General features: G+C 35.3%; 3 protein-coding genes and 1 pseudogene across 3 annotated transcripts; all 4 read right to left on the reverse strand.

Annotated features, from left to right (window-relative positions):
- Positions 1 to 10,485: 10,485 nt before the first annotated feature.
- LOC143609853 (putative lipid phosphate phosphatase 3, chloroplastic) lies at positions 10,486 to 12,735 on the reverse strand. The gene is made up of 6 exons (XM_077084495.1): positions 12,499 to 12,735; positions 12,313 to 12,400; positions 11,356 to 11,465; positions 11,174 to 11,264; positions 10,898 to 11,086; positions 10,486 to 10,809 (listed from the first exon to the last, which is right to left on the reverse strand). The coding sequence occupies exons 1-6, from the start codon at positions 12,556 to 12,558 to the stop codon at positions 10,565 to 10,567; spliced, it is 783 nt and encodes a 260-aa protein (XP_076940610.1). The 5' UTR covers positions 12,559 to 12,735; the 3' UTR covers positions 10,486 to 10,564.
- Positions 12,736 to 31,714: 18,979 nt separating this feature from the next.
- LOC143609860 (elongator complex protein 2-like) lies at positions 31,715 to 38,000 on the reverse strand. The gene is made up of 10 exons (XM_077084499.1): positions 37,941 to 38,000; positions 37,750 to 37,906; positions 37,571 to 37,658; positions 36,174 to 36,259; positions 35,931 to 36,081; positions 35,666 to 35,826; positions 33,691 to 34,657; positions 33,391 to 33,608; positions 33,108 to 33,285; positions 31,715 to 32,373 (listed from the first exon to the last, which is right to left on the reverse strand). Exons 2-10 carry the CDS (start codon positions 37,888 to 37,890, stop codon positions 31,901 to 31,903), a joined length of 2,463 nt encoding a protein of 820 aa, XP_076940614.1. The 5' UTR covers positions 37,891 to 37,906; positions 37,941 to 38,000; the 3' UTR covers positions 31,715 to 31,900.
- Positions 38,001 to 39,736: 1,736 nt separating this feature from the next.
- LOC143609854 (putative E3 ubiquitin-protein ligase RHG1A) lies at positions 39,737 to 41,679 on the reverse strand. The gene is made up of 5 exons (XM_077084496.1): positions 41,317 to 41,679; positions 41,024 to 41,170; positions 40,789 to 40,887; positions 40,139 to 40,291; positions 39,737 to 40,031 (listed from the first exon to the last, which is right to left on the reverse strand). Exons 1-5 carry the CDS (start codon positions 41,677 to 41,679, stop codon positions 39,897 to 39,899), a joined length of 897 nt encoding a protein of 298 aa, XP_076940611.1. The 3' UTR covers positions 39,737 to 39,896.
- Positions 41,680 to 55,275: 13,596 nt separating this feature from the next.
- Positions 55,276 to 58,299, reverse strand: LOC143609856 (receptor protein kinase-like protein ZAR1; annotated as a pseudogene).
- Between the last annotated feature and the right edge of the window lie 13,790 nt (positions 58,300 to 72,089).

Genomic DNA, 72,089 nt, shown 5'->3' on the forward strand with positions numbered 1-72,089 from the left:
TCCAGCACAATCAGAACTTCCTGGAAACTCTATATTCCCCATGAATTCAGATGCGGGATTTATAGACGATCTCCCCGTGTGATTCTGATCTAGAAAATCTCATGAAATTTCTCAAAGGCAATGATGGTAACTTATTCGATGCGTCGTTCTACCTTTAGTTATCTTGGACCTAGTCACATGTGTCTTTCTTGATGAATAAAATGTTTGTAATAATTTCAGGCCATTTTCCGTAACATCTATCTTTTGCAGAGTTGAGTAAGGATTTGTATGCGACTGTTGTTCAGTTGTCTGTCTTAGCCAATAACTATATTTGTCAAGGATTGTGAATTTTACTGTTTTAATCATTGGTATTTGCTAGTTTCCTTGTATTTTGCATAGTATGTTAATTAGGAAATGTGTATATGTATTCTTGTATTGTGAACCGAATCACGAGCCTTCCATTGAAGCCTTAAATGATCCTTGCCACCGATTTTCAGTCCGCAGCCACACCTGTGTCGACTTCTGTCCACTGCTACAACTGAAACCCCTCTTTTTTCTTCTCCTCAATGATCACCACTTTTATCTCCATGGCCGACAAACAAAAGCAGATCAACGATGGCAACCAAAACACACTCCTCTACATTCTGTTTATAACGGTCTTAAACATTCAGCACAGAGTCCCAGGTGTTGGATGGAACGAAGATGACTTTACCCGTCATGGATTAAAGCTTTTCTTCTACGAGTTTCGGGGTTATGAGGTTTATGACCACATTGATGGCACTCCGCCCCTACCAAAGAAGATCCCAACTTTGCATCTGGGCAAAAAGATTGATTCCATTGGTTTACAATGGATATATAGAACCCTTTCTGACGATCTAGCTTCTCCGCAAAGTTCTTGACGAGTCCAGTGCGTATGAGGCCTGGAATCGTGTTAAATCTCGGTTTCATAACAACAAGGGCCCTAGGGTCGCAACCTTAGAGCAAGAATTCGTCAGTCTCAAAACTGCATGGTATGCCATCGATATCAGCCCGGTCAACAACTCAAGGAGCTTGGTTGCCAATTGTCCGACCTTGATTAATTGCTCGGTTTGATGACCAATGGCTCGTACTCCAACTTGTTCGTGATTTACCCATGGACACATATATGTGATTCATAACCGTCTCACGATTACCGTATGTTTCTTTGTGCCATACTTCTTCTGATTCTCCAAGCGAAGTTATTTACATACTAAGGATTGTTTTACCAGATTAGGTGATGCAGCTAATATAAAAACTAATCTCTTGACCCAACCGATAGTGGTAGAGATGGTAAATATTTCACAATCTTTAATGGTCTTAAGGATAGATCTAATGTCACTATGGAAATGTTTTATTAACCTAAGTCTTAAAGTTAATCTCTTGACCCAATCTGATGCCCTCTGCCAGGAATCAATTACCACATATCACAAGTTCACTCATACTTATGGATAATATTGAAGAATCATACATATACTCTAAAACCAAGAGAACCTGAGCGTATACAAAACTAGAGAGAAAACAATGATCCCTTGTGTGTAATTCAGTTCTCTAGCTTGAGATAAAATGAAAAATGCTATTTGTACTCATTCATATATATGTTACACTTTTGGTCCATCATCACCCGCCCCTTCAAACCTTGAGCTTTTCTACTTGTTGATCTGTGCGTATTAAATATAACTCATTGCATGATACTTTACTTATTTAACTAGCGTCATATATATTTGCCAACATATGTTACTTGGATGTGTTACATAATTGCATGGCATATGTAAAATGAAACTAAAGAGGTAAATTTTACACATTACCCACGCCGGCAGACATGGAATGGGAGCTGAAATGTTGCATACCTTCTTTGTCTATGTGGTGGTAACTTAATTAAAATGTTGGAATTGGTGCTCTCGGAACTAAAACACGGCAAAGATGATGCACGAGCGATCCAATTAAAAGAATTAGTCTTGAAACGAGAGGAATAAAGATGATGCACAACTTTTAGAACACCTTTTATACAAAATAAAAACACCAGGGGCGGATTGGGATTGTTTAAGCAATTCACGTAATCGTTGACCTCTTGCCGGATGATTCTGAGTAGCTTTATCGAGATCAGAAGCAAATTGTGCAAAAGCTTCTACTTCTGCGAATTGTGTCGGTTCTAGTTTTGATTTACCGTAACGTTCCAACAAAAAATACTTGTATGCATCAAAAACCCCAGGTTCGTCAGGGTAAATGCATTAAAAGGGACAATTTTTAGCGTATAGTGCTGCTACAGTTGGTGACGAACTCGCTTTGGGGAAAAACGTATTACTAGCTTATATGCCATGGGAAGGTTACAATTTTTAGAACGTTTTATAAAACTTTTTGACTCCTGAATATGAAGTATCCTACTTTCACACAATTCACAGGGTTCAACAAGCAATCGATATTCACGATCAAGGGTGTAATACTCTTTGGAGTAGCGGTCCTCATATATAGTATTAACAATCGAAATATGGTCGAAAAGTAAAAATCTCTATTTGATAGGGATTCTTCCTATACCAATGAATTCCATTGAACCAAAAAATGATACATCGAAGAATCTGTTGGGTCTTCCAATATCAATAGGTTGATTGTTTCGCTCATGTATCTTCCAAAAGGAAAAAAGATCTATGAGAGTTCTTTCCTGAAACCGAAAGAGAGTAATGGGTTCTCCCAATAACTAAAAATTGTAGCATGCCTGAATCTAACACGGGTTCGAGGTGGTGGAGGGACTGGATCGGAAAAAAGAGCGATTCTAGTTGTAAGATATCTATTGAAACTAGGGGTGTTAATCGGGTCAACCCGATCGGGTTTCGGGTTAATCGGGTCGGGTTAGTCGGGTTTTCCTTAAAAAATATCTAACCCGCAACCCGACCCTATTAAGGTTCGGGTTAGTCAGGTTCGGGTTATTCGGGTTTCGGGTTTGTCGGGTCAGGTTAATTGGGTTAATCGGGTTAACCATGTTACTTTATAATTTTAAGTTGTTTTATGTGTTTGTAACTTGTAGGTTGCAAAATTTCTCATTCCACTTCATTTTCAATTTCTTTTACATGTAATTATCATATAATTTCACATATAAACCTGTAAATGAACCGAACGAACATGAACAAAGGCGTCCGTATTCTTTCATATAACTTTTAACGAACACGAACACTTAATCGAACAAATATTTGTGTTCATGATCATTCATTTAAAATCTAAACGAAGAATTCACGAACATAAATGAACATAATTAAACAAAGATAAACGAACATGAAGGAACTTATATGTACATACATTAACGAAGACAAACATACATTAACAAACATAAATGAACGCATTTAAATAAACACAAACAAACAAATATAAAACATATTAGGGTGATATAATTACTAAATGCAAATAATATTTAATAATTTTCTATTAATATGTAAACAAACATGAACGAAAGTAAACAAACTTAAATGATTGATCATAAACAAACATTCACAAACATAGATGAACGAGTGAAATATGTGTTCATGCTCATTCGTTTATTTAAATGAACACAACATAAATGAAACATTATTGCCTTTATAGTGCTTATTTCACCTTTTAATCATTGTATATAAAGTTAATTATCGCCACTAATCGGTTATTCGGGTTAACCCGAAACCTGACTTTTTCCCAAAAAATGAACCACAAAAAATGAACCCGAAACCCGACCCTATTAACTATTCGGGTTAACCCGAATAACCCGATTAATACTTTTTGACCCGATTCAACCCGACTCGAATATGCTTATTCGGGTTCGGGTCGGGTTAATCGGGTTAGGGTATTTTGGACACCCCTAATTGAAACCGTCGCTGGAATCAACAATTAAAGGGATTAATCTTAAAACGAGAGGAATAAAAACAAAAGTATTGTCAATGATAATAAGCGTTTAAGATAAAGAGAAATGGTTTATAATTTTGTTGTATTTACAAAGAATAGGACTCCAATATTTGCAGGTGTTTTCCTATTACAAAGAAAGGAGATGATTGATATTTTTGCTAATTTACATATTGTTAATTGAGTTGTAATCTCATTTATTACTATTACTACTACTGACTCGGATATGATGATGAAATTAATCTCGTGATTTGCTCTATCTTATTTGACTTTCCTTTCTACCCCCCCCCCCCCCCCCAAAGCTGAGCAGTGGGATCTCCAATACTCAACTTGGCTAGGTATTCGTTGAATATTCTCCTATTGGTTGCCTTTGTTAGAATGTCTGCTAGTTGGTCTTTTGATTAAATGTGTGGAAGCTCTAGTATACATGCCCTTAGTTTTTCCTTGATGATGTTTCTATCAACCGCCACATGCTTTGCTCTATCGTGTTGTATTGGATTTACTGAATATTGAATTGCTGCTTTGTTATCACACATGGTTCTGATAGCTTTGTCTTATTTATATTAGAAGTTTACGTATCCATAATACTTCTGCCAAGCCTCGTGCTATGCCTCGATTCTACTTCTGCACTCGATAGAGCAGCTACCTTTTGCATCTTGCTCCTCCATATAACCAAATTTCCACCAACCAAAGTAAAGTAGCATGATGTTGACCTACTATCACCTTTATCTCTTGCATGTCAGCATCTATGTATTCTTTGATTTCAAGATGACCATTTGCTTTTTCTTTGAAGAGAACACCATGGCCAATTCTACCTTTGAGATATCTGATTTATAGCAGCTTCCATATGAGTAGCCGCATGAATTGGCTAACTACCCAACCGCATAAGCAATATATGGAGGGGTCTGAGATAGATATATTAACTTCCCTGCCATTCTTTGATAGGTTTTCTTATCTGCTAGCTCCGTTCCCTTAACCATATGAAGACCATGGTTAACAATCAAACCGATCTGCAATCCACCATTCCAGTTTCTGCCAACAAATCAAGAATATAGTTTTTTTACAAATGAAGATGCCTTGTTTAGACCCAGTACTTCTATTCCAAGGAAATACTTAAATCTTCCCAAGTTCTTCATTTGGAATTCTTTAAACAGTTTTCCTTTTAATTTTAGCATTTCTTCCCCGTCATTCCCTATAATAATCATATCATCAACATAAATAATCAAACAGATTACAAGATCACCTCTTCATTTAATGAATAAAGTGTGATCTGAGTTACTCTGTTTGAAACCATATTGTGTCATAGCTAAGGTAAATTTTCCAAACCACGCTCGGGGAGTTTTTTTAGTCCATAAAAAGACTTCTTTTAAGTGAAACTTCTCCAGATTTAAAGTTTTATTTGTACTTATTCTTTTAGTTCACCATGTTGGAAGGCATTTTTACATCATATTGGTGAATAGGCAATCCTTTGTTAGAAACAACTGAGAAAACAACCCTTATTGTGTTATTTTTTGCAACTTGAGAAAAGTTTCTAAGGAGTCAACTCCATAAGTCTGAATATACTCTTAGCAACAAGACAGGCTTTATATCTTTCAACACTGCATCTGGTTTATGTTTAACTGTAAACACCCAACGACCTCCCACGGGCGTCAGAAGAGAACATTTTTCCCATGTGTCGCTTTTAACCAAGGCTTCCATTTCGCTCTCCCTGGCTTCTTTCCATTTTTTTACCCTAAAGCTTGTTCCACATTATTTGGGGTTTCCTCTACGTACAGAGAGGGTGAAAGCTTTATATTCCTTGGAAAATTTTTCGTTAGCAATGTTTGCTATAGAATACCTTGAACTTTTACTTTCTTTTTCTAGAGAGTACCGTTTCAGAGGAATTCTTCTTTACCCTTGGTGGAAGCACATATCTTTTGAGTTTTTTTATTATTATTTTTTTTTGTCTATTGATTACCCTATTCTTTTCATGATTAAGATGATTATTTTTGGGCTCTCCAAAAGAATCATTATTTTGATTAGTTCCAGGTATTATTTCAGCACTTTGAGAATCAAACCCGAATAACTTACCTCACACATCATGTTAGGAATATTTTGTTCAGTGGCCGCCACTGACTGCTTCGCTATCGAAATGTGAGGATGTGATCCATTTCAACCAACATAGTGCGTCAATATACTCTTTCTCCTCCTAGGCACTCTTTCTAATAAAATTCGGTTTCGAGGAAATCATTGTAGTAAACATGTGACGTATTTCAGGATTCTAACATCGGTATCCCTTTTGGTTGACCCCATACCCAACGAAAACACATTTTTCGGTACATGGGTCACGTTCGCTTCGATTTGTTTTGGGCATATGGACAAAAACCTAGCAACCAAAGATTTTGGGCGGTAAAGTGAGAGGTGGAATTTTAGTGAATTTGGATAGAGCTTGGATTGGAGTTTTAAGGTTAACGGATTTTTTTGGTAGACGCTCGAGAAGGCAGGTGGCGGTAGCAAGAGCTTCGGGCCCAAAGGTGTTTGGAACTTTGGATTCGATGAGTAAGGCCCAAGTTATTTTTAAGAGGATGTGGTTTTTTCGTTCAACCACACCATTTTGTTCATGGGTGTGTGAGCACGAGGTTTGATGGATTATTCCTTTTGATTGAGAAAATTGTTTCATGGAATCATTAGTGTATTCCCCACCATTGTTAGATCGAAGGATTTGGACTTGGTTTAGGATTATGGTATAAAAGTTTGTAAATTTTTTGAATACTTCATATTTGTGTTTTAAGAAATACATCAAGTCATTCTAGTGCAATCATCAACAAATATAACAAATAACGATAATTTTGCCCTCACATATAATTTTGGGCAATCCCCAAACTAAAATGGAAATTCAACCATAGTGTCACTTGTTTAAAAGTATGCTGGTGACTTTTGGCCAAACACACAAGTTTCACAATTTGACGTATCATTAGAAGGAAATAACTTCGGAAATAAAATATTTAAGTAACCATTAGATGGGTATTCCAACCTTCTATGCCATAGCCAAGCTTTTCTATTAGTTTTACCATAAGCCAACATTACAATCCCTTCATCCACATAATACAATCATTGGCGTTTAGTGTCACATCCAATGTCCTGTAAATACAAAAGGTGTGGTGCATTAGTGCCATTCAATTAAATTCTTTGGTAACATGACCGATTGACAATAACTTATGCGACAAAGACGATATGTAAAGACAATTTGATAACTTCATTTTTGGTGAAATTTCAATTATCCCTCCTCATTTAACAGTAATAAGTTCTCAATTAGCAGTATGAGTTTTTATGGATTTAGTTTTTGAAACAATATCAGAGAGTTTATGGATTTAGTTATTGAAACAATATAAGCGAGTTCAAATTTCATGGTTTTGGTGGCACAACAATCGAGAATCCGTGGCTCATCCTATTCGTCATAATTTTGTATAACATTTGCTTTCCCGATTAATTGTCCACCCCCTTCCCTTTTAATATCACCTTGACTATCATAAGTTTGGGGTATTTTCTAACAAGTTCAGAATTTCACAACTAAAAGGCTTAGGATTCAAAATAGAGTGGTTTAAATGGTTTTTGTCACCATACCCCCAAGATCTTCATCATTACTGGTGGTCACGGCCGCTCGTTTTATCTCTAACTTTTGTGCCACAAGTGTTTGTTTGAGACTGAAGAATTTTAAGGTTTTTAATTTGGAGAAATTGATTTAATTTGTGGACTTCTAAGGGCTAGGGAGGGAGTGAGTTAGAACCTTGGCTCGTGAATCCAGACGAACCAAGCAGACAAACATGGCAAACCGGTTCCACAATGGTGAGGTTTGTTTGGGGTGAGGTTCTTGAGGAGCGGATGAATCCACTCATTATCGTTGTAGATGCTCTAAGATATAAAGAACTTAACTAAAACACATAATTAGTATTTATAGTTGGAATGATCAAAAGGAGGGCATTCTTGTCCATCGAAAAATTAAGCAAAAAATTGTAAATATTCTATTCAAAGTTGAAAACTGTGGAAAACTGGATTCATATGTGATCGTTGATTATTTTGCTAATTTCACTTTTTAGTCAATTTTAAGTTTCTAGTGATCAACGTTGATCTTTGGTCAGAGTTGACCAAAAAGAATTTTCTGACTACATGAGGGAATTTAGGTACATTTAGCACCGTCCAAACCAATCATCGCTCGAACTCGTTCGCCACTCTCTTAGAAATTTCTCGGAAAATACTCGCTCGTTTTTTCGCTCGATTGTAAACAAGCCAAGCAACGAGCGAAGAGAATGCTCGCCCTTTTAAATTTTTCTTATTCCATCAATTTTGTAGTTTATAAGTAATTCGATTCAAGTTTTCTGGATACTATATATCTTATTTCAGATTTCTTTCTCCTAATAATTTACAACATGTTACGCGGTTTTCTAAAAACTATTACTTTGTTTAAAAAATATATAATTTACAGCCTTTAAACTTGAATCTTATTAAAACTTTTTAGAGTAAAAAAAAATAAATAATGCTTGAAAATCGCTCGATGTTCAATCGAAAATGCTCGATTCGATTTTGGCTCGTTTTAATTTTCGCTCTGTTTGAATTCGGTTGTAAGCGATCCAAGCAACGAGCAAGCCTTTGTTCGGTTCGGCTCGACTCGTGAATAACCCTAGATACATTAATGACAATTGGGCTCGATATAATTGTTGGCATTGTGAGGATTGGTGGTGGATTGAGCCCAACAAGGTCCAATGAGTTATTCTGGGCTTTATGGTGATAAAGAAATGGATATTATGGCCTTGAAAAGGATAGATGGTGGGGTTAGACGTGCACAAAATCGGGTATTTTTTAAACCCGAAACGGGTATGAACCGGTTCCGGGTATGGTCAACAAAAGTCAAATCAGGTTTGGGTAGGAACTGGTTTCGGGTATAGTCGGGTATTTGACCAGGTTTTTACCGGTTCCGGGTCGGGTTTTGACCGATTCCTCCGGGTTTTTGACCGGTTCCTCCGGGTTTTTTTCACCGGTTCCGGGTACGGCTCCGAGAAGAAATCCTATACCTGGTCCTACCCGTGGGTAGGGTATGGGTAGGAACCGGTTCCGGGTCGATTCCGCCGGGTCGGGTCCAGAACCGGTTATTTTGTGCACCTCTAGGTGGGGTTGTATTGTTTTGGGTTATGTAGGATTGTAGGGTCTTAAATCTTAATTACTACCAATGGACATATACATATGGACCATATTAGATTATGATAGCAGAAGTTGGGCCCGGAATCTTGTTAAGGCCCACATTAAGTTGGATTATAAGATTAAAAGGTTTAGCAAGTTATGATAGGTGTTATTCGGTCATTGTATTTTAGATTTCATCATCATCGTCATCATCGTACTCAGTACATCCCACCAATAGCAAAGCTATGGTAGGGTCTGAGGAGGGTAAGATGTAGACAGCCTTACCTCTACCCCGTAGGAATAGAGGGGTTGCTTCCGGTGAGACCCCCAGCTCGATGGTAGTTTTGCATCAAGCCTTGGACATAAGGCACATAACACTCAACCATTGGGACACCGGCCGATTGGTACATGTACCCTTGTCTTTCGGCTATCAACGCTACCACATGATGCCAGATTAACCTTCCGCCACTTTTAACTTTATTTTCACGAGATTAGTAAAATAACGTCAAAATTAGTGCATTTCACTTTAGCCACCTGAGGGTTCACACATATACACATTGTATTTTAGATTTGTATGGTGAAAAAAAAACGGCCGAACCGGAACCATTTTCGGTTATTAATCATTTACAGGAAAATCAGTCTAACCGATTCTAACCGTGAGTGTCACCGGTTAACCAGGAACCGGTTTTTGAAAGTGGTTAGAAAACAGTTAACCGCTTTTTACTATTAAATTTATAATTTACAAAAAAATTGTTATAGCCGTTGGTAACGACATTGTGACTGTTTTTTTACTGTTCAAAATGGTTTTATTGACCATATCACCACATCCCCTTACAAGTATAACTAGTTATTGGTGTATTGGGTTGATTACACTTCTCAAGCTCTTAAAACGTAAAAGCCGCTAAAAAAACTAATGTCGAAAGTTATCTATGTTTATTTTTAAGAAATTATCATAATATTGTTGAATTTTTTAAATATTAAATAAAAAAAACAGGTGTTCTTAGTTAATTTTTTTTTTGGTATTTATTTTAAACCGTTTTTTAAAACATTTTTTTCTAACTGGTTTCATAGGTTAGGACATGTAGGACGAACACCAATAGACGTCAAACAAATGGGTTATATATGAGTGTTTTTAAAACAAAAAGAAAAGAACGATTGTTATTTATCTGATGATCGAGTTAATGAAATGAATGATTTTCCTCTTCGGTTTTTCCTTTGCTTTATCTTAAGCGGGATATTGTAATGGATATTTTTTGAAACTTTTAACCCGTTTCTTCATTCGTTCTCTAGATTCTAACTGACCCATACACGAGTCGACCATCCAAGTGGCACCACAAAATAAACGCTTATCTGGTTATCACAGTTCTCTACTTAAAATTAGTTACTTTTCGTATGAACAACTACTTCCACACATTCTAATAACAAAAGTCCTCCATAAAGATTAAAGAACATGATGCAATGCCTAATAATATCTATATAGGAATAGGCAACTTTATGAACAAAATAATGTGATCAAAATACCTAATAATATAAACAAAAGATCATGCAAATGTCACATTTTCCCCGTCTCAACATCTCGAAGCGAGCCAGAGAGCGATACCTGCCTAAACGTTTGGCTGCCATTTCGCCTCGACTGTTGACTTAAGCCCTGAATCTCCACAGCTTGCAAACGAACCCCATCCACCGAACGGGAATTCGTCTCTTCTAAAGCTCGGAAATACGCGTACGGGCCCCACCCTTCCGAGTGATAAGGAGCTGGAAAAAACTGCAGATAACACATTATAGCAACAACCAAACCTGAAAAACAAAAAATAAAAACAAAAACATTAATATCGAGTCAAAATATTAAAATCGGTTTTAAAACAATATTATTTATTTAAAATACCTAAAATACCACCCGCAAACACATCTTGCCAATGGTGCCAATAATCATCCACCCGTGAAACCGCAACGAGAGATGCCATAAGCAGAGGAAGAAAAATAACGCATAGTTTTGCTACATGTCCACGGCGATCAAATACTTTAATTTTTCCCGCCAAATATAATGCTAAAAACCCGAGACCTGCAAAGGACCCTGCAAAAAAGCATACGATTAATTAAGTTCGCGCATATCTTGTCGCATTTATCGGTAACATTAAAATGATATTAATATTTTTCTTACATGAAGTGTGACCACTTGGGAAACTTTTATGGCCTTCTCTTATATCCTTGTCTTTACCATGACATATGACATTACCCCATTTGTCATAGTTCTGTAATATATGTTAAAATATGATATTAATGTATTAAAATTTTATAAATTATAATTTGAGTTATTAAAAAGTGTGGGAGAATGTTAAGTACGTCTATTCCGTCAGGAAAGCAACGCCAGAAGAAATCGGGCCGTGGTCTTCCGACTGCGTCTTTTATGGCGTCTGTTATAACCCCGGTTATGAGAACCGAAAACAAGAGGCCTGCAGAAATATTAATGTGTTATGTTTTTTTTGTTTTTATTTAATTGTTTAGGAATGAAATGATCATAATAAGTTTCAAAACACACAAACCAATCCCCTCGTACAATGACTTAATATAAACTGATAGCATTTTGGTCGAAACGTGTTTTGAGCCGAACCAAATTAGTACTTTCTTTAAAACGGCCCGTTTGACCCAAACTCGTTTGGACCCTAACCAAAATTGATATTTTAAAAAAAAAAACGGCCATATTTTACCCGAACCAAATTGATACTTTTTTTTTAAAACGGCCCGTTTTGGCCCAAACCATAATGATCCTTTTTTTCTTTAAACGGCCCGTTAGACTCGAACAGTCGAACCAAATTGACACTTTTATTTGAAAAACAGTCCATTTGACTCAAACCAAATAGATACTTTTTTTTTAAAAACGACCGCTTTAACCCGAACCAAATTTATATATATATATATTTTTTTAAACAGACCGCTTTGACCCAAACCGAACTAGATTTTTTCTTAAAAGGGTCCGTTTTTACCAGAACCTGTTTGATCCAAACCAAAATGATACTTCAAAAAAATAACTGTTTGACCCAAAACCAAATCGATACCTTATTTAAAAATGGCCCGTTTTGACCCAGACCTGTTTAATAAAATAAATACACATAATTTTTTTTTAAAAAAGGCCAATTTGACTCGAACCAACTTGATATTTATTTCTACTTATAACAGCTTGTATTGACTCAAACCAGACTGATACTTTTTTTCTAAAACTGCCCGTTTAGCCCGAACAAAATTCATATATTATTTTCTTAAAAATGACCCGTTTTGACCCAAAACACCCTCTCATAATACCTAGAATTGCATGGTGCAGATCATGAACATCTCTTCTCCTATAATAGAACACGCTAAAAACAACAATAGGCAGCAACACAGCGTAAATCTGTCAAAACAAATAAAAACACCAAATGCAAGTTTAGTATTAAAAACATAAAAATAATTAAAATTTAACAGTAAAAACACAGAGACCGAAGAACTCACAGGAACAGACCAAATTGGAACAGTGTTATCCTTCATTGGATATTTAAGATCTGTCATCATATCCTCGCCCACAAACCGATAAAATGGGTGGATAATATTCAAACCAATTTCTATGATTGCGAGCAGCGCGAGTATAAGCCAATCATGCTTGTGAGTTTTTGCTAATTTAGTTCCATGAGATTTTATGTAGAAGGCCCCAAGATCAACTTCTCTAACTCTGCTATCCTGCCCAGTCTAAAATATGCATACAAATATATCATATATACACACATATATATATAATTATAGTAATACTTAATTAGTGGCAGTGATCATATCTGTATTATTAATTAACTATTTATTAGAGTACAACGAGTATAATTACAAAGCAAACCGAATTTGATCAGAGTTCATAACTATAATAAACATATCTACAATGTATGATATGTATTAATGTAGGATGGAAATGCTGCATATATGTAGTACATATATTGCAGTATACAACATATGCATATCAGTGTTGTAAAAATCGGTCTAGGCTTGCGTGCGAGTTTCTTCAACTCGGCCAACATTACTCGGAATAGGTCAAACTCGGAAATAGTCAGTCAAGTCGGATTTTAGCTGTTTTTCACCGATTTTCGTTGTTTTTCGCGGAGATACCTTGGAAGAAGATAATTAAATGACTGCCATGCAATGTTGTAAAAGCAGGTCTACAAGACTGTACTCAAGGTATGGCACCGATGCAAGTTTCTTTAACGGAGATACCTTGGAAGGAGATACCTTGCAAGTTTCTGTCTAGTTACTAACTTACTAAGAATCGATCAAAGTTGGCCAACCTCAGCCAGAATCACATCTAGTCGTCGGTCAACTTGGGCACTTTTGTAATTTAAAAATATATATATATCATTTTAAAATTTATGATTTGCAATTTTTAGAATAATTTAGTATTTTAAAAAGTATTTCTCTTATATACATTGATATTCACTTATTTTGTTATAAATATTAGTAAACTTATGATATTTGACACATATATAATCTCCAAAAATTAATTTACATTATATTTACCATTTCGGCCACCTAGGGTCCGCCAAGCGACTTGAAACCTTGCTTAGCATGTCTATAATATTGGGCATAAGTAAAATTTCCCAAAATGTAACTTCTTTCCATTTACCAGTGCACTCGCAACTCCCTAGTCGACAAAGTTGATAACTTATATATAACTATGATAAACATATCTAAAATAAAACCCAAAGCAATATATAGAATCCAATAATTTATGTAGTTCAAAAAGAGAAAACATTTACTGACCTGAAACATATTCTTCAGAAAAGATAGATTCCAAGGCATGGTTAATTATCTTTCAACTTCTGATTAAAAACAACACAGACAATAATAATAATAATAATAATAATAATAATAATAATAATAATAATAATAAGATTGATGTGTTCGATAAAATCTAGGCAAATGTCAACTCAGAAGTTGAATAAGTATAGAATGAATGTATGATTGACAGAAGAGAATGACGTTGTGTAGGTAACAATAATATTAAGGCTGGATCATCAGGTGAAGTATATAATAATAATATTATTAGTATTAATAGGGGAGCCGGTCAACAAAGAAACAGCAACACAACACACGGTATGGAGTTGAAGTTGGAATCTTCAACTGTTCCTAGAAGTTTATTGTTTTGTGGAAAGACTGTTGGAGACTCTTGACTATGTGTGTTTTGTCAGGTTTGGTACTTCGTGTTTTCAAAGTTCATAGTTTAGTATACTTATGTTTTTTTTAAAGAGAGATGTTATATTCAGAGTGGGTGTTGGTACTGAAATTACCGGTACCGATTTTCTCAAATTTTTGGTAATGGTACTGATGTATTCGGTTTGGTACCGGGACGGTATAGGTATACGGCACCAGTATTGAAGGCAAAATTCGGAAAATATCGATACCGAAAATTCAAAACTCGGTACCGACTTGATACAGTTATTGAATCGGTATCAGTACCCGTTTTGCACATCCCTAATTCAGACACCAAAACCCTTTTCCCAAACACCAACATGGCAGTGCTCATACGAGTTGTATAGGTACAATTGTACAAAAGGTGTTACTTCTACTCTATTATCTATTCCTATACAAGCCTTGAGCCTATACGACTCGTATAGGTATATATGAATCGTATAGATGCTTAGATTGTAGTTATGCTTTGGAAGAATTAGCCTGGTTATCATACAAAATATAACAAAAATTAATGAGGGTATGTTTTTTTAGAGTTTATTACGAAAAAGTTAACTTTTTTCAATTATATAACATAAAGATAATAAATATACGGCTAGTATAGGTGTCTATGACTTTTATTGCCATATATACAACTTGTATAGGCCTTTACAATTCATGCATTTCTAAACTACCCGTATAAATCTATAGAGTCTCGCATAGATGGGATCTAGAACGTGATGTCTTTATAGCGCATACTATTATAAAATCATAGATAAACAAATTAATTATGAGCTAATTTATCTATTTTAACTAAGCAACTTGCTATTTCACATGTGTATATTTGACTATTCCAACATTCCTTCACAAGAAAAACCAAGGTGTAAAACAATAATTAAAGTGAATAAAGTAGCTTATACTTAATGTTACAATTATATATATTGTGACTTGATTACTATAAAACAATAACTACTATAATTACTTTAAGATATGCTATAACGTGACATGATTTTGGCTAACAAACAAATTACACGACACGTAATTTAATAAATGGTAGTATGGGGACTAGATATGAGTCACTTATATGTTTCAAGGAAAATAATGAATATATTATGTAATTTTCAAATTTCAAATATTTATATGTGAACAAGGTGGCAGGTTTCAATACACGGTATCTTTTAAAAAAAATGACTTTCTTTTTCAAACAACAAATTTATTTATTTTTTTGAGTGGCTTCCTTTTCAAATATCTAGAAAGCTTCTTTATATATTTCTGGAAAAGCAAGACCTCTTTTCTTTGCTTTTAATTAATTTGTTGTATTTCTAGAAAGCTTATTTCTTTAAGCACCTTCTCTACATGTGTTTTCATATAATATATAAAAGCTTTTAAGGGAAAAAAAAACCTACAAAAAATAACACTTTTATATGTGAAATAAGTTTTTTTTTTACATGTTAACTCATGGTTTTTCAATTTCTTTTTTCGCCCTTCAGAAGGGCTATGTTGCAAACGAGCCATGCCGCTTGCAAGCTATATGCACTCGGATCGATAAAAAGCTCGTAATGAGTTGAATTTTTCCGAGCTTGAGCCGAGCCCAAGTCTCTAATAAAGCTCGTTAAGTTATTGAGCTCAGGCTCGAGCCTTATAAGATATATAGGAAGCTCATTTAGGCTCATCCGCTTAACGAGTCTTGTGTGTGTTTCTAAGTTTTACTTGTTTTAAACTTCTATGTATTAGTTTTACTTTGCCTAGTCGAATTCTAGACGAGATTTGGCTAGCTTAAATGTACTAAACAAGCTCGAGCGAGCTTAGGCTTGTTTAATTTTTTTCTCAAAATATATAAAAATAATTAAAAACGTATATGAATTAATTAATGAATAACAAGCGATTTAAGCACTAGCCGAGCCTCAGCTTAAAAAAACAACTGGTGAGCTGAGCTCGAGCTTTAGAAAAGGAGCTAGAAACTAGCCGAGCTCGAGCTCAGGCTTGGCTCGACTCGTTTACATAATGGTGATTAGTTGGTACTCCTTACAAGTATCAATTTTGTTTAGTTTTTGTTTGATAAAAGTTCTAAAGCCGTTCAAAAGAATATTAAATAAAAGTAATTATTTAAATATATATAAAATATTTATTCTATTAATAAAAGTAACAAAATATTTAGTTGGTCGACTGTAGGCTGTAGCCCAATACTCCCATTTTCAGGCCTTTCTAGGCCACCCTCGTTAGCATTGGCCCATATATCACAGAGCTAGTGTTTGGGTTGCAAAAATAGTTGACCCATTTATAATTTATATCTCGATCGAGCCCATTTTGTAATTCCTACTTTAAACTAGAGGTGCCAAATCGGGTTTTTCTAATATCTGATTCGTGTATGACCAGGTATTTGAAAATCGAATATTGGCCATACCTCGGTCGGGTTCATGTCCGGGTATTGTCTCTAAAAACCATTCCCTATGCACGAGGTTCGGGTAGGGTATAGATATGGATATTCTAAAACCGGGTATTTAACTACCCTATTTTCAAGTAATAAAAAAACCTATTTTCGGGTATAGTTTGGGTCTATTAAGGAGCCACACTTTTACGGGGGTATTTTTCTGGTAAGTACTTTTGGGTAATTTTGTGTATACATCAGGTATTTGAAAATTCTGGTTTCAGGTGTTGGAAAAATCCGGTTCTGGGTATAAATCCGGTTCCAGTTTTCAGGTTTTACCGAGTACAAATCGGGTCCGGTTCTGGCATGGGTTTTTTTATTGAAATGCATACCCTATTCGTACCATACAAATATGGTAGGGTCGAGTATGGGTTCGGATAGTAAAAACTCAGGTATAAAAAAACCTAGTTCTGAGTTTTTTTTATTTCAGTTCTGGGTTCGGGTTTTTTGTGCACACCTGTTCAATATGACCTACAGCCTTCTGGTCTAGTAGCCGTTGGTAGAGATGTTCAAAACGGTTCCGGACTAGGAACCGGAACCGGTTCCTAACCGGTTCCAATATTCAAAACCACCTTTTAAACCGGTTCCAGGCTTGAACCGGTTAGGGAACCGAACCGGTTCTCCCACCCTCGGACCCCTAACCTATCTAACCGGTTCTTACCGGTTCCTAACCCGGTTCCTGTACCGTAACCGGTCAAAAAACGGCTATTTTTGACCCCAACGGTCAAAAATCAGCCAAAAAAAACGGTTAGGAACCGGTTCCGGTTCCTACCCGCCCCCACTCAGAAATGCAAGAACCGGTCACGGATCATCGGGTTGAATCAGATAGGGTCCGGTTCCTACAAAAAACGGGTAGGAACCGGTTCGGTTCCGGTTCGGTTCCAGGAACCGGTTTTTTTGATCATCTCTAGCCGTTGGTGTTTATCCTCAACAAATTAGTGTAGATTCAAATACCACAAGGTGAGCAATAGGTAGATTTTAGGGTTTGTGTATAAGAGAAAAAATTGTTCAATATGATTTATTTGTAGCACAAAATGATATACATTTATTTGATTTTTATATTAAACTTTTAATTGATGTAAATATCAATTTGCTAAAGGAATGTTTAATTGTAGTGGAAATGGGAAACAAAGTTGCATCATAAAAGCTGAATGCACAACTTTCGTAATAAACAACCTACATGACCCATGTTCTATGGGGTTCTAAAAGAATTAATAAACAATATCAAGAAAATTATATTCACTGTACATGGAAAATCTTAAAATTTCCATTACTTCAAATATGTGTTGGGATGGAAAGTTGGAAACTATAAGAATGAGTAATCTTGTCGGAGTTTTTACTCAACCATAAAAACCAAAATGTGAGGTTTTCGTAAGGCGATACAAACAATATTGGTTGGTGTGAGAGACGAGTGTTAATATATGGATAGTATTATAGTCACTCATATGTTATCGTGTTCAAGATGTTGGTTCACATCTCGTCAAGGATGATGAATCTATATTTTGTCTACATGAGATGTATTAACTCAGAAATAATTACTCTTCTCGAGTATCATCAAAGTGTTTTAAGTGCATTGGTTGCATTGGTCATATGCGAGGAAATCTCAAGAGTTATATGTAGTAGAGAGCAATCTAACTATCCAAGAATGGCTTACCTTATGGGAAGTTTTCACTTGAGGTCCCAAAAATATATATGTAATCTACATGTGGGTCCAAAATTATTCGGTACAAGAGACTCGGTATTACACCATATTTCGACTTGTAATATTGATTTATGGACGAGTGTTCTTGGAGTAGTTGGCCTGATCTTGAACTTGCATGCCCATGACTTAATTCCTAAGAAATTCACAAGTGGAAGATCTTGTGAGACTTTCTACACCAAATTAACTAACTTGAATGAAGGGGTCAAGTCCACATCCAAGTATTTATAACCTTTTTTATTGCAATTGCCATCTAGCGTTGCGGTTTGAGACACAATTGGTGCTCTTGTACATCAGAAGCCACAGGAATCAATAGAGGATTAAGAAATCACTCGCCCTCATACAATAAGTTGATTTTGTTTTAACATTAATTAGAAACTTATTTTATATTTAAAACTATTAAACATTTGTTTCCATTTACATTTTATCATGTTAGATACACAAACTAATCATATAATTATTTTAATTCTTTCCGATAACAAAATATAACTTTATATTCTATTAGACGGATATTGTAATACGAGAACTTACTCATAATAAAATATTTATAGTAAGAATTTTTTTCTCAATGGCATCATGATGTAGCATAACTACATCATGTTGTATGACTAAAAAGTGAAAACACGATTGCCACATGTCATAGTTACTTGGGTCATGCCCTTTTAAAGAGAGGAGCCAGTATGTATGTATAAATGCAAATTTTCACAATCAATATGACTTGTAGTTTGTAATGTCTATTAAAATATAAATGAAAAATTGAAAAGTAAGTAAAGTTTATCAAAACAGTTATTTAACAGAAATTATATGGAGTAATGAAACTTTTGAGTCCCTTTACCATTTTCTTTCTTGTCACATATCTCTCTCTAAAATCTAATCTTAAAAACCAACTACTATCCATCTTTTATTCTTTTTTGACTTGAATTAGCAATTTAGCATCAAGGCCGTCTCTAGATGAGTAAACTCAGGTCGGGGCTTTAGGCCTTCACTTGGATAAAACCTCCAATTTAGACTAAAAACATATTGAATAACGAAAATTAGAAGAAAAAAATATACTAACTGGTAAATATTGCCCTTAAATTACTTAAAAATACAAACATATTTGTGGTTAGTTGTTTTACTCTATTACAGTAAAATTCGAAAGACCTCGAATTCTTATTTCAAACTCCAAATGGGTTAAACCGACCCTGATCAGCATAGCTTTAGTAAAGATAAACATCATATATCACTAGACTAAGCATACGGTAAAAGAAAAGGGTTGGTGATAAATAAAACCTACGTCATGCACACTTAGTTAAATGAACATAGTCTGTTGGACGTTACAACGGGCAGGTAAGTTGCATGCACTGTACAAAGTATTATTATCAAGTTTCAAGGTTGTATTAGATTGGCAGTGACCTAGGTTAAGTCAAGACATGTTCCTTAAAGGGGTAGCGTGGGGCCCACACATCACTTTATATCTCCTTGTAAACAACCAATTGGGATTTTGTGAGTGGCATGGGATCCAATACATCTTTCCCATGTTCCAATTTGGTATCAAGGAGGCATGGCATTGTGTTCACAACATAGGTAATCTTTCATTATATATGCAAAATAATATGTTTTTATAATTTTATTTTGGTATTATCAAATTTGTATTCACTAGTTTTCAAAATAATTATTCACTATAGGAAAATATATACAGTGGCGAAGCTTGGGCGAAAATGTCGAGGGAGCCGGATGAATATACACATTAAAAAAGCCGTAAACGGAGGGGGCCGGGATCAAATTTTCGGTTGATAATGAGTAAATTTACACCACGTATAAAAAATGTCGGATGAAAACCTGTAAATTTATACTATTGCGCGAAAAAACGGAGGGGGGCGGGACACCCCTGGCCCTAACTATCCTTCGCCACTGAATATATACACACACATTAATTTCATAAGAAACTGATTCCAATGTGAAGCAAACGAAGTAATTAAAACGCAACATATGTACTTTAGACGAGAGTTATATGTCGTCATACGCATAATAGTGTAACATATACTCATTACACGACATTATAGTTGGCAATAGGCCTCTATGTATATAGCCCCATCCTTCGCTCGCCACCTACGTATATGTCGGCTTAGGGATGCGAGAGTGCGGATTCTTTTAGAATCTATTAAAGAAATATTAGGGTAGGAGAGACGCTCCTAAAACATTCAAGTACCCTAAGTTACATTAATCTTGCACTGTCATTTCATTTACATTATAAACTATCCTAAAACATATTAATCATAGGCATCACTCGTCCCAAATACCTTAAAACTAACTTTCTTAAACTATTTTTAAATAATTATAAAGATGATGGATGATTGATAAAAGGCCCACTTGCAAAGTCAAATACCCACTATCCTAATCGGTTATTTTGTTACCGATTACCATATGACTACGTACCCCAATATCAAGGGGTGCTTCTCTCTTAACAGACATTATACCAATGCCTGTATTTGCACACGCCCCTTCCTTAACAACACTAACAATGGAACGAATTGGTGTTATTCCTTTTAAATAACAACTAATTATGTATTGATTTTACCTAATATATGTTTGTTACAAGCCAACAGAAGAACCCAACCCAAAAGACTAGTCTGATAGGTGAGGAAACTCATTTGGCTTATAAACCCCACATCAATTGCCCATACAATCGATGTGGGACAAGTCCCATACCTTCCAATGGTTTCAGTCCGTAACAATGTTTTCACTGGAAAAATTTTTTTGATCGGACATCCAAACTTGTGAACTTATTGATGGAAACATGTTTTTTCTTTCCCAGCTTCACAATAAGATGACCTTTTTAGTTTTCATTTCTATTTCATATTGAAAAGTACGAAGAACGGGCGATAACACCCCCCCCCCTAAAAATCAAACAAAAACTTTCCCGGGCGGCTTCATTACCCCGGTACCTTGGAAGAACAAAGAAGAAATAAATGCATACATGCATAAAAGAATTTCATGATAAATGATGAATTTTCAAATGGAGCAGAGGAATGGGAACACCACCCCACCTCAATTACAAACACATGTATTAATAGGGATGAGCAAATTCGATACCTATATCAATTAAGTACCGGTACCAGTATCAATTTTAAACTTTCGATATTAAAAATTTGTGATTTTCTGTACCGTACTGATCCGGTAATGATCTCATCCAAGTCGCAACTAAGTGTAAAGCGTCAAGTGAAAGTAAAAAAATAATTAACCAAAAATAGCAAAATGACGTGGCAATGACTACTCATTCTCAATTCAATAAAGCCATAAGACTCCATCCAGCTGTAGCCATATTATAAACCCATCCACTCTCCACCACCATAAACAACCATGGACTCTCCTCATCACCGGACCACCACCTTCCGGTTAATGGTCAGCACCGGCGGACACATCCTCCCTCGTCCGCATGACAAGTCTCTCCGCTACGTAGGCGGAGAGACACGCATGCTTACACTGGACCGCCACACCACTTTATCTGACCTCACTACCCGCCTCTCAAAGACCATTATTAAAAAATCATGCACGTCATCATCAACGTCATCATCAGTGCAGTTTGCACTTAAGTACCAGCTCCCTAATGAGGAGCTGGACTCCTTGATATCCGTGACCACGGATGAAGATATGGAAAACATGATAGACGAATGCGAGAGGCTGAGTTCTGGTACTTCAGGTAATTCAGCCTCAGCCCCGCACATTCGTCTGTTCATTTTTCCGAAACCAAATCCGAATTTAAATTCGGATTTGGTTTCGGATATAGGATTGTTTTTAAACAATCATAGTAAATCGGAAGATTGGTTTCTCAACGCGCTGAATGGAACTGGTTCTGGATTTTCGGATACGTCGTCGGTGAATTGTTTGTTGGATTTGGATGACGAGATCTTGTTACCCGAGAAAAAAGTGAATAATTCCGGTCATGATGTGAGATCAATACCGGATTCGCCGATGCTGGAAACGACGTCGTCGCAGGCTCCTGTGAGTTCTGCGACGGTGGTCAAGGAACAGTCTGATCCGTTTTTTTCGTTTGACGAGAAAACGGATCAGGGGTTATTACGTATGGATTATTTAAAGCAGCATCAACAACAATCTGTTGGATTTGATTTGAGTTCAGTGGATTTACTTTTAAGGTACATCATAAATTCATATCAATTATTATGTAGAAAAAAATAGGGAAAGTTAGTTTGATATATTAGATTTCACTTTTTAAAATTTTCCTATCACCTTAAAGTTTCATAAGTGTAACATATCCATATGTGTCACATGAAAATTTGTTGTGCCAGATGAAAATATGTTTGCACTAGATAGAAATATGTCATGTGAAAATATGTTGTCACCGAAGAGCTTTTAGTTGGCTAAAACAATTTATTAATTGAAATAAGAAAAGTAAAATTATATATTTATGAAAGAAAAGTGATGTTTTCTTATCAAACTAATTGGCAAAAATGGTCAATATGGTGGTTTTGTTTTCTTAAAAAAAGGTAATAATACTAGTTATTTCCAAATAAGGTATTACTTTATTTTTAAAGAAGGTTTTTAATAAAACAGATATTGGAATTTCAAAAAAAATATATCAAAATTATGTATTTGGATTTACTGAAAAGGTTAGATGTTAATAATTATTGAAGAAAATTCAAATTTTATCTTAACTGGATTGAAATACGACTGTATTATTTGAGATAGAGGTATAGTTTGATCTCTTCTCACCTTTAGCGGACCTTACCTTGCGGTGGGACTTCACTAGTTATGTTGGTTGTTTATGTGTTAAATAAATTACTCAAAAAACATTAAAAATAAAATTAAAAAGTTATTTTTCTAGTCCACTCATTTAACAAACAAACTACCTAGAAAACAATTGGGAAACTTTGCAGAATAATAACTAAGTTTTCTAATAATTACACTAAATTGGGTTTACTATTTTTAATTGCAGTGATCTCACTATAACCGATCAATCATCACCGATTTCTCAAGTCCAATCTTCTAATCACAACAATCGAGCTGCCGATCCAATCGACACCCCTGATCAAAGCAGTCAAAATCCGAATTCAGCTTGTTTAACGTCAACACCAACAACTCAAGTCGAATCACCACGACACCAATTCCACCACCAACAGCCGCAATACATCCCACCACCACAATACATCCACCACCAGCCCCCGCCTATTGCGGTCCCAGTGACATCTTACTACCACCACCACGCGCCACCAAACCAACATAATTTCATGTATTATATCCCAACCACACAACCACCAAAAGGCTACAATTACCCATTGCAACCGCAACCTAGTCAAGCTGACACGCGATCCGTGGCCCCCACAAAAACAAATTTACGCGTTTACCGAACAAATTCTGGGGGGCCCCAGCTTGTTAGGATTCCATCAGGGTATCTAAACCAACCCCAACATGTTGGATATTCTGGGATTCATCAACCAACTCAGCCTATGTACTATGCAACACCATTAGCTACTAGTCAACAAGTGAGAACTGGTCAACAGCCATGATTTGTGAGTTTCTTGAAATGTTTTTTTGAAGCAAATGCCAAATGGTGAAATGGGTTTTGTTTATTTATGTATTTTAGTATTGGTTTGTGGTATATGTATTTGTGGTTGTTTATACTTTATAGGGATAATTGGTAAACACTGAAAAAGTTTGTAACTTTTTCTTGGTCTATTGAGTATTGAGGAGGATATGTGTATACTAAATTTTATAAAATGTAACTTATTTTGCCTAGTGTTTGGGAATTATATGATGAATCTTATATATCGTGTGTCGGTGTGTGAACGCAATTCAGGTTTTTATGGTCGGTTATATACTCGCTTTTATGAAATTTCAGTTCTTTTATATGAGTGTGATTAACTGATTAATCAAGTTTTCGAGATAACACCACTTTTTTTTTAACTTCAATGTAATCTACCCGTAAAAGATATTGTACCGATGTACACTGTGAGATTCAAACTCTTTTGTGAAAGCGTAATGTAATACGTGAAAATATTATTGAACCAAATGAACCGAGTAAATAATACAATTATCATTTTCATTGATAATTGTCAATCTTGTAAATATTTTGGAATAATTCAAAAAAATTTAGGGTATCAGGTCAAATATGTTGTCATGTCATTTTTAACATATTTTTGACAAGCTGATGTGGAATACGATGACTTTATGTCATGGATTTATAGTTAAAAATAAATTAATTGATTGAAAAGATTTAATTCTGTTATAGTCTTTTTTTTTAACGACCAACTAAGTAACGCCGGGTATTTTGTACGCAGCCTCCACTGGCTAAAGGTAGCCCGAGTCGGCCACTAGTCCGGACGGACGGAGTCCCTAGCGGTCTACCTGTTGAGGGATTCACCAGATAAAACCCGACCCCCGCCCGCCAAATGGCATGACAGCAAGGAGCCGGTAAAACCGGGTGAGATCAGGACTCGAACCCTGGCAAGCTAGGGTCATCACTCATATCTCTCATATAAATTGGTGATAGTGAGGTTTGAACCCCCAACCTCTCACTTATAAAGTGAGTGCTCTACCCTTGAGCCGCAACCAATTTTCTGTTATAGTCTTACATTTTAAATTAACGAATAAAATAAGACTATATCTTTACACTTGAAAGATTTTAAAAAGACTATTTGATAAATAAAAATGACTAATTATAAATTAAAAGAACCAAAATGACACTTTAGTTCATTTTAAAGAATAAAAATATGACAAGTTATAGATTTTTTTTTTCTCAAATAATAATTTCATGTCATCGGTCCATTGTAGTCCCAATCAACTTTTAGAAACAACTAAAGTGAAAGATGACACTTGCTTGTTGACCTGGAAACAAAGAAAAAAAATCTCAAAAGTACTAAGTTACTATTTGGGAAATTTTTTTTCATCATAAAACTACGTGGGATTGTGGGTTTTCAATGAAGTTGTGTGTAATTGATATACATTCTAACTATCCTTTATCAATAACATCATCTTTTCAATTTCAAATCAATTCTATTCTCCAAATGGTATCTGTCGAAGCATGAAATGAATCTGACCTGATCCATGACGATGTTTCCACGGATTTTCGAGATGAACGAACCACGTCTTGATCTTCTTCTCCCGCTGCTTGAGACCTGCAATGGGTTTTCGGGGGTGTGGAGGTGACTGCTAAGAAATCCTAAGATCTCTTGTTTACAGACACAAAAAAGTGGTGGTGGCTCTTATTGAGCATGACCTCTTAATAAGGAGGTGGAGACCTCCTTATATAGAGAGTCTCATGGCCACCATCATGGTACCCTAATAGGCCTAGCCCAGTTAGGGTTACCTCCACAAAACCCCCTCAGCCCAATAACATTGTATTAGTCCATATAATAAAATAAGCCAAACATAATAAATTTAGGGTCGTAAAACCGGGTTTAGTACCATACCCCTACAAGCCCCCCAAGTCCAGCGTTGCTCCTGGGCGCGCAAGCGTCTAGGTGGAGCGCTGGACTTTATGAGGTGTGTTAGATCATGGGGCGGTTTTTTCCCTTTCCTTCGGCCTTGTCTTTATTGTCTGAGTTTTGGGAGGTTTTCCCCATGATGGTGACATGTTGCGGTCCTTGTGATAATGATGGTGCCCTGGCATAAGCACGCATCATAGTGGCACGAGGCCTGATAAAAGATGGAGCGCGCATCTTGATAATAATGTAACATAACTTGCGCGCGAGGCAGCTTATGAGTTATGAGAATAATAAAGCCTGCGCGCGAGGCGACTTACGGATCTATGAGAATAATAAAGCCTGCGCGCGAGACGACTTACGGATCTATAAGAATAATAAAAACTGCGCGCGAGGCGACTTACGAGCTATAAGAATAATGAAGCTTGCGCGTGAGGCGACTTACGAGCTATAAGAATAATAAAGCTTGCGCGTGAGGCGACTTACGAGCTATAAGAATAATAAGGCTTGCGCGAGTTGCGGCTTACGAGCTATAATAATAATGAAGCTTGCGCGCAAGGCGACTTATGAGCTGTAAGAAAAATAAAGCTTGCGCGTGAGGCGACTTACGAGCTATAAGAATAATGAAGCTTGCGCGCGAGGCGACTTATGAGCTGTAAGAAAAATAAAGCTTGCGCGTGAGGCGACTTACGAGCTATAAGAACAATGAAGCTTGCGCGAGTTGCGGCTTACGAGCTATAATAATAATGAAGCTTGCGCGCGAGGCGAATTATGAGCTGTAAAAAATAAAGCTTGCGCGTGAGGCGACTTACGAGCTATAAGAATAATGAAGCTTGCGCGCGAGGCAGCTTATGAGTTATGAGAATAATAAAGCCTGCGCGCGAGGCGACTTACGGATCTATGAGAATAATAAAGCTTGCGCGTGAGGCGACTTACGAGCTATAAGAATAATGAAGCTTGCGCGAGTTGCGGCTTACGAGCTATAATAATAATAAAGCCTGCGCGTGAGGCGACTTACGGGCTGTAATAATAATAGAGCTTGCGCGAGTTGCGGCTTACGAGCTATAATAATAATAAAGCTTGCGCGTGAGGCGACTTACGGGCTGTAAGAAAAATAAAGCTTGCGCGTGAGGCGACTTACGAGCTATAAGAATAATGAAGCTTGCGCGCGAGGCGACTTATGAGCTGTAAGAAAAATAAAGCTTGCACGTGAGGCGACTTACGGGCAGATGTTGCGTGCGCGTGCGCGTAGACTGTGCGCCATGCGCAGATGTTGCGTGCGCGTGCGCATAGGCTCTGGCTTTGTGTTATGCGCACGCGCAAATGTTGCATGCGCGTGCGCGTAGACTTGATGTCCCGCGCCACGCGCAGTTGTTGCATGCGCGTGCGCGTAGACTTTGTGTCATGCGCCATGCGCAGATGTTGCGTGCGCGCGCGCGTAGACTGATGTGAGAGCATGTGATGCGTAAGCATATGTAATATGCTTGAGCATCTGTGATGCGTGAGCATATGTGGTGCATGAGCATGTGATATGCGACTGCGCGGTGGGCATGTTGAACTGAGCGGAGCCGCGTTCGGTCTTGTATTCGGCGCGAAGCCGTATGGGTTTATGAGGGTTCCCAACCTTTAAGTATGGCGTGTAGCTATATGGGATATTATGAGGATTCTCAACCTTTAAGTTTGGCGCGTAGCCATATGGGATATTATGAGGATTCCCAACCTTTAAGTTTGGCGCGTAGCCATATGGGATATTATGAGGATTCCCAACCTTTAAGTATGGCGTGTAGCCATATGGGATATTATGAGGATTCCCAACCTTTAAGTTTGGCGCGTAGCCATATGGGATATTATGAGGATTCCCAACCTTTAAGTTTGGCGCGAGGCCTGATGCGCGCATGCACGGCGATGGAGTGGTGACTCGTGAGTGCGCGTGCATGGCGGAGGTCTCTTGCGCAAAACCCACATGGAGGTTTCCGCGGCGGCACATGCACGGCTGCGGAGTGAGAATCCGCGGGCGCGCGTACATGGCGGCGGAAGTCTGGTAATTTCTGGATCTGCAATTTTAGAGTCAGATCTGCAACTTTAAACCTAAAATACAGGTCTGTAATCTAGATCTAGATCTGTAAATCAGATCAAGTAGATCTGCAGCTCGGAGCAGATTTAAAACCATCACAGATCCGGAGACTTGATCATTCGAGTCCGGCAGTTTCTTTTTGCACAGATCTGGAAGCCTCTTTTAGATCTATGGATCTTTTTGAGTTTTAATAGAACAAGCCTTGAAGCCTTTTTCTGTAAACTTCCAGATCTGGGTTTTTCCTGGGAGAGATCTGACAGCCGAGATGAAGATCGAAGGGTAGTTCGTTGCCGTCCCACGGATGGCGCCAATGTCGAAGCATGAAATGAATCTGACCTGATCCATGACGATGTTTCCACGGATTTTCGAGATAAACGAACCACGTCTTGATCTTCTTCTCCCGCTGCTTGAGACCTGCAATGGTTTTTCGGGGGTGTGGAGGTGACTGCTAAGAAATCCTAAGATCTCTTGTTTACAGACACAAAAAAGTGGTGGTGGCTCTTATTGAGCATGACCTCTTAATAAGGAGGTGGAGACCTCCTTATATAGAGAGTCTCATGGCTACCATCATGGTACCCTAATGGGCCTAGCCCAGTTAGAGTTACCTCCACAAAACCCCCTCAGCCCAATAACATTGTATTAGTCCATATAATAAAATAAGCCAAACATAATAAATTTAGGGTCGTAAAACCGGGTTTAGTACCATACCCCTACAGTATCAAAGCTTCGATCAAACAGCCGTTGTTACTCTTGCCAATAGGTCATCATCTTTCAAGCCCTGCAAGTCACAAACACAGCCGCTACACACCTCCTGTTGTGCTATACTTCCGTTACAGTCAAATTGCTTCCACGCTGTCCTCCCGTTTTCAGCCGCTAAGCCACCATAATCCATTATGGCAAACGGTAACGAAACTCTAAAGGTTAGCAATACCACCATCAATTCCTCACCAAATATCTCCTCCAAAAGACCCTTTCTTGGCAAATGCCAATGGTGTCATACAAAAGGACATACCCTTACCAATTGTCCCGTCTTCAAGAAATTAGTGCCACATATAACCGTTCCCCACTTCATACACAACCCCACTACCAAAACCACACCCAAGTCAATATGACAACTATGCAAATTCAACTCACAACAAAATGGTTACCGGATAGTGGAGCTACACACCATGTGACAAATGGCTTAAACATGCTGGTCAATCAAGCACCATATGATGGCACCGAGGATATTATAATTGGTGATGGTTCGTCTCTCAAAATCACTCATATTGGTTCACTTCTCATACACACACAAAACACAACTCTCATACTCAAACACGTTCTTTGTGTTCCCAACATGTCTAGAAATATTATTTCTATATCCCGTCTTTGTTATGATAATCATATTCTAATTCAATTTTTTCAAGGCACCTTTCTTATCAAGAATCCAAGTTCTAATCTCCTACTCCTTAAAGGACAAGCTAGCCATGGGATTTATGAGCTTACCTCTACATTTCTTCACCCTCCCTCTACATTCACAATTCAAAAGAGTTCTTCAAAGTTTTGGCATCATAGATTGGGTCACCCAAATACTACCATTCTAAAGATTTTATCCTCTTCTGTTGATTGCATTTCACACTCAAATAATACTTGTAACTCTTGTCACATAAACAAGAGCCACAAATTACCCTTTTATAAATCTACTTTATCTTCTAACGCCCCTTTGCAATTAATATTTTCCGACGTTTGGTCCTCACCAATTACTTCAACCGATGGCTATAAATTCTATTCTCCAAAGTGTGTTAGTGACAACCTCCAAATTCTCATGTCTTGTATGATATAAATGTAAAAGTAGTTAAAGGCGAGTTAAGGTTTTGGTCTTGTTCTTTTGTATTCAAACATGGTGAGTATTCGATGCTCGTCAATCCGTAGCATCAACTGTGGTTCTTATGTTTGAGACCTCATTCTGGTTAGAAACTTTATTTTGACGTTTGATGCACGACTACTTGCGTATACACCATAGATTTTGTAACTCCGATTATGTATATCTGTTTTGTAAACTAGGCAGTTGATTCGATGTTGAATGTGCTCTTATGTGTGATATGCTTCCCGACTACTACTACATCAACCAAAGATCTTGTAACCCAACTTTATGTAAATATGTACTAGCCGATCAATTTGTGACATTAACCGTGTTCTTTTGTTTAGTATCGCGACTTGATATTTATAACTTCATTTTGGATGGTTGATGCACGACTACCGTTTACTTTGAACAGCATATATGTACATAGGGTGTACACGGACTGAACCGGACCGGACGAGAGCTTGTCTGTGTCCGTCTGTTAAGTTTTTGACGGACGTACACTCTACCGAACGAAAATAAATCATGTTCGTGTCCGTCCATTAAGAAATTGAGTTTGTCCATGTCTGTCTGTGTGCGTCCGTTAATGTTGAAAACGAACGTTAACAACCAATAATGGACAAACAAACACTAATGGGCATTAATAGACAGACGAACATGCGAACATTAATTGTCAACGGACACTGATGACAAACATAAATGGTTACATATTAATTTCAAACATAAATCCAAACAACTTCACCTACAAATTTTGAATTGCACTATATAATATCAAAATATACTTAACTTTTAATATATTAACATAAGGTGAATCACTATAAGAGACATCAGACATATGTAATAATACAAAAGTGTGATTAATAATATTAGAAATTCCACAATTAAATTACAATACTGGATCTAAACACCTACAATATCGGACAGACGTTACCGGACGTAATCGCACGAACGTTACCGGACGTTCACGAACACTATCAAACGGACCAGGCCCTCGTGCGTGTTCGTCCATTAAGCTTACCGAACGAAATTTTTTGTCCATGTCCGGTTCATTTATTAGACGTACGAACATAAACGAACTTCTTGCCGAACGGACGACCGGATGTCCGCCGAACGTCCGGTTTTGCTTACAACCCTATATGTACACGTGTAACTAGGGAATAAATATTGCTAAGTCAGTTTTTGTAATAAAGGTTCACAATATTAAAAAAATAATGAAAACATAAGTAGTTAATCAATTAGAAAAAAAGAAAGTATAAGCTACCTGAATAAAATCAATGACAATACTTGAGTAATATTTAGTACCCTTCAATTGTCATTTTTTGCTATAAATATATTCTATAACACCGACCTATTTTGTCCTTACTAGTTTTTTCAAGAATTATCTTCAAGATTGATTGAGGTGTACTAATTTACGGTAACTTGAAGCTTTTACTCACCTCAATGTTTTCAATGGACCCATGTTATTTCTTTCATCATCAAAGACCCTTATGTCAAATCGTGTTAAAAAAAGATCTCATATATCTTCAAAGATGCCTTAAAATGTACAAATTGTACAAACCAAATTGGCCAACTTTGTACTATTTTTGTTTATATTATTACACTTGTGTCCAATGCATATCTACTTTATTTATAAGTGGTAAGCATTTTACTTTATTCAAAGTTAAATCATTTATACATTATAATTACATAACATTTACTATGATACACAAACATAAGGTTAAGATAGATGCTTATCTCATTCATGACCTTTAATACCGCTAATACGATTTGACATGTTATTCGCGTGTAAATGTACAAGTTGAAAAATATGAAAATATATATAAAAAGACTAATTTCATGCTTCAAAGTTCAATCAGTGACGAAGCTTGAATTAAGACACCGAGGGAGCTCAAATTTTTGGCCGAAAACAACTAAATTTCCACTGCGTATAAAAAAAATTGGACGAAACAGGTAAATTTACACTATTACGCAAAAAAAATCGGGGAGAGAGGGGGGGAGGGCCACCCCCGGCCCTCACTAACCTTCGCCCCTGAGTTCAATCCCAATAAAAATCCAACACATGAAAAAATATCAAACTAAATATCAAGAACAGTTATATTTGATTCACAAAAGTCAAACCATAAACCAATTTCTTTACACAATAAGTTAATATCAAAACCACAACAAATGACCAACACTATCCTCTTGTTTGACTTTTTGACTATTGGAAATAAAAATCTAAACTAACATAACTTGTCACTAAAAAAAATTAAATAAAACTTACCTTAAAAATTCTAACACAATGATCAGCTCCACACGAAGCGAGCTGCATATCATTCGATTCATCGTTCTTCTCTGTGTTTCTCCATGCTAAACGATTCACAGACGAGACATGGCACATAAACGGATCAAACTGGATTAAAAGATTAGCTTTTGGTTCGGATTTATTAAGAGAAAGACCCCAAAGCTCAATGAGCCCGGTTTCCATTCCTATGGCAAGAACACCGTCGTTAGTGTGGGACGCAGTCCAAGATAAGGCGGTGACACTGGATTTGAAAGCGGGTAGAGTTATGAGTTGCTGCACACAAGATTGTTCCTTTTGCACTTCCCAAATCTTAACGGTTTTGTCTCGTGAACCAGTTGCAAACTGGTGGCCCGATGGATTCCAAGAACAGGCCCATACTATTCTTTTGTGGGCTTCTTGTCGGGTTATGAGCTGGTAACTGATTTCATCTGAGCCCTCTGTAAAAAAACAAAATCCAATAAAAAACTTCTTTAAGTTGACAAACCTAACAATACATTCTTCTTAGAGTTTTAAAACATATATTATGAAATATGTCTCGTTCAGTTGATCTTAGCCCTCTGTAAATGAACCAAACGTTCAGTGAATGGTTCATGAACCGTTCGATTGGAAGCTCGTTTATTTTCACAAACAAAAAAACAAACATGGACTAAAGAAATTTGTTCTTTAGTTTAACGAACAAACATGAACGCATGTCTCGCTCATTCATTTGTGTTTGCCAACGTCCGTTTATGTTTATTCACTTAAGTTTGTTTATATGCGTTCGTTTACATACATTTATGTTTGTTTACATATTCATCTAAAATTGTTTGGCCATTTACAGCTTAGTCTAGTTTTAATAACTTTTTTGGCCCAACACAATGTTTTTCACATTACTTTTTAGTTTTAGCTCAATTATGTTCGTTCATCTATGTTCAGTTATGTCCGTTCGTTTACGTTTGTGAACCGTTAGTTTATAATATTAAAAAACGAACATAAATGAACACGTACATGTTCATTTTCTTAACGAACGACACGACCAAAACATGTTCGCTTGTTTGTACGGGTAAAGTTAAATGAACGAACACGAGCAAGCTTCGTTTATGCTCGTTCGGTTCTTTCACAAGCCCATAAATAGTCCAGAAGCTGAAACTTAAATGCTACGGTTCCTAACTGTCAAAGATCTTTTGTGTACCTGCTCGATCTATAGAAAAGAGTGACAGGTGGCGGTCCCTTGATACAGCCAAAAGATATTTATCATCATGAGAAAACTCCATTCTTGTCACGGTTAAACTATGAGACTGCAACCGCCCGACTGTCTTCCAACTACCTACCTCCCATAGCCATATTTCAGCCACCGACATCGATTGGGCCTATAAAACAATCACAAAACCCATGTCCCAATAATAAAAATCTACCATTTGCTTACCTTAAACGAGTCTAATAAACAAAAATTAAACTCTAGTTAAAATTAATACCTTACAAGATGAGGCTACGAGCTTCCCTTGATGATCACAGCACAACGAAAAAAGTTCGTTACCGTGACCATAAAGTTTATGTGACTCAGGCCATAACGTATGCCACGCTAATTGCTCCTCAATTGGCGGTTCAGTCAAAACTGATGGAACCGCATCTGGGATACTCTCGAGTGTGTCAAAACCTTCATTACCACTTCTATCTCTCGTCTCACTCAACGCTGCACCCAAAATAAAAAAGGTAAACTAATGCGTCCATAATTCAAAATAAAATGTTAATTAAAAACGATTTTTAAGTCTTACCTTGAGCATAAATGGGTTTCTGAGATAAACCAAGAGCAGACATGTTTGCACCCAAAACCTGAACATCAGCTTGCAGATCGTCATGTAGATGTGAAGTTGCATGGTTTAATGTTTTTAAAAAAGATAACGGTGCTTCAAAAACCCGACCCACTTTCTCATCCGCGCCACTTACATATCTATAGTTTCCTTTCCCGTTAATCATCGCTAAACAATTAATATCATGACCGTGAACTTGTGGCCGAGCGATTTCATACCACGTGCCATGATCTCCTTCAATCCACGAAGCAAATATCCTACTCGTCTGATCATGACTAACCGAAATCAAATGCTCACCAAATCGTTCCCACGCAATATCCGTCACTGAACCAAAATGCCCGGACGGAACCTTTTGCGGCTTCCAATTATCGAACCCGGTACCGACATTTTTCCAAAGATGAAACGATCCACCGTAACCGTGAGCTAATATTGAATCACCATTCGGGCTCCAATGCCCGCCATAAAACCCTAGAGCCGAATGACTTAACTCACCGACACTAACAACATTGACCCAAATACCCGTGGTTCGTTCGGGTTGCCAGATCATCATGGTTTTATCAATCGATGCAGATAAGATGCTTTGAGGTTGAAAACACGAACCACTTTCGGTTAATGACGGTGGGTGCCACTCGACTGAATATACCCAATCCTCGTGACCGATAATATAAGATTCTAAAGATACTTGATAAGAAAACGAACCGGGCGTGAATATGGGTCCTTTTATGTAATAAGCTAAAGTGTTTTCGGCTTTAGTCTTGCTGGAATTAGGAATGGAATCAATTAAAGCCATTTTCCATATGCGTATGCCTTTATCTTGTGAAGAGCTAACGAGAAGAAGATTGTGCGGTTCTTCGTTTATTGTTACAGGTAGTGAAAAATCCAGGCTTCGAATCCAATCTGTGTGCCCTTTTAACTCACAAGCACGTACAAACTATAGACACAAAAGATAAAGAGTTTAACTTATATGTGTGTCTGCGACTCTGTGTATAGAGAGAGGTTCATTACGGAACACCATTTAACTAATAATTGCGAGAACAAAAAGACCAAACTTGAATCGTTTTAACTGGTTCAATCAGATTCATAATTTTTAAAACTCATATTTCTTGCATATTATGGACAAAAAAAATCATTTAACTAATTTGTTAATATGTTTTTGTCAACTTTAAACGGCTACATACACATGTGTAAGTTATGTGTAGGAAATAAAAGTATATAACCTGCACATGATTTGCACATGTTCAGGTATTATAAACTAAGGGATTTAGTTTATAGTTTTAGTAAACTTTTAAAAGAACTGATCCAATTCGTGTTCGTTCGTTTAACTTTAACCAAACAAACAATCAAATACGAACAAATAAAGGGATGCGGTTCTCTTATTCGTGTTCATTATAGAAATGTGTGTTCTTTTAAGTTTGTTTGTTAATATGACAAACGGCAGCTCACAAGTATAAATGAATAAACATAACCAAGCAAACACCAATTAAAATTGAACGCTAACATCAATCTGTCGGGCCTAAAAATTAAATAAAATTATACTAAATTCTATATTGAGTCCTGAGTATATAAATGAACCTAACCATAGAACATAAATGAACATAAACGAACTAATCAAAACACAAGTGTAAATTAACGTCCATAAACGATCATTAACGACCATGGAATGTGTTCATGTTCATTCGTTTAATTAAATAAACATAAAAAATCTGTTCACGAACGGTTCACTGAACGTTCGATTCGTCTACGCTTTAGAATATTAAAAGAGATGAGCAAACGTTGCATTTCAATTTCTTATATTTAAGAGCATGTTTAAAGGTTTAGAAAATAAATGAATGATTTTGTTCTTGTGCTCGAAAAATAAAACCATGCCCTGCGTATGTGTGTGTGTGTGTGTGTATAATAACATAAATGCATGAAAATAGAAACATGTGAAATTACATACTTGCCCTTTCGTTTCACCACGATACAAATGAATTTTGTTGTCGAGTCCTCCCATTGCAAGTATAAGATTTGTGGTACTTCCAGGTAATTCTGCTAGAGAAAGTGTAACCATGGGTTTCAAACCAACGGATATAGTATCCAAACATGTAACTGTACAATCACCTGTGACATATTATTTATAATTCAGTTTTAATCAAATTGATTAAATGCTTATAGCGTAATCTTGACATGGTATTAAATATTTATATTATGATATTATCACTAACCTCCAAAAGCAGGTAGATCTATTTTCCAAACATTAACTACACAATCTGAAGAAGTAGATGCAAATATTGCATCATTTTGAGATGTCACAATTGCAGTAATGCACGTAACACCTTTCTTGTGTGATTTCGGCAGTTGTGATACATATTTCCACTGTAAATAATATTCAAAAACTAATGAGAATCTTTAATCAACAAAAAGATTCACCTCTAAACTTTAAACCAATAAAACATTCAAGCAAATACCTTATTTTCTGCTAAAGTAAACTCCCATAATATAATGACTCCTTCAGCATCTCCAGAAAGTAAATAATGCTTCTCCCACCCGGTGGCTGCAAAATCTTAAAAATGTTAAAATTACATGTTAATGAAATTTATAAACTTTATGTGTTTCAATACAAACTTAGTGTCAGCAACATTCTAATTAAGTACTTTATTCCTATAAGTTATGGAGTTACTATTAATCTATAAAATTAACTTATTACTTATGTGATCCAGTTATTCGTACTTCTTAAACATGATGAACTTAATTTGCAATTCCAAATACAAACGACTCAAGCCAACTTTGAACAACCCGAACATATACTTCGTGAAATGGTTCGTGCATGTTTGTTGCCAGGCTCGAGGGCTACTCGAAATTGGCTCGCAAAAAGCTCGAATTGAGTCGATCTTAAACCAGTTCAAGTCAGAGTTCAAGCCTAAAAATAGGCTTGTTTACTAAACAAGCCCGAGCCGAGTATTTGTGTACATTTTTAATATAATTAATGTGTATTTATTTAAATAGTTGTTATTATATATAAATTTATGATAAAAATAACAAAATAATATATGTATATATATATATAAGGTCGAGATACTGTACAATAATGCCTTAACGTACGATAGGTACGCTAGACGCTCAAAGGCAAAGAACAAAGACAAAAATACTAGAACGCTCAAAACGCTCAGCCAAAAACTAAAACGCTCAAAAACGAGTTTCGTGAAAAAAAAGTAAAATATTGATCGATTAACCATCCAAATCTGTTTTATTCGGTGAATCGATGATTAATTGGGTATGTATTGATGATTCCGAGATGTTGAGATAATGAGATGTGATTTTATGGATCAATTTCGTGAATATAGGTATTCTTGTACGTTAAGGATTATTGTATTGCATCTTCTCTCTCTCTCTCTCTCTATATATATATATATTATGTTATATATAACTACAATTATAAGAATGTACAAAAATATATATAAATATAACTAATTAATTAAGTAAAAAACAAGTCAAGCTTGAAACACTACTCGTTAGCCAAGCTGAGCTTTAGAAATAGTGCTTAAAAGTTGAAACAAGCCGAGCTCAACCTCTTTGTAAGTTAAACGAACCGAGCTTGGTCTCTCATAAGTTAAACAAGCCAAGCTCGAGCTCTCTGTAAGTTAAACAAGCCGAGCTCGAAGAAGTTAAACATGCCGAGCTCAAGCTCTCTGTAAGTTAAACAAGTCGAGTTCGAGCTTTCATAAGTTAAACAAGCCAGCTCGAGTTCTCTTTAAGTTAAACAAGTCGAGCTTGAGCTCCCGTAAGTTAAACTAGCCGATCTCGGCTCGTTTACAAGCCACAAAATTTATATCATTTTATATAATAATAATATGAGAAATTGTACCTTTGAATGCAAATTTGGTGTTTGGAAGCCAATGTGTACAATTAACTGACACCTTATGATCTGGCAGTGTAGTTAATATCTTCGCAGTCTGTATAATTACATAATTAGGGTTTCATAATGATAATAATAAACAAAAATGATAAAATTAGGGTTTAAAGAATAATAATAATAATAATAACCTGAGGAGAGAAAATGGAAACGGCGTTTTGAGAGCCGAAGGAGATTAAACCACACGCGCCCCAGGATACGTTGTTTACGATCCGATTGCATCCGGATCCGATGAATATTCTCTGCACGTTTATTGATTTGTTTTCAGTCATTTTTGGTGATGAGGTTGTGACGGAGTAGTGTGGAGTTTGACGGTGGTTAGACGACGGTTATTGGTGGTGGTTTTGTTCAGGCGACGGCGGAGGGGATTGGTTTTTTTAGGGGTTAAAGGAGTGGGGTTTTACGAGTTGAAAACGGGTCGGGTCGGGTCGGGAAAGGGATGTTATTGGGTTGGTTGGGCTAATATTCGTTCTGGCTTGGACCCATGTATTCTGCGGGCTCAGTTTAAGTTTAGAAATGAGCAAATCGTATTGGGTATCGGCAGAGGTGCACAAAAAACCCGTACCCGGAACCGTATCCGAAAAAAATACCCGAAACCGGACCCTAAAAAATACCCAAAACCGGAACCGACCCTACCCGTAGGGTATAGATAGGGTATGCATTTTGAGGTCAATACTCGTACCCGGAACCGTACCCGATTTATACCCGTAAATACCCGGACCCGATCGTACCCTATACCCATACCCTGTTATACCTGATACCCAATATCAATTTTCTAATACCCGAAAAAATACATGAGTTATTATAGTATATTTTTATGTTTACTTCACAACTTTTATGTTTAAATTTTTGTAAAATGCATATTACTAAGTAAATAATTTGTAAATAAGTGGATTTATGGTTTGTGTAATATAGTTTAATTATTTTTTATAAATTACAAAGCAAATTTAAATTTTAAACAATATAAAAAATGTATAAAAAAATTACAAATTTAAAACCGGGTATTAATATCTGGTCCTACCCGAACACATACCCGGTTCCAATACCCGAACCCGATCATACCCTACCCGAGTATATAGGGTTGAGTTTTTCTCCTCAACACCCTACCCGAACCCTACCCGATTTCTCTCAATACCCGATTTTCCAATACCCGATCATACCCGAACCCGGGTATTAAAAACACCCGATTTGTGCACCTCTAGGTATTGGTATTGGTAATTTGGTATCGAGGCAAGAATTTCTGTATCGGTATCAAGTTTTTCAAACGGGATCGGAAAATTCGGAATTGGGAAATTCAGGATCAAAAAGTTCATGTACGGTACGGTATTTGGGTATTTACCTTATTTTTTTCCTACAGCACCAAACTAAACGTTTTCGGTACCGTATCATGTTTTTGAAAAATTCACCTAGCTCATCCCTACTTGTAAACGGAGATGATAAAAAACCGATTCAAAATCGGCTCATGAACCACCTCGACACCAAACCAAACCAGTTTGATCCAAACTGGTTTCCGGCTCAACGAAATTGGCTGATCAAAATTTAAACTTCAGATATTCAAACCAGTTTAAGACCTGACATGAAAAAGAAAAAAACGTTTTCTTTTTACCTCAAACTGATTTATAGCTAAATCCGAATAGAATATTTGATAGGTTTATATATTTTTCCTCTTAAACCAGTTTAAGGCATGCACGGGTTTTTGACCAATCATTGACTAGACCGGTTTGAGGTCATTACCAATTTGTACGCCTCTGCTTATAATTTAATTGTATTTGATTGTAAAGTAAATGAAGATTCAGTACGGATACTTGAAAATGAGAGTAATAAAAGTTCTAGGTACGTTTTAATGGCAATAATTATAACAGAAAGACAGATTAGCGGGCAACAAGCTGCGCAACAACCCTCTTTTTGAATGGCAATATAAACGTCTCATACGTTTTAATTTAGATCTAACGACTGATATAAGTAAGTTTGGGGTGATCTAAATAACTAGATAACAAAAGTAAACCTCTTCAACTGATCATCAAATGTAGGTTATCTAAATAACTCACAAAATTAAGTTACTATTATTTAATGTATCAAGCTTCTTCATTCAATGAAAACAAGATAACATGATATAACTTTTACAAATAAAAATCAACAACGGTAACATAGAAGACTAGTGAGTAGTGACACAAATTGATTTATTATACTTGGCGTGAATAAAATCCGAAAACTTCTTTTAAACTTAACATAGAAAAAACTTGATATATATACCCCGGGAAGGACTCGTGATGGTTGATCACTTGTCGGGTTTAGCCACAGTTTTGCAAATCGGGCATTCGTTTTTCCTTAGAAGCCATTGTTTTATGCAGTCTAAGTGATGGTAATGACCGCATTCGAGTCTTCCCAAATCTTCATCACCCTTACATTCCTCCTACAAAAAAAATGCATACCTTCATTTATGAACTTATGTTTTAACTTTTAAAAGATTATATCATTATAGATATGAAATATATATGTTAAAAAGTTAGATGTACTCACTTGACATATGCTACATTTGGAGTCTTTGACTTTCGAGTTAAAGTCAACGGACTTAATAAACGATTTCTTGGGTCTTTTTAAACATTCGAGTATTTCATCTTCTTGCAAACCACCGTCGACGTACCCAATTCTGTCACTGAGTTCCATTAGTTCCTGCATAAAAATGGTGAATTGTTTTGACTTTTTTATGGAGTCAATGCTTAAATGAAGGAAATACCTCTAACTAGTGGTGTCCATGATTTAGTCTAAAAATCATGAACCGTGAAATCGTCCAAACCGGTCATTTTGGTTTCACGATCATTTTTTTTTTCAGTTCGTCGGGTTAGGAAAATTACAAACCTTTTAAACACCTTGTTTTACGGTATACTTGAAACCAGTCGGAAAAAACGAACCATAAAATTTTGAACTACGCAACATCACTATATGTACATTTTAACTATCACTTTTTGATTATTTTATGCATTTTTTTTGCTATAGGAAACCAATAAACCCAAATTGTGAAAACAAATCAGAGTCAAACTATTAGTAAACGGTTTGGTTTTAATTTTCAATGATTGGTTTTTGTTTACAATGGTAAAAAAAGACGTTACTAACTGTTTGACTTATGAATTATTCTAAAGCTGTCACAACCAGACCATAAACATGCTTACCTCATATGACATGAGATCCGCGTTGATCCTCCACGCTCCAAATCGATCGCTCCCTTCTATTCTCCCGTCCAACAATGGATTATGTTCAATCATCACAATCTACAAATCTCATAGTATAGTTTATGTCAAAGTTATTACCAAAATTATTACTATTACTATTTATGTTATTACTATTATTTTTAGTAGTAAATATTAAGGAAAATGGATATTCTAAATAGAATTCCCAAACTCAAACCTCGGAGATTCCTCCGGGAGAACGACGAGGAAGTCGATTATACTGTCTGGAATCAGACACATTCGATCTTAACAAACCCGCATCTTCAATTTGTACAACATTCAACGGTTGTTCATGATCCGTCGCTTGCCTTGAAGCACGAGAACGCTAAAAAAATAAATTAAAAAATAAAAAATAACATTACAAAAAAAACTTAACCTTTTTTAATTTTTTTCATCGTCCTATTTAGTTGCTTACTAGCTAGTTTTTTATAATACAGCTGTCATTCTAAAAAAAAAAAAAAAAACGCTTACCTGTCTATGATTTCTTCGATTCGTATCAGCACTACTACTAGTACTCTGTGCAACATCATATGCAAACCCTACACCTGGAGGAGTACAACAAACATTCTCGGAGCACAATCTCCTGCTCCGCCTCCTCTTTCTCCTCTTCCTCCTCCTCGTCCTCTCTGTAGACCCAGGAGGGACCACAGTCACCGCAGACGACGAAAACCTTCCACATCCCAAATCCACAAGCCCCAAAAACCCAAACAACTTCTTCCTACGAGGAACACGGTCCTCGTTGGATTCGGTTACACGATTAACAACATTTGGGGTTGGTGGGTGTGATTTGATTCTTGGTTTGTTTTGATGTTTTGCATGTCCGGTACTAGCCATGGTTTGGTTTGATAGATGTCGGTGAGATTAATGAAGATTGAATTAAGGTGAATATGATGCCTTGTGGAGACTGGAGATATGACTAGTAAATGGTGTGGGTACGTTTGTCGTCACCTTTGTTTTGTATTCTTTGGTGATTAGCTTTGGAGGTTTGCCATGCAGACAAAAATATTATGAGGAGTTTGAAATTTTATTTAATTTGAATACAACCTGCCCCACGATGTCTCTTGGGGTACTATTGTATAACAAAAATATTATGAGGAGTTTGAAATTTTATTTAATTTGAATACAACCTGCCCCACGATGTCTCTTGGGGTACTATTGTATAATATGTATATCATGGTTTTAATTATATTATAACTTATTTTAGAATATATTTGTATAAGTTAAGACTAGGGCTGTCACTTTTACCTAAAACCCGAAACTGAACCTGTAAAAATCTGTACTTGAACTAAGCCTACTTGAACTCGAAACGAAGTATTTTGGGTTGATTGTTGGGTCTGACTTATGGGTTTCGGGTCAACCCGAATAAACTTTTAGTTTTATAAACTAAATAAATTTTTATGTATAATAGGCTAAGTCTTAGCCACTAAAGTTGTCCTAATCGATTTTTGTTGTTTCACCTATTATGGATTGATGGTTTACTGTTAATTCATGTTTTCCGTTTATGACTAATACAACCGTAATCGAACAACCAAATCACCTTTGATTAAAGACGATTATGGTTGGATGAGTTTTACACTTCTTTTAAATTGTTTTATTAGATTATGTTGATTTATTATTTGGTTATTTACATTACAAGCAAAGAATAGTGTGTTTTTATTTTATTTTAGCATTGTGGTTTTTTTTCTATGATACTCGAAATCCAATTAACTCAACTCGAAAAAACCCGAACCTGAATTATCCAAACCCGAAAACAAACCGGAAGAACACCTATGATTAAGACAGAACTTCGAATAAGTAGCAAATATTAATAATCAGCATTCTTTAATTAGTGTTTTAATGGTAATTCATAAGGTGTGGCAGGCCTGGGGGGGCACTTAGGGCCTGATCTCACAATTAGGAAAAATTATATACGGAAGCCTTTTTTTCGTACTAGCTTGGGGCACTTGAAATCTCGGATATAAACTGCTGGGAGGCATTTACATAACTGCTTTGTGCATTGTAATTAATACAACACGCTAGCAAATATTTGGTTCTCGCATAATTTTTCAATAGTACAACTGTTGTATTGTTGTTTCCTACAATACAAAATGCGAAAAGTCGCTAAATATGTTTTAAGTGAACCTTATCTAACACATGGGCACAAACACAACGATTTTTATGTTGGTTTTGTTTCTTTATCTTCTGTTATATATTATTATTTTTTAGAACGGCTAAATGTTACACTTTAGAGTGTTTAAACCTTTGGCCTCCCATGTTTTGTTTTATTTTATTTTATATGTATATAAATATAATTTGTTTCCAAAAAAATTGGGATTATATTGTTTTCAGCAATTTAGAAGAAATTGAAAATTATCCTAGCATTGGAAAACTAGAATATCATGGTGTGAATTCACATGACAACAATATATGTAGTAAATGACTTTGATAGTTACCGAGAGATACTAAACATCCAAACATCTATGATTCTATGAAGACAAGTACGAATTTATGTAAAGACAAAATAACTTAAGTCTTCATTCGGTTCAAAAGAACAAAAATGCTTATGGAAAACTATGTTTCATGAGAAAACTTTTGCTTATAAGTTATATATAGATTGAACCTAGCCACCTAGGTAGTAACTAAAAGTAGTTCTATGTATATGCATGAGAATGCTATGTTCTGGTGACGGATGAAGAAAAAAAGTTTATGAGTGGCGCGGACTACACTCAACCTATGATAGATTTAACCATGTCTGGTTAACTCGATTATATGCCAAACTCATGTGATCAACCGCTATTTTATATGTTGATAAATAAGCATTGATGATCTTGTTGGCAAATAAAAGTGTTGATGTTTTGTTATTCGTCCATGTGCATGGTATCAAGAATTAAACTTTTTAGTATCACAAAGTTGGCCAAATTAATATAATTGTAGGGTAAAGACATAAAAGCAAAACTTTTATAATGCCATTATATTAGATATTATGAATAGATTTGAAAAGGATTTAATGATATTCTAGTGCTAAAAATAAGACAATGTGTAGTCAAAATGTCTTACTCTTAGGCATTTTACGTCATGTGGTATCTCCATTGACAATTAAGAATTTTGCAAAAAGTGGTGTAGTGGGCAAAACGCCACAGCTCTCCTACAATAATTACATATATTCTCATCTCTCCATTTCTCACACACAATTTTTATTAAAACTTGAGCCGAAATCGCGTTTTGTAGGAAATGCTTAAGCAAAAATGCCAAAGGAAAAAGCCCCGGGGGGGGGGGGTCCCCGACATTTTGTGGCCAAAACGCCACAGCTGGCAGGGACTACGGATGGTCTAAGCAAGATTTACATACAAGCCAATAACAAACTTAATATTCTTCGGGTCAGTTTATTGCTAATTATAAACAAAATAGAGCTTTACACCTCATTTGAATATGACCTTACTTTTAAAAATATGTAAATACATATTTAATGTATATTATGTTCACTTTGAGAATTACAAATAAATAAATAAATACGATGCTAGTTTAGTGGTAAGCTCTAGTCTTACTCTCGGGTAATGCAGGTTCAAATCGCATAGTATCTAATGTTTTCAAATCGTGTATTTTATCATGAAAATTGATAGAGTTTGAACCAACATTTTTTTAAAACAAAAATGTTGCAGTTTTTCTTTTCGTTTTAGGTCTCTAAAATGATTGGGCCGACCTTGATATTCTCATATGACATATCATATTTTTTCCATTGCTGGGGCATACATTATAATGCCTACCTTAATGAAAAATGGATATTATATGAATCCGTAAAATGTGTTGCATTGACAATTTAGGAAATTGGTCTCTCAAATGTTTGTGAAAAAAGAAGCAACAAGTCACACTACATAAATGATGTGGGGATGTGTAAATAGACTATGTAACCACTTTAAAGCTAGAAATGTTTAATATCTGCAATTCTAGTAAGCACGGGTGGACCTATGTGATGTCAAGGACAAGACTGTTCATTATTCGGTCCCAAACTGATTATATCAAAAAGCGAACTAAACCCAAATTAACTTTACTGTCTAGTTATAAACTACTAGAATGTAGCTCAGTCTGATTTTCAGTTGTTTTCGATTCAAGTAAAAAAACTCAAAACCAAATATACCGAACCGATTCAAGGAATGTAAAAGTTCTGATTTATAATATTCCGATAACTCGTTTAAATATAGGGTATAAGTCACTAAGTCTACTAAATCAATTTAGCTAGGGTTAAATATTAGAACAAATAGACAAATGAACAAGGTGGAAAGAAGGATAAAACAGAAGAAGATGTCATTATTTTTATATTTGGTTATATTAATGTTAAATAATATGTAAAGAATATTAGACATCTTAAATAATATAAAAGTGTTCGTGCATCATTATTTTAATCAACGTGGCTGGAGCCTGAAACTATAAGATAAAAAGAAGTATCAAAGAATATATTAGATTCTTAAGAGCAAGAAGAAGGCATCCAATGAGTCCCAAGTAACAATGTAAATTCCTCATTGAAGTTTTAAATTTTAATACTATTTTATAAAAAGAAGTTATAAGTTTTATAAATAATGTTTCATGTATAACGTGAGTTTCTTGTATAAACATTTAAACGTATGAAACATGTAGGATATTACTCGTATATTGTAGGGTGATGATACACGAGTAGCTTAAATTAAAAGTGATTTTAGACTAACCTTTTAACAGTTTGGATACAATATAGGTTAATTTAAGTGTCAGATATAGACAACTTGAATGCACAGTTCTAAAGGTGCGTTCAAAGCAATTATAAAAGCGTGTCTAGTATACATGACAAATTAGCTCGAGTTCTGTACGGAACAGCTATTAATTTATGCGATGAGTAATCTGTGAGCTACAATTATTTTGAGCTAACATTAATTTTTTATAGGGTGAAATCTGATTTATTTAAGAAATATTTTGTAAATTAAAGAGAAAATGGTGTGTAGCATCTATCGATTAAACTACAGTTTAATAACTAAAAATACTGATTAGCGTGTAACATAATTATAATAATTGCTATTAACATCTTTTGTACATAAAGATACAAGATTTTCTATTATAATTAGTATTTAAAATTTATAGTAAAAGTGTCAATATAATAGATTAAAACTATTCTGTATCATATTAAAATCATAGTTATCATGTTATTGTGAATGATTGTACAAGACAACTTAATAAAAGTAGTCTTACAATTTTTTTTAAACTTCTTGATTTTTTAGCCATGGTTTTGTGCTACTAGTTTAGCCAATGAACGAACACGATAACTTTCTGGGTGAGGGAGGTACCCTACTCGCCCAGAGTAATATTGGTTCACCTGCTAGGTGTGAAATTGGGTTCAAGTTTGAGTATCGAAACTCATGGGGTTGGAGTGTGGCCCGTGGGTGGATGGAGCAAAACGTCAAGCGAGTACGAGAATTGGGTCCTAGCACACCGTTGTTGAGGTCCTTGAGGAACATCCTGCCGGCCTAATAATGGCCTTGTTTTTTTATGAACGACCAACAAAAACTTTATTATATAAACAAAACCAACACCTAGCAAGAAGCTAGCTAGCAACACGAAAACAATAAAAAAAGTACAACTAGCTCAAACTACAAACCACCCAATTATGTTACAAAATTAAAATAACACGAACTCTCCCACGATAAGTTCCATATTCTTTGACATATTATTCACCCATAAGAAGCTCAATGTTTTTATCTCGTTTATGATATTATTTATACCAGGATCTTTACAATCAAACACCAAAGAATTTTTCACCTTTTAGAGACACCAAATTGTAGTAAGACACACCGCATAAAACACCTTAGCCTTACGGGTAGGAAGGCTGAGACTATTGACTATTGACTTATTGAGGTCTAATACTCTAATATACCATTTTCTAGTTTTTGGGCCAGAATAATTTATTTCTATATTACTGTAGGCTTACATATCATACAATAGTGGAAAGTGGGAAACCAAACTTTGTTTTGGATAAGTTTTAGCGGCCCAATTCATTTTTTTTTTAAATAAATCAAACAAAATAGGTGTCGAAGCAATTTTATCACATATTCACATGTGTCTAAATAAAGGTTATGTCGCTTTTATTAAAAAGTAATAAAGTTTATTTACAAATAATTGTATGAAATACTATGCTTATAGATATAAAGTTTACTAGTTCCCTTCTATTAGACCTGTAATGGGAATTTGCAATTCATCCTTTAAAATTATGTGAGCGGAATTTGTAAATAATAATGTGAGGTTGTGAGTGGTTGAGAGTGTAAATTATATGGTGGAGAGTGAAATGTAGTTATTTTTTTTGTAAATTTAGAGAAACTTTGTTTGCCTTTATTTATTTTTTTAATATTTGTTGAATTGGTTGTAAGTAGAGAAGAGAGAAAATTGTAATGATAAATGTATAAAAATTATATTTATTTGAGCATGAGAGAGAAAACGTAATGTTTTTTAGTGTAATTATAGGGATATGAACGGGGACAAGCTATAAATGCTTAAAAAGTGTCGAAATTAAAGAAAACATAAACGAGATAACGAAACTCAAACTAAGGTGTGTGATAAGAAATGATAAGTGAACAAGCCTTAGTGACACTTGATAAGAGAAAATGTAGTGGCGACCACTATCATTATTTGTGCGAATATAGTGGTGATCACTAACACCACCAAAATTATACGCTAATTACTAATTAGCGAGAAGAAAAGTTTTCAATGCTCTCTCTATATCCATAGTGAGAAGTTTGTGTTTCAAGTGTTTTTTTTACTGTGCACAGTTACGACACTTAACATTTAAAAACGAGACAAAAATATTACAGTAAATTTTAGAATTACAGGTGAAAAAATAAAATAGACATGGACCAACTCAACAACATAATATTTTACAAGTTATTGAACTAAAAAGTAACATATTCACCTTTAAGTTTGTACACAACCTTTGTAATAAAGTGATTATATTTTACTTATATAGTTTAACATTAAATAATCCAATAATAATAATAATAATAACAACAAAATTATTAAAAAAAAAATATTATTGACTAGTATGATATGATAGTATTTCTTTTTCAAACACAAGAATGAAGAAAGTGTCATAAATAGATTTCTTGAGGCATGAATGACGGGTTAATTGTGGAGCCTCAACCATTTTCTAAGATTAGTTACATTCCGACAAAAATATCAAATGTATTTGAGAATTATAATCAAAGGATATATCATACTAAAGTCGAAAAAGACATGTAGACTAAGGGGGATGTGACAAAATATTCAACTATATTTTTTATACTTCATTATGATTATCTTATGGACTCAACTTTTTATTAAGTGATGTTACTTATTTCTATAAGATAACATATCCCACATCAAATGTTTGATATCAATTAACGACTATTTTAAAATTAAAATAGGTCTTACAATTATGAGATTTCATGAATCAAGACAACTAGAAAATCATAACTTAGATAACTGTATTATGTACTTATGTTTTATGATTAAAAGATTTCATGAATCAGGACAAGATAATACCATAACTTAAGGTAACCAAATTATTCCGCACCAGTGTTTATGGTTTAATTTAAAACCGGTAAAAGTGATCAAATCGATCAATTACCGGTTTGATTTTATGTACTTTTGTTTAATAATTGTTTGATTTGTGGACTAGTTCAAAAACCCGACAAGACCATTGACTTGAGACATATTACTCTTACAAGTTTTCTCTTTATTTCTGTACAATTATTTTTCTATTTATCTACAAATAATATGCTATAATTGTAGAAGTTGGAAACTGTTATAAACGTGTAAGAAAAGAAACATCCATGTGAATGGATGAACATTTTCAACACAAATTTAATGCATATGTTTCCTAAATAGTAAAAGTAGTTGTATATATATGAACCTTATGTAACAAAGGAAGCAGCAACAATCGAAAGTTACTGAATATATATCTCTCTCATGTTTTTTGTTTTTTGTCATCTTCAAATTGTTTAATACATTGATAGTCTTGTTATAATTTTAGTGGTAATATTATAACACGTTATCAGCACGAGCCGCTTATATCCTAACCAAGAAAGGTAATAGACACAAAGGTACCTATATAAGCATCATAAACACTTCTTTAATTATGTACATTAGATATATATCTATGCATATACATATACTAACTAATATACTGAGTAATAGCAATAATGTGTATAAACATTGTTATTAAAATTTGATAACTATTCTAACTTTTTTTTATATATGCACACTAATATCTCATTTAGAAGTTAGATTTATTTACACTAACAATTCTATTCTTATTATTGTGCATACTAATTATATATTTTATAAAATAAACTGTATTTAATATCTTATTTATTATTTTACTTTAAATAATTAATATTATATATTATATATATACACACACACAAACGGTAATGTTACCGTTATAAACGGTAATATAACCGTTATAAAAGGGTTATAAATTTTCACTATAAATAACCAATCATTAACCCCATTTCATTTACAACAAACATTCTTCTTATTAAATTTATCCAAGATAAAATTCTCAAAATGATTCACCCGGTTTTAATGTTGGTCACTATAATGCTTATACTACTTCTCATTCTAATTTTTAATCTCCCATCTGAAGATTTTGGCATTTTCTTTTTCTTTTATATGTTTATAGCTCTACCAATGTATTGTATCTCATTGTTGATTGATATATATGGATTCTAATATTTATCTTATTATTTGCTCTATTATGTTTAGCAACAAAATGTCAAATATAGCAAAACTCGAATTCCCTGCACTCAACATTTCTGGAGAAAATTATATGTCTTGGACAGCAAATGTCAAAAGACATTTAAAATCTATGGATGTGTTAGACGCAATCCAAGAATACAATGATTGCTCTGACCAGGATAAAGCAAGAGCTGATGTTTTCATCCATAAACATATTGATGAATTACTACAGCATGAGTATTTTAATTATGATAACCCATATATGATATGGGAAGATTTGAAAAGCAGATTCGGTCATCTAAAGGAAGTTTTACTTCCTACTTCTAGAGATGAATGGAACAGTCTTAGGTTCCAAGATTTTAAGAGGGTAAATGATTACACCTCTGCTTTATACCGAATTTGTTCAAAGCTAGAATTTTGTGGGTATCCCGTAACAGAGGAAGAAAAGTTAGAGAAAACTTTCTCCACGTTTCATGCATCAAATATAAACTTGCAAACACATTATCGTTTGCAGAATTTTAAGAGATACTCTGATCTAAATGCATTACTCCTTGTAGCAGAGAAAAATAATGAATTATTGATGAAAAATCATCAATCTCGTCCCACGGGTTCATTAGCCATACCAGAAGCACATGTTGCTCACAAAAGTTCTCATAAAAATTCTGTTCATAAATGGGAACAAAGTCGAGGACGAGGCCGAGGACGTGGACGTGATCATTTTGACAAAAGGCATTTTAATGATCGTAAGCATCCATTCAAATGGAACAATAACTCTTACGGTCGTGGTCGTAGCCGTGGTCGTGGTCGTAACCAGAGAGCCAATAATTATCATGTCCCACACAATACCAATTCCAACCACCAAAATAAATGGAATGAAGCTGGTATGTCCGAAAACAATGGCACTTCATGTTTTAGATGTGGAAGTACAAACCACTGGGCAAAGGCTTGTCGCACAGCTCCACATCTGTGTGAACTGTACCAAGCCTCTCTGAAAGGAAAAGAGAAAGAAGTGAACCATGTTGATAACTTTAATAATATCAATGCTGAGCTGAGCGTTGAAGACTTTGGGGTAGAACTTTGAAACAAAGTTGCTTGACTACTATAATTAGATGCAGTTATTAAGTGTGTTCTCATTATCTTTAATTATGTAGTTCCTCTTTCATGTACTACTTGTGTTTCAATTAAATAAAGTTCTTATTAAAATATCATATGTCTTCGCTATATACTTATTTTTTCTTTCTTAATATTTTTTCAAGATTTAAAACGAAAATCACCGGAGCACAAGATCAAACAAATGAAGAAGATATATGTACAGCGGATAGTGGAGCCACGCATACTATACTTAGATCTAAAAAATATTTTTATAAACTGAAACCAACAAAAGGGATCATCAATACAATATCAGGTCCTACAAACTTGATAGAAGGAGTGGGAAAAGCTAATTTAGCATTACCAAATGGTACAAAGCTCAAAATAGAAAATGCTTTATTTTCCCCAAAATCAACAAGAAATTTGTTGAGTTTCAGAAGCATATATCATAATGGATATGATACTCAGTCAAGGACTGTTAGTAATGAAAAATATTTGCATATCATAAGCAAAGATCAAATATAGGAAAAATTGCCAATGCTCCATTCTGGTTTGCATTATACATATATAAATGTGCCTCAAGCACATATGGCAGTCAAAGAAAATTGTTGCGATTCTGGTATCATAAACTTATGGCATGACAGATTAGGCCATCCAGGATCCACAATGATGAAAAGGATCATTGAAAATACACATGGGCATCCACTGAAAGGTCAAAAGATCCATAAAATAGATAAAATGCCTCAATGTACATCTTGTTCTCTTGGAAAAATAATTACAAGGCCTTCGCCATTAAAAGTCGATAAAGAAACACCAATTTTTCTTGAAAGAATTTAAGGTGACATATGCGGACCAATTCATCCACCATGTGGACCATTTAGATACTTCATGGTCTTAATAGACGCATCTAGCAGATTGTCTAATATCTCTTTATTATCGACTCGTAATGTTGCTTTTGCAAAATTTCTTGCTCAAATTATCAAATTACGTGCACATTTTCCGGATTATACCATTAAAAGAGTAAGGCTTGATAATGCGGGAGAATTTACATCACATGCTTTTGATGATTATTGCATGTCTGTGGGGATTGTTGTAGAACACCCTGTTGCTCATGTACACACACAAAATGACTTAGCCGAGTCGTTGATCAAACGCCTACAGCTAATAGCTAGACCATTAATAATGAGGACAAAACTCCCTGTTTCTATTTGGGGCCATGCAATTATGCATGCTGGATCATTAATCCGCGTGAGACCAAGTGCAAATCATAAATACTCTCCCACACAACTTGTTTCTGGAAATGAGCCAAATATCTCTCATCTTATAATTTTTGGTTGTGCTGTGTATGTTCCTATTGCACCACAACGCACAAAAATGGGTCCCCAAAGAAGGTTGGGAATATATGTTGGATATGAAACATCTTCCATCATAAGATACCTTGAACCTTTAACAGGTGATGTATTTACAGCACGTTTTGCTGATTGTCATTTTAACGAGACAATGTTCCCGACATTAGGGGGAGAAATGAAAAAGCAAGAAAGAGATATATCATGGTGTGTGCCATCATTGTTACACCTAGACCCAAGATCAAAACAAAGTGTAGACAGAGGTTCAAAAAATAATACATCTACAAGAAATTGCAAATCAGTTACCTGATGCATTTACTGATATAAACAGGGTCACTAAATCTCATATACCAGCTGCTAATGCTCCAGCTCGAGTTGAGATTCCAAGCAAGCAAAACCATAATAATGCACCTCATGAATCTCAAAAACGTTTAAAACGTGGAAGGCCAATCGGTTCAAAGGATAAAAATCCTCGAAAAAGAAAGGGTTCTGAGAAGGATACTGACCCTAAGGAAGGAATGATTGACAAAACCTTCCCTCAGGAAAGAATAAATGATATAACATTTCCTCAGGAAGAAATAAATGGTTCCAATAAAGAATTGTCAATAAACTATGGTAAATCACATATAATGTGGATCGAGATGAAATGGAAAATATTGATGATATATTTTCTTATTCTGTGGCAAGCGATATCATGGAAGAAAATGATGACCCTGAACCAAAATCTGTAGATGATTGTAAAAATCGACAAGATTGGAACAAATGGAAAGATGCTATGCAAGCTGAATTAAACTCACTAAACAATCGAAAGGTTTTTGGACCTATTATCATTACACCAAAGTCAATGAAACCTGTAGGATATAAATGGGTTTTTGTGAGAAAACGAAATGAGAAAAATGAAGTTACAAGATATAAAGCAAGACTTGTATCTCAAGGTTTTTCTCAGAGGCCAGGAATTGACTATGAAGAAACGTATTCTCCTGTCATGGATGCTATTACGTTTAGATATTTAATCAGCTTAGCAGTCTCTAAAAATTTAGAGATGCGCCTTATGGATGTTGTCACAGCTTACTTGTATGGATCACTAGATAGTGACATCTATATGAAAATTCCCGAAGGATTTAAACTCCCCGATGCAATAAGCTCAAAGCCTAAGGAAATGTATTCCATCAAATTACAAAGATCCTTGTATGGATTGAAACAATCTGGAAGGATGTGGTACAATCGTTTGAGTGATTATTTGATAAGCAAAGGATACACAAATAATCTTATTTGTCCATGTGTCTTCATCAAGAAGACAACATCAGGATATGTGATCATAGCTGTGTATGTTGACGATCTAAATTTAATTGGGACACAAAAAGAAATTAATGAAGCAATTGCTCTTTTAAAGAAAGAATTCGAAATGAAAGATCTTGGAAAAACCAAATATTGTCTTGGTTTACAAATTGAGCATATGCATAATGGGATACTTGTGCATCAGTCAACTTATACTGAGAAACTCTTAAAACGTTTCAATATGGACAAAGCAAATCCTTTAAGCACACCGATGGTTGTTAGATCACTCAATGTTGACAATGATCCATTTCGTCCTTGCGAAGATAATGAAGAGATTCTTGGTCCCGAAGTACCATACCTCAGTGCAATTGGAGCACTTATGTATCTTACTAACTGTACAAGGCCTGACATTTCTTTTGCAGTTAATTTATTGGCAAGATTCAGTTCATCCCCTACTAAAAGACATTGGAATGGCATTAAACATATTTTTCGGTATTTAAAAGGAACTGTTGATTTAGGTTTATTTTATCCTAACGATTCAAAAGAAGGGTTAGTTGGTTATGCAGATGCAGGTTATTTATCTGATCCCCATAAAGCAAAATCTCAAACTGGATATGTATTTAAGAATGGAGGAACTGCGATTTCATGGCGTTCTCAGAAACAAACACTCATTGCAACATCTTCAAATCATGCTGAAGTTATTGCATTGCATGAAGCTTCAAGAGAATGTGTATGGTTAAGATCTATATCACGACACATATTGATTTCTTGTGGACTAGAGAAAGATCGAATTCCAACTCCTATCTATGAAGATAATGCAGCTTGTGTCTCGCAAATGAAGGAAGGATATATCAAAAGTAACAGAACAAAGCATATACCACCAAGATACTTTGAGTATACTCGAGACCTTATTAAAGACAATCAGGTTGAAATAAGATATGTCCAGTCCAGCAACAACTCAGCTGATCTTTTCACAAAAGCACTTCCCACAGCAACATTCAGGAAACATGTTCATGATATTGGCATGCGCCATGTACGAACAATGTAACGACCTGCAATTTGAGGGGGAGCTATATAGTGCACTCTTTTTCCCTTAGCTAAAGTTTTTTCCCATTGGGTTTTCCTTTAGCAAGGTTTTTAATGAGGCAGCGAAGTTTGAAAATGTTTCATCCAAGGGGGAGTGTTATAAACGTGTAAGAAAAGAAACATCCATGTGAATGGATGAACATTTTCAACACAAATTTAATGCATATGTTTCCTAAATAGTAAAAGTAGTTGTATATATATGAACCTTATGTAACAAAGGAAGCAACAACAATCGAAAGTTACTGAATATATCTCTCTCTCTCATGTTTTTGTTTTTTGTCATCTTCAAATTGTTTAATACATTGATAGTCTTGTTATAATTTTAGTGGTAATATTATAACAGAAACCAAATTAACATAAATGTTTTGTTCTGTAAACATAACACTACTTCCGTTCAAGAACACCAACAAAGACACCTAGTAAACTTTCTGTTTATCATCACCATTTTCTAATTTACATTTTATAATAAAAAACTTTATAAAAAATTAATTAACTTAGTTATAATAAACATTCATTTTATTAGATGAGGACTCGAAAACCAGGGGTTATGTCATTCAGAAGAAACTTTGTGAACGTTCTAAACTAGGGGCAAGTCTATCTGTCACCACCCTATAATCATACCATAGACTGTCGTCGTTTTAACAAAAAGTTTCAAACAACTGCAATGAATTAAAAGAATTATATAAAATAAAAGAAAGCAGTATAAAATTTAATATTATATAAATAAATCTTTTTAAATTCAAACTAAAACTAAAACTACGTATATTATTATCATATTAATTTAGTTATTTTTTTCACTAAATACAAAAATTAGTTTAAAATGAAAAAATAAACTCAACCCAGCGGCCTAACCCACCCCTCATAGAACCCCGTCTGAACCAACCCACCCCTCTAGAACCCCACCTATTCAGACATACCTATCTTCACGGGCCACCAGCTCCGACCCTACCCCTCCGCGCTTCTTCATCTCACTACACGGGCGCCTCATGGGCATTGGGTTAAAGACGGTCCGGGCTGATTATCAGCCCGAACTGTAAAGCTGAAACCAAATATGGTTTTGACATCATATACATATTCCAAAATATACATTAAAATTAAAGAATAAAAATTCAACTGACCGTTAAAGAAACAAACAAAATAATATTAATAATAAATATAAAACATGGAAACAAAATATCATCAGATTTACATCACACACCCTTCAACTATCCAAACATGCCAAAACCACCCCAACACTTTGAATTTGTTAACACTCTGTTCTTAACATGCATTCATTAGTGGCTTAACCTGTCCAAAATATCAGCTACATGTCTCATTGATGGTCTTCTTTCCGGGTTACTTTGCGTGCACCCGATCGCAATCTTTAAAACCGCGATCATCTCCTCTTCTCTATCCACATCCTCAGCCAACCCCGGGTCCAAAACATCCAAAAACGGTCTCTTTTTCTCGATACACAACTGGATCCACCGAACAATATCCATTTCCTCGAGGCCCACTTGCACAACGGGCTTTTGGCCCGTTAACATTTCGAGTAAAACGACGCCAAACGAGTAAACGTCCCACTTTTGTGATGGTTTCACCACTTTGAAAGCCTCGGGTGCTTGATAATATGAAGCGAGAGTGTTGGAAGCCGATGCTGACGTGGCGGTTGTGGTTGCGGTTTCTGAGATCATGCGGTTGGATTGGAGTGTCGGTGTGTTGCCACTGGCTATGTTAGCCAAACGGCTAAGACCGAAGTCGGAGATTTGAGGCTCCATGTTTGGACCGAGTAATATGTTTGATGGTTTTAAGTCACCGTGGACGTATTTTTTCGGGCTGAATTCGTGTAGATAGGCTAGACCTTTTGCGGTCCCTCGCATTATCTTTAAACGTGCGCGCCAAGAAAGTGGCACCAAAGATGTCACCCCGGGAGTCCCTGAAAACAAGTTGACCTGTTTAATTCGTGTAATAAAACGATTCGACCCGCCAACGTGTTAACTTAACCCATTTATTACAAACCCCTAACCTGATTATTTTACAACTCAATTACTGTCCGCCAACCCGTTTAATATGCTTAGATAAATGGGTTAAACGGGTCGTGTTCGAGCTGACATTTTAACCCATTTAACTAAACGGGTCGACCCCGTTTAACCTGTTTATGACAATCCACTAACCCGATTATCATATTTTACAAGTTGATTACCATCTGCTAATCCGTTAGACACATTTAAATAAATGGGTTAAGCGGGTCGTGTTTTACTGTTTCGGGTTAACCCATCTAATTATACAAGTCGACCCACCAACTTGTTTACGACCCGTTTAACCCATTTATTACAACCCACTAACCCAATTAACACATTTTAAAACTTGATTAATGATTACAACCCGTCAATCCATTTGATACGTTTAAATAATGGTTAAACGGGCCGTGTTCTGGTTACACGATTTGAAGTATGTGCCATGTTCGGGTTGAATAATTCAACCGGCCAACAAAAACAGAACGTGTTAGATCGAAAGTTACCATGAATCGCGGTGCCAAGATTCCCATTCGGGACATAATCATAAATAAGCAACTTCTCGTCCACCGACCAATAATAAGCCCGTAAAGTCACAACATTCGGATGCTTTAGTCTTCCAATCGCTTCAACTTCGGTTTGAAACTCTTTATACCGTTGCGAACCGCCTTCGCCTAACCTTCTAACCGCCAACGTAAGCCCGTCTTCAAGCACAACCTTATAAACAATCCCAATCCCACTTTTCCCCAACACAAACGCCGAAGCCTTCAAAAGCTCATCCAAATCAAACCCTAACCGAGAATCCAACGCTACAAGCTCATACTGTTCGACATTTTCCGACAACGTTTCCGACTCGTCTTTCCTAAAACACAAACACTCGTTACCGTTACCATTACCGTTCCCGCCCCGACCGCCTCCTTTTTCATACCCGTTATTCTCTCTACCACAACCACACACTCTCGAATAACAATACGATAACACCAACCCGATCAAACATATCCCGATCACATCACTAACGATAATCGCCACCACGGTACCTCTACTCAACCCTTTCCGACCCGTTTGACCCGTTGACCCGTAAGACGAGTTTACACTCGAGTCACTAACATTCCCATTACAAAGATTCTTCAACGGCGGCCCGCATAACCCCGGGTTCCCGGTAAAAGCGGTCGGGCCACGGTTAACCAACGCGCCGGTTTGCGGGATCGGGAATGTAAACCTTTTCAGGAAAGTAACCAAGGGTACTTGGGATTGACCCACTAAACATATTATGAGACAGGTCAAGAGTGTCTTGTAAACTAGTCAAATTACCAAAATCTTTAGGGATTAAACCAGTGAACATATTATAAGAAACATCAAGTTTTTCAAGAAAATTAAAATTCAACCCGAACCCATCTGGGATTGACCCGGAAATATTATTATGACCCAACACAAGATTCTTTAACCTCCTAGAATTAACCAAAGAAATGGGTAATGACCCATTAAACATATTATCAGACAAGTCAAGTTTCTGAAGGTAATTAAGCTTACCAAGTTGATCTGGCACTGACCCAGATAACATATTCCCATAAAGCACCAAACTTTGAAGGTTTTGAGCATTGAAAAGATCAATTGGCAAGTGACCCATGAACTTATTGTTTCTTAAATTAAGGTGTCTGAGTTCAGAAAGTGAGCCAAGAGATGGTGAGATGGGGCCCACAAGATTCTTTTTGGGTATGCTTAGTGAGATGACTCTTTGGTCTTTGCATGCAATGCCATTCCATGTACATGGAGTGTCATTTGATGGGTTCCAGTTGGTTAATGAGCCATATGGGTCTTGGAGTATGGAGTGTTTGAAGGTTAAGAGTGTTTTGCCTTCATTGTTTAAGGAAGTTGTGATGTGGGTGTTGAGTAGAATCAAGAATATTGTAAGAGTGTGTAAAGGTTGCATTTTTTTTTTCAAGAAATCATGAAATTTGATGGATTTTTGGGTTGTTTTTGGGAAGAAAAGTTGCAGGTTTTAGAGAGAGAAGAGTTGTGTTGTGTGTGAAAGTGGTAGTGTGAGTATGGATTGAGTTGTTGGAGAGGTGGAGTGCATTGAAGAAGGTAAAGTCAAGCTGGTTTTTGCCTACTAGACATTGGTAATATTGTATATAGACTTTTACATTTTTTTAATTTTCTTTTATAGGATGAATTAATCTAAATTTTAATAGACTATAAGATCGTGTGTAGTGAGGTGTTTTCTTACTCACAAAGCCTCTAAAAATGCTGGAAACATTGCCCTCGGGGTGTTTTGGGCGTTTTGGGGGGGGGGGGGGGGGGGGGTAGGGCGCTCCTCACACATTGCTGGATGGGGGAGGAGATGAGGAATATGATTGGCTGCTTTATTTTCTTTTTCTTTTTAGTATAAAAAATAATAATAAAATATTAATGAGAAAATGATTTGAATGAGCTCCATCTACAACACCCCTTTTAGCCGAAAAACCTCTATGATGACGTGATGCAACATGACGTAAAACACCCCATAGGGGCTCTATCACTACACACGGTTTAAGGCCATTCGTAATGAGACATTTTGTAGGGTAGAAAGCCCTAAAACGTCGAAGTACACGATCGCCCTCGCATTTTGGGGCGTCTTGAGGATGAAATTTCTACAAAACGTTTGAAGTTAGAAGAAGGTTGGATCATGAGATCGTGGACCAATGGAGAAGAAAGGGGGGGGGGGGGTAGGTATTCCTTTCCATCATTACGTTTGGTCTAATAGGAAAAACTTGTTTTAATAGTCTAATCGTCTCACTCGCATAATTGTTATAGATATTTGTGATAATACGAGTATGATAATTATTGACAACGAAAGTAAAAGTTTGGTGTTTGAATACAAATTATGAGTATAAATTATTATTAGTTAATAATATTATAGTTTAAATTATTAAAATAAAATGACTACTTTACTTTAAGAATATGTCCTTATAATATAAAAGGAAAAACATTTAAATTTAAAATACTGTTTATATCATAAAATAGTTAAAACAATAGAGATTGTGATATGATTGATTCAACAAAAACAGTATAAAGAATAAAAGGTAATAATATTTGGGGAAAAAATCCAAGTTTATTCTAATGAGGAAAATATGTAACAAGTAACAAAATTAAATAACTATTAATGAAGATAATCATACGTTTCAATCAAATTAAATTTTCTTAATTACACCTTTTATTACACAGCTGTTACCATAACATCCAGCATCTTATTATAGTCATGGGGTATACTCTAACCAATTTTAATGGGTGTTGCTAACTGTACCTTTTCCCCTTCATTTTTATTAAACGTACCCCTTCCCTCAATTTTTGCATTAATACGATTTACACATTTTTTTTCTTTGCCATTTTGTTATCTTTTATCATCATTATTATTTTAGAAAGTTCTTTTTATTCTTTAAAGAGTTTTTTTTTCATATTATAAAACATTTTTGTTTTGTTTAATGAAAAAAAAAAGTATTTATGTAAAAAGCATTTTTTTTTTGTCTAAAAAGAAAAAAAAAACAATTTTTATCTGAAAAAACAGTTTTTTATAAGTTTTAATACTCTGAGTGTTTTTTAAGTAATTTTTAGAGAAAGCTTACATTTTCTTATAAAAAAATCACATTGTTTTTAATCAATAAAAGAGATTAAACAACATCACTTGATCAACAAGTTGTTCTTTTCTAATGTGACAATAATCTTATACTCCCGAACCTAACAAAATATATTCAAAAGGATTTTTTTGTCGGGCGGGAGACTTGTAATAAGATAAAAATATAAAAATCGTTTTATCGTATTTATAAAGACATTATATCATTATTTATTTAAATATATATTATAATGATAAAAATATTATTATTATGATAAAAAATAATAAACACAAAAAGAGAGAAAACAAAAAAAAAGCTTTACAAAAAATAATCAATATTACTATTATGATAAGCTTTACAAAAATAGTAATAATCAATATTACTATTAGATGGTAGTAATATGTCAAATAAAATTGTTAAATAATTTGAAAGTTTAGGGGATGGGGTATGATAGGTACACAAGGGAGGTACGTATAGCCTAACCCCATCTTAATTCTATATAAACTCCGCATCACTCATTTTTTTCTTTTTCAGTTCATGTCATACAAAGGAAATGGTTTAACTCATTTAAATTCATCTCTCTCCTATTAATACATAATTAAAATAACAAATCAATTATTATTAATACATAATTAATACATATTATACATTTTAACCCGTTAAAAATATAACCCATGACCTTTTATAAACGCTTAACACAAGTGGAGAGTCATATATGTTTTTCATGTTTCCGATATTATTACCATAAAGTTTCGCTGTTTTTTTTATTTTCAATGGTACATGTACGGGCAAATTCTTTTAGTTTGTGGTAGGTAGATATATTTTAAATTAAATACTTATCACATTCACAAAACAATATATTTAGTTTACATGTCGGTTGTAAATCGTTTCCGTTTATTTCAATGTACCTTTGTATTTGTATTATGCTTTTAAAAATAAACGGATCTAGTACTTCAGTCTCTGTTTTAAATTATAGGGATTAGAAAAAACCAAAAAACTATCATACATTATGTTTTTTAACTGACCAACGAATAAATCAAGGCTATCACGGGATACTCAATAGCAAATATTGATCTCATACGCCCACAATCGCAGACATCACAGAATATATAGCCAAAGCCCACCATATCCTATTCCGAGGAAAACCCGCTGCGCAAAGGTCCACTGCGTTAAAAGTAAAACGTGATTGAGATCGAATTCGAACTTGAGGACTTATATCTCTTGTCTAAATCTTCATTTCCCCTCAAATACCAGTTGAGATAAAATATATGTAATTCTATAATATTCAAATGGTTGAAACGTCTATATCAAATAGAGATATATTAGCATCAATCTATAAGTAACTTTTAAAGCTTATAAAACAGTGATTATAATATATAATAATCACACGTACAATGTTCCCAATTATTTCATGGATTACACTTATATTTACAACCACCATATTTTTGACTAACTCATGATAACACCAACATCCTTTGTTGAGTGATCAAATGATAAAACAAACAACATTTGGTCATCCAAATAAACGGTCCTGTTCTTTTGCAGCCTGTGGGTCCATGGACAAGTTTTATATATTATAATTTATATATATAGATATAGATACAGGTATACAAGCTCACGAGGGATCATAATGAAAAACCCAACTGTGAAAGAGAGGACCGTTTAGCTGTGTGGGCCGGTGGGGGCTCATGCCATATATGTGGTAATAAAAGGAAAAACATTTTAATAATAATGAGTATAAAAGTTATGAAATGTAAATAACAATTGTCAATTATCAATCGATATAGGATGGTAAGGTGGTTTAAGTTATGAAATAGAAGGTTATGAGTTTAAATCATATATATATAAATTGTAAAAATTTAATCGTTCGATATTATCGTAGGGCTTGACTAGAATTTCTTCGAATGCAAAAGCCAGGGCCGTCCTTGAGAGCGTTTAAAGTTTAAACAATTAAATTTTTAAATATGCTTATTGGGTTATGTTTGGGCTGTGCAAGTTTTTTTTATAATAATTGGCTTAATGAATTGGTTAATTTAATATTGAGAGTTATTTTATTATAATATTAAGGAAAAAGACGGCGGTGGACCGGTGGTTGGTTAATTGAGTTTAAACATTGAAATATACATTTTTTAAATAAGATTTGGGGCCTATGGTGGTGGTTGGTTGACGGTGAGGTAATTGGTGGTGGTGGTGGTGTCCATGTGGTGTTTTATGGCAAAAAAAACTCTCTGACTTTTTCGAACAAAAACGTTTTTTCGGCGACCTGAAACTAACGGCAAAAGGACTCTGTTAGTCGCATACCGTTAGGAACATATACGTTACATGTTGGGACAGTCAGTAGCCAATTCATTAGTTGGGACCCGTAGTGACCAAAAGACATTAAAATTTATGACATTATTATTACTGATCAACAAAATCAATATCTGCAAAACGAGGAGTATCAAATTATTTTATGGTAAAAAATTCATTTATTTCAGTTCTTTTGAAAGAACAAGAAGAAAACAAAGAAAACAGAGGATCTGTTGAATTTCAAGTAGTAAGTTTCACCAATAAGATACGAAGATTTACTTCACATTTGGAATTGCACAAAAAAGACTATTTATCTCAGAGTTCAAATCAATTGATATAGAACGGTAAGGTGGTTTAAGTTATGAAATAAAAGGACATGAGTTCAAATATCTCGCTCTCTCTCTCTCTCTCTCTCTCTCACACACACACACATATATATATGAAGTGCAAAAATTTAGTTGTTCGATATTATCGTAGGGCTTGACTAGAATTTCTTCGAATGTTAAAAGCCAGGGCCGTCTTTGAGAGCGTTTAAAGTTTAAACAATTAAATTTTTAAATGTGCTTATTGAGTTATGGTTTCGGTTATGCAAATTTTTTCAATGATAATTGGCATGAATTGGTTAATTGAGTTTAAACATTAAAATTTACATTTTTTAAATAAGATTTAGGGCCTATGGTGGTGGTTGGTTGGCGGTGAGTCAATTGGTGGTGGTGGAGGTTTCCATGTGGTGTTTTCCGACAAAAGAAATTGACTTTTCCAACCAAGAACGTTTTTCCGACGACCTAAAACTAACGATGTTAGGATACTGTTAGTCGCGGACCGTTAGGAACAAATACGTTAAAAGCTGGGACCGTCAGTAGCCAATCCGTTAGTTGGGACCGACAGTGACCAAAATAAGATTAATAAAAACCAATATACCTACTTTTTATCCATCACTACGTAAAAAACATATTGACTCACTCGACAAAGAATATAAGAGAGATAATTTATGCCAGTTTTACGCACCCTTATTGCCATAAATTTTCCCTTAATTTATTTTAAAAAAAGATAATATTGGTTTTAAATACTCTCAACTTTCACCCGTTGGCTAATAACACTCATAACTTTCGATTTGTTACCTACCACTCCCAAGTTTCATCCTATTTGTCTTTGTTACTTCCTCACTAATAGACAACTAATGTCATTAGTGTAATCCGTCAGAAATCATACTAGATTGTGGTATGCACTTCACAACCGTTAGAACACCCTTGCATCTTATTGATTGACCCTCTCTTTGCGCCAACTGGAACATGGAGCTGTTGCAGTCGCATTTGGTAACCTTAAATCAGAGGCCGCCACCGGCTACAACGGAACTCTAATTGTGCCACATCCTTCTTCTCTATTTTTGATTGTCTATTTTGCCGGAAAATTGGAATTTGACGGAAAATCGAGATTCCACTAACGACATTATCTGTCCGTTAGTTAAGAGTGACAAAAACAAATATGATAAAAGTTGGAATTGATGGGTAACAAATTGAAAATTAAAAGTGTTATCAGCTAATGAGTAAATGTTGAGAGTATTAAAACTAACATCACTACAAAACAGACTTTTATACCTAATATAAAAAATAGTATTCAAGTTATTAAAATGTTTAAATATTAATATGAATAGTGGGATAAAAATGGACATGTGTTTTTGGCAAATAGCCGTTTGTAATCAATGTAATGGGAGCCAAATAAAGAACCCTACTCATATTTTTAAGCTCCTTCCTGGATCTACTTTGTGGGGGAAATAAATAAATAAATACTACTTTCTTTATTTATCATGTCGACAATATAGTATTTGAAAGGAGAAATGGTTATAATAGTTAAGCTGTCTGGCAGAAATTAAATATGAAAAACATTATCAAACATCAAACAATTGTTTTTTTATGTTTTCAAATCATATTTCTCTGTTAACACTATAAATTAAAACGTTTATTGTTATATAATAGTTTTCAATATTTTTTATGAACATTTTGTCGATTATATGCCTTTTTATTTTGCAATCTTAAGTTTCATTTTGGTATTTAACATCGAACATCACTACTCAAAATGACCTAGGAATAATATTTGTATAACTATAAGTTTCTTTTAAGTTTTAAAGTGCCTATTTTCTTAATACACACATTAAGCATAAAAGAAAATTTTAGTTTGCAGTCATTCACATCACATGAATACATCAAATAATAAGGTTGTGTAGTGTCTAGCCGGGATCGCCATACTGGTGGTTGCGGCTCAAACCATGATCGACACTATTCCTAACCAATCACTCTTTGGTTTCTTATTTTCATATAAATTCAAAAATTAAAGTCTCATAAACCAAATTTTTTTGCTGCTATATAGATAAAATAACTTATTTTGGCAAAATTTTAGTTGACAGGCTGAGCCATACATATATGATTCTCATGCATATACATTCTTAAAAACCCTATTGAAACAAACTAAATAATAATAAAATTTGGACCACTTACTGATTTCCATAAATGAATGACGTGGACAACAGATTGATGGTTGTGCAACAATCAAACGATGTTAGACAACATTTTTTTTTTAGGAAAATTGGTTTTAAATAATCTAAATTATGGCCTATTGGTAAATATCAATCCCAACTTTACACTTGCTTACTGACAGTACCAACTACTTATGCATCTGTTTTTAACGGGCCGCGACTAACGGATGTTAACTCCGTTAGTTTTTGTCTGACGTGGCGATCCCAGTTGTCAAAAATCAGATTACGTGGACGTCTACGTGGTGGCTGACTGTGTATTTAAAATATATGTATATATAGAGAGATTTACTCTCTCTCCCTCCACCCCCTCTCTCTCTATCTCTCTTCATCTTCATCCACCATCACCGGCCCCATCTGTCACCACCATTTGCCCCCGGACCACCGCCATCGCACCCCTGTCACCACCATAAACCACTCCGATCATCTTCTCCGTTTCCGGCGAGACCACCATCAACCATCACCGCTCGGTCACCTGAACCACCACCGGACTACCTTCATATCTGCCAAAACCCTAATCCCAAGTGGATGTTGCGGTTTGATGACGTGAAGGGATGAGTCAGATAATGACGACTGTGAATAAAGGGGTTATAGGGTTATAACAACACCAAGTGGATGTTGCGGTTTGATGTTAGAACAATAATCATTAACTGTTGAATGCATTAATTGTTGTTTAAATTGGGGTGATTTGTGTGCAGATTTGGGTGTAATTATTGAGTTTGAAGACAGGGGATTAGGGTTTTGGCAGATATGAAGGTAGTCCGGTGGTGGTTCAGGTGACCGAGCGGTGATGGTTGATGGTGGTCTCGCCGGAAACGGAGAAGATGATCGGAGTGGTTTATGGTGGTGACAGGGGTGCGATGGCGGTGGTCCGGGGGCAAATGGTGGTGACAGGTGGGGCCGGTGATGGTGGATGAAGATGAAGAGAGATAGAGAGAGGGGAGGGGGTGGGGTGGGGGAGATGGGGGGGGGGGGGGAGAGAGAGTAAATCTCTCTATATATATACATATATTTTAAATACACAGTCAGCCGCCACGTAGACGTCCACATAATCTGATTTTTGACAGCCGGGATCGCCACGTCAGAGAAAAACTAACGGAGTTAACATCCGTTAGTCGCGACCCGTTAAAAACAGATGCATAAGTAGTTGGTACTGCCAGCAGACAAGTGTAAAGTTGGGATGGATATTTACTAATAGGCCATAGTTTGGATTATTTAAAACCAATTTTCCTTTTTTTTTGTCGAGATAAGTGTTCTAAACTTTATTGTTTTATATATTTGTAACATAGTACATATTCTTGATTAAAAAGTTAAGACTAAAGTATATATACTCAGACTCGTTTAGAAAGATACATATTATTTTACCGAGTGGTCACTTAGGAATATTTTACCGATGATTGTGACATCTGCCCCGATCCGACCCGACCCAGGTACCCGTTCTCTGACCCGATCTCTCTTTTATTATTTAATATTTATACTTATATTTTACTTTTAATAATAATATATATTTTCCTTCCCGCCTCTCTCTCTCTTTCTTTCCGCCGTCCCGTCCCTCTTCCTTCTCTCTTTCCGCCTTCTTTTCCCTCTTGTCGCCGTCCCACCCTTACGCTTTGTTTCCCTCCTCTTTGCTTGTCCTTTGGTTCTTCCCGCCTAAGGATGTCTGCAGCTCCACGCGCCAGACTCCTTACATGGAAGCCTGCGTGAAGACATCTTGTTCCTGCGATGCGTGAAGAGAACTCTTCTCGCAGCGCGCTAAGAATGCATGTTCTTCCCGCAATGCGCTAAGAATGTATGTTCTTCCCGCGATGCGCTTAGAATTCTTGTTCTTCACGCAGCACGCTAAGGATTTGTGATTCTTCCCGCAGTGCGCTAAGGATTGTTGTGCCAGCCTTCGCGCTCGCGCACTCAGCCTTCCCGCGCTTAACCCTTGTATCTTCTGTTTAAATCTAGCCGTTTGCTTTTGTGTTGTCTTATCTTCTGTGCTGTTGACCTAACCTATCTAATGTCTGAATAGTTACTTTCGGCGCAGCATGCGTACCAACCCCCATTGGTTGGTAGAAAAAGTGACTGACATTATCTTTTGAGATCTGCTTTTGCCATGCTTGACCAGTACCTTTATCTGAACCGCCCATGCCTGTTACTGTGCCCTGTCAGCTTTATCTTGCCCCCTGCAGCTGCCATATCTTTTGATATCTTTTGCTTTTGGATTCTTATGCTTTTTGATATCTTTTGCTTTTTGAGATCTTTTCCCCTTTTCTAGGGATTATGTCTCCTAGGGTTTCTCTATAAATAATAGTATTATTTTTCCTAACACATCACACACAAAACACTTAATCTCTCCTGTTCTCTTGCCCCTTGCTCTCTCTGCCGTCTTCCTCTCTGCCTCCGTCTTCCTCTTTGTTCTTCCTGCTTTTCCGGTAATATATATTATAATTTACTTATTAATTATGCTAACTTATAATCAAGACTTAAAACAAATCATTAAAACAATAATCTTTAATTATAGGTTAACCTTGCTTGTTTAAAAGTTGGTTCTTGCTTTATCTATCACCGCATCGTTTATCATGTGAGTTATCTCGTATCTAACCCCTTTTTATTTTAAATGCTTTGGGATGTTCATGTGTTCATACAAAACTTGAGTCTTAAACTTGTTTTTGAACTTTAGTCGCGCAGTATCCCATGTGTTGAGGACGTTTACTTGGCTGTTTATTTGTATGTGTGTATCATTAACCGCTTTGTTCGGCCTATTCCGCAGTTCCGTTGGTACCATTAGTTGAACACGGGAGACCTATCGTTTACGGTTTTCTTTGTTTACACTTGCACAGATGTTTTCTCGTTTTTATGCTCAATTGGGAGCATGGATTGAACTATGATCTATGAACTATCTTAGGCTTGATCACAATCTGATTACACCCTTGTTAAACTCTAGACATACACGTGTTGCGCGCAGATTTACTGTGATTATCTATGATTATCTATTAAACTTGATTTCTCACCAACACGCAAGTGTTTGACGTTTATTTTAACACATGTTCAGGTTTGCAGTAGCTGTTTTGGGAGCTTAAGGACACGTAGGAAGTTCTTTATTTTGGACCTAGATTAAAATGTATCAAGACAAGTTTTCGCTGTTCGAATGTTATAATTTATAATATATTGATTTATGTTTGATTTATGTTCTTTATTTTCCCCGCTGCGCTGTGCGCGATAAAATGTGTATTAATAAATATTGACACCAATAGTGTCGCGAGTAATGAAGCAATATGTGGCGCCCCGATGTATAATCCGCCTTTGGTCGGGGTGTTACAATGATCACCGATAATGCTTTACTAATTGATTACCGACAGCTAATTCACCGTTGGAACAACAACGAATATCATAGAAGGATCAACAGCTACGAATTTATCACTGGGTTGGAGCATGGAGGTATATGGGGAAGTTGAAGAGAGGAGACGAAAAGGGTGAGTCATTCGTGCATAGAGGGGTATTGTGGTCAATTCATAAAAGTAAGATATAGACAGTGTTGACACAAAGAAAGGGAAACCATGTAAGACTTAAACGAAAGCCAATGATAGGGTCTGGATACAGTAAAATGTAGATATATACCATTAGTATATGTATATATTAACGATGCTATATTCGTAAAACTATAATTAAATAAGAAATCGATAAGATTTTGCTGAATTAGCATTGAAGTGTAAGTAAAGATTTGAGCTGGAGCTAGTTTAAACTTCGAAACTAGACATTTTCTTTAGGCACCATAAAGAAGTTCATTCATTATGAACTTTAGAGACTAAAACCATATAGAAGTGTTAAAAATGTTTTTTCTTAACGACTTAATACATCTTTTTAAGTGAACATCTATGCTTTATTTACCTATACTATTAAAGTAATAAAGTTTTTGGACACATGACATCTTTTTATTAGTCAAACTCTATTGCTTTCATAAATTTGATTTTCTTCACAATTAAATAATTAAAAAAAAATATCAAGCATTCTTAAATTTTATTCACATTTAAATAATTGTAAATTCATATTGAAGGCCAATTTGTATCATATAACAATTACATATTTTTAAATCATAGTCAATACATTAACTGTCTTCAGATCATAGTCAATACATTAACTATCTTTAAATACATTATTATGACTAATAAATTAGAGCATCAATTTTAATATGTTTGTTATGGTTTTTTTGAACATGCTTAATTAATTTATGAATTACTTTTGTTTAACTCATACAATATTTTAAGAGTAAAGTGTCATTTTCGTCCTTATGTTTTGACAAATAATACAATTTTAGTCCAAAAAAATTAAAATTTTTATATGGACCATCCACCAATTCATGCCAATCACATCCAAATCACTAACCTCGTTAAATTTAATTGTGAAGTCAATGGTAGACATGTCTTTTCACTCTTTCTTTATTATAATACTTATTTAAGTGAATTGCGGTTTTCGCCCCTGTGGTTTGTCCAAATATGCGATTTTAGTCCAATAGTTTCAAGTTTGCAATTTTCGTCCCTATCAAATTTGCGATTTTCGTTCTTATAGCTTCATTTCACTTGCATTTAGACCCGAATTTATTAACCCCGTTGAGTCTGGTTGTTAACCCATCTGCGTGCCCTCACGTGATGACCATTTTTGTCATTTTTCTCTCAAAATAAACCTCAGTCTTAATTAAAAAGCCCCCTCACGTGAGGGACCAGAGTGTATTTAGAAATAAATGAAAAAGAAAGGACAAACCCTGACATGAAGGGCACGCATGAACCTGAGCACTAGAGGAACTAAACAAGTCACGTTTGTGGGTTGAATGGTCGAAGTTGAAATCATGTTAGATACACATGAACCTAAGCACAACACGAATATTTATTGGTAGAGACGCATACGGCCATGTGACATTTTTTTTATATTAACACATTGAAACTACAAATTTACAACAAAGATATAAATGTATATAAAATAGTTTATGTTGATTTCTATATAAATTTTGACATAAAATACCAACCACTTTAAGTTATGATCTACAAACAAACATATAAAAAAGTTGAAAAAAATAAAGCCATTAAATGGATCAACATATCTTATAAACAGACATCAAAAGAGTTTTAAAAAATAAAACAATTAAATGGATCAACATATGAACATCAATTTTACCCAACTCATTTAGTTAAACGTGTTAATTTGCATATTTCGCCCGACCTGAATCCTTGTAGACTAGAACTTTGTGTTAGCTTCATGTCACGTCATAAATTTACACCTTTAATATCAATGATAGCTAATTCCAGGTGTGTTAAAAAAATAGTTGAACAACTGTCGAAATGAAAGCGGGTGGACGGTGGGGTCGGCTTAAGACTCACTGTTTGGTCTGCTTTCAAACTTAAAACTGGTTGTGCAAATCGAATTGGTCTTTTAACCTTTATTATTTATATATTTCTTCTCATTTTTCATATAGTGGCGAAGCTTGGACGAAGATATCGAGGGGGCGGGCGAAAGTATACATTAAAAAACCCGTAAACAGAGCGGGGCTGAGATCAAATTTACGGTTAAAAACGGGTAAATTTACACTACGTATAAAAATTGTCGACGAAAATGGGTAAATTTACACTATTTCGCAAAAAAAAAACGGAGGGAGCCGGGGTCACCCTTGGCCCCAACTATCCTTCGCCCCTATTTTCACATATATGGTTATTTATATGTATTGTAATTAAAAAAAACTATCTTTGTTATTAATTTTTAATACAAACTAATGGTTTCAAAAAAAATAATAAATAAATAAATTCAGCTCAAACTGTTAAACCACCAACCCGTTGTTTTGGCTGACGTGCTCAACCTAGCCGATTTGGTTAGACTATAAACACCTCTAAACCGAATAGATTAACCCCTTAACTTGAGAAAACAAACTAAAGCGGGTTGTTAAAACTTGATGAAGCTACGAAAGATTTATGTATATATAATTATTTATTTTATCTTAAGAAGGACCCCAAAGGAATCTTGAACGATGATATTTTGCCCGATGGAACGAGAGTAAAAGCAGGCGGTATGGTAACATACATGCCATACTCAATGGGTTGAATGAAGTACAATTGGGGGGCCAACGCAAATCAATTTAAACCTGAGAGATGGCTTAAAGATGGCTTATTCCAAAATGCATCCCCATTCAAGTTCACTGCATTCAAGTAAGTAGTGACGACCATTTATTTATAAACGGGTTGATTAATTCAAGTTATATTTTATTTTCAAAAATAAATTTGAGTGGCATTTTTTGTTATGTGACAGGCGGGTTCACGGATATGTCTTGGCAAAGACTCAGCATACCTGCAAATGAAAATGGCACTCGCTATTTTGTGTAGATTTTTCAAGTTTTAATTGGTTTACGGGCATGTGGTGGAGTATAGAATGATGACGATTTTGTCGATGGCAAATGGATAAAAGATTAAAGTTTCTAACACGTTCATAAAAACTCTTGTAATCACGTTACTTAAAATATACATTTTTAGCATGTTCTTAACAACATTTTGATCATATGCTAATGTAGTAACTTGGTGTTTTCGATCATCTGATATTCAGTTTCACATTCTATATATGTAACACATACATAAAATGTTCGTTATGGTTTGTACCCGAAAAAGATATGAAGTACCTAAATCCAAAAAAAAGATTTTAAAGGGTGTTTCGGTACGGGTCTTAAGACTAATTGTATGATATTGAATAACTACGGTTTCATAAACAAATTTTAATAGAAATTAGAGTGTTGAGTGGTCAATAAATTCTTTTTATTGAAGGACTTAGAAAGATAAAGCAACCAAAATTTATAGTTTTGTTATAAGAATGAAATTGGGTTTTAATAAGCAAATATGTAATTTAGTTTTTTGTCATATATTAGTTGCAACTTCTATGAAGCTCATTTATCCAAATTTGATTCTTTTACTAATATATTTGACTTTCAAAAAAATATTATATCACAAACTTTAAATAATCCATACACCGTGAGATTTCCACAAAACAAGCCTCTTAACTAAAAACCTAAAGCTCATCAAGGGATGTTCACAGTCCAATTTAATCAATTTTGATAAAAGAAAATTAAACTAAGCCGATAACTGCACACGGGATCGGTTGGATTGAGTGGGTTGGTCGGACAAGCTGGGAAAACGGTTTGGTTTTGATGCTTTCGATTGTATTTTTCAAAATTGTTATCTGTGTTACATTTTTTAGAATGATAAATATGACTCATTGTTATAACTTATAACTTTTAACATAATTACGTATAAAAGAGTTTATTTATGAATAATAAAGGTTAATTAAGAAAAAAAATAACAATGATAAAGGCTTTCCA

This window comes from Bidens hawaiensis, unplaced genomic scaffold (assembly GCF_021521415.1).
Source record: "Bidens hawaiensis isolate Kalapana, Puna unplaced genomic scaffold, B.hawaiensis_p1.1 tig00017251_1, whole genome shotgun sequence".
Lineage (NCBI taxonomy): Eukaryota > Viridiplantae > Streptophyta > Magnoliopsida > Asterales > Asteraceae > Bidens > Bidens hawaiensis.

Excerpts from the sequence above, each read along its gene's own strand:
- LOC143609853 (XM_077084495.1), bottom strand. The coding sequence starts at position 12,558 with ATGATGACAGATCTTAAATATCCAATGAAGGATAACACTGTTCCAATT. Across the intron at positions 12,401-12,498 it reads TTCCAATTTGGTCTGTTCCT|ATTTACGCTGTGTTGCTGCC; the intron begins GTGAGTTCTTCG and ends TTGTTTTGACAG. Across the intron at positions 10,810-10,897 it reads GTTTGCGGGTGGTATTTTAG|GTTTGGTTGTTGCTATAATG; the intron begins GTATTTTAAATA and ends TTTGTTTTTCAG.
- LOC143609860 (XM_077084499.1), bottom strand. The coding sequence starts at position 37,890 with ATGACTGAAAACAAATCAATAAACGTGCAGAGAATATTCATCGGATCC. Across the intron at positions 35,827-35,930 it reads AGATCTACCTGCTTTTGGAG|GTGATTGTACAGTTACATGT; the intron begins GTTAGTGATAAT and ends AATATGTCACAG. Across the intron at positions 33,609-33,690 it reads GAAACCCATTTATGCTCAAG|CGTTGAGTGAGACGAGAGAT; the intron begins GTAAGACTTAAA and ends TTTTGGGTGCAG.
- LOC143609854 (XM_077084496.1), bottom strand. The coding sequence starts at position 41,679 with ATGGCTAGTACCGGACATGCAAAACATCAAAACAAACCAAGAATCAAA. Across the intron at positions 41,171-41,316 it reads ATCGAAGAAATCATAGACAG|CGTTCTCGTGCTTCAAGGCA; the intron begins GTAAGCGTTTTT and ends TTATTTTTTTAG. Across the intron at positions 40,292-40,788 it reads CGGATCTCATGTCATATGAG|GAACTAATGGAACTCAGTGA; the intron begins GTAAGCATGTTT and ends ATTTTTATGCAG.